This window comes from Thalia democratica, chromosome 8 (genome assembly GCF_965202585.1).
Source record: "Thalia democratica chromosome 8, ktThaDemo2.hap1.1, whole genome shotgun sequence".
In the NCBI taxonomy this organism is placed as follows: Eukaryota; Metazoa; Chordata; class Thaliacea; order Salpida; family Salpidae; genus Thalia; species Thalia democratica.
The window spans coordinates 8,247,916-8,320,004 of record NC_139172.1 but is presented as its reverse complement, the minus strand read 5'-3'; the positions used below and the strand labels follow the sequence as shown (position 1 = coordinate 8,320,004).

Sequence of the window (72,089 nt, the reverse complement as noted above, 5' to 3'; positions counted from 1 at the left end):
GGCTGAGTGAGGCGCGGGTGCAGGTAAAATTTACAAACTAAATCTGTTTTAAAAAGTTAAAATGTTTGTTTTTTTGTACTTGCTGCTTTGTTTATAAAATTAAACGCTTGTATTTTTAAGACACATCGTTAATTATCCTAAAAAAACTTTTTTGGTAAGTTTTTTATAGTACTGCGAGTAAATACGAATGTTACTAACAATGAATGAAACATCGTTAATATGAGTTTATTTAATATTTGAATGTTTTTAACTAAAACTGCTAGAAAATTTGTTTTATCCATCAAATTTAAATATTTAAAAAATAATTAGAAAAACTATCTGTACTACCTTTTTGAAATTTTAATTGAACATTATTTATGTTTAAAAAATGAAGTTTGAGTATTAATTTTTTTAACTATAAGAATGTTAGAATTTAAAAGAATCAAACTAATATATTAGCATAAAGTTAATAAAATTTATATCATTATTTATAGTGTGTTTTCTATATGCAAAAGTTATTCTTTTTTAACCTGAGAAAACAGATTAAATTTAAAACTTCTTGAAGTATGTTAATTTGTTTTTTAATAAAATTTCAGTTTTCTATAAAAATTAAGAAAGTAATAAATAAAAAATTAATTTGAATACTGAAATTTTACATACTTCTTGTGAAATATACATAAAATCTATTTTGGCGTTTAGTTTCATTTATTTGTTCATAAATAAACTGGTTAAAAAGACAAAACTATAAAAACATTTAATAAAACATACGATATAAATTCCAACTAGTTTCAAAATTTTAAATACTTTTTATTTAACGAAATAAAAAAGCGCTCAAATTTTTTGTCGAAAGACTTGGTTCACGAAAAAACCTTTCGATATCGAGTCGTATACAACGGATACCTTTTAATGTCTTGTCCAAGACAAATACCCTTTTATCTTAAATATTTGTAGCTTATGGTTAATTTCAAAACTTAGCAAACAAAGAAAAACATTTATAATTAAAACATAAAGATATCATAACTCATATTTCATATCACATATAATGTGAGCAATAAACTCATTACTTAATCAAAGATAAACATTTAATACTTTTCAACTTAGAAGTAAAATAGTTATCAATTAGAAAAGGGAAAGTTACTTTATATATTAGGTTATAAGTTAAGATAAAAAACATATTTTTTAAATATTAATATCCTATTTCTAAGTAAGGAATATTTTTTGTTTTACTTAATACTAAAAAATCTAAATAATTTAGTATTTGCACTTACTTCTAAAGTGTGCAAAAGCATTAAAATACATTGTTACTTTGAGACTTAAAATTTAATATTGATAGTTATGAAAAAAATAACTTATAAAACAAAACTTTAGACTCGTAAAAACAATTTTATTTCAATAATTAATAATGCATTAGAGTTCAACTTGGTACAAAATCAGGTTTGGTTTCAAAACCGACGAGCAAAATACCGAAAGACCCAAAAAGCCCAAGAACAGCAGCAACAGCAACAACTTCAGCCTGTTGCCAGGCAACCAAGGTCACCGCAGCTGTCTTCCCCTTCGCCCAACAACTTTTCTCCACCTCATCAGTCTTTGCTGAAAAACGAATCCCCCAGTCCGAACAGTCTGGACAGCAATATAGACCGAAATGGTAAAGTTTCTTGCTATGCTAAACTTTTTGCTTTAAACTATAGTAGATGACCGCTAATACTTAATTTAACTACAAAAGTGTTCCCTCAAAAAGTTTATTTAATCCACAAAGTTTGTAACAGTAGAGAATTAAGTTTTTAACACAGAATTTTATCTTTGTTTGTACAAACAAAAGTTAATACTAATATATGATACACAAGTATACTAAATGAAAAGTTTTTGAAATATTGAGTTTTATAATTGACAACACAATGTAAAATAAGTGGTGAAAGCAAGTAACATATGTTATTAATTAAATATTTAAAACCATTTATGAAAAGGATGAAAACAAAAGTTGTGTAAACAGCTTTAATTTATAAAATTTCAAAAAACAGTTACCTTTACTTGAGTTAAAAGTGAATGATTTTTATTTATACTTTAAGGAAATCTAAGTGTAATTGAAATTTTGTTGTATAAATCATAACTTAAAGATTATTTTTAAATAAAAACTAGGAAATAAAATACAAACAAAAAAAGGCATTTATTCACATTTTTATCATAGAAAGTATTTATAATTATGGAAACAACAGGCTTTTAGATTATACTTTGATTTAAAAACAATATTGTTTAACTTACCAAGGTATAAAGACCACCTAGGTAAAATATATTCACATTTTAACAAAATGAACTGTTGAACACTTGAACAAACTGAAAAATTTTAAATAAGTTGTAAATATGTTTTAATCATGTTTGACAGTTAAATAATTTGTAGAAAATATAAAAAGTTAAATAAGTAAGTAAATTTGAAAACTAAAAATAAAATTACTAAAGTGTACAAATAACAAATTTAATAAAAAACCAAAACAAGTATTGATTTAAGTTAATAGCATAAGAACTGATTTCATAGTACTATATCTAGTCTTAAAGATTCGGATGAATCTAAACTTTAGACTTACTAAAGATAACAAACAGTTGAAAGAAATAGATTGTTGTAGTAACTGAAGAGTATACAATTTTGAAACTGCTTTATATAAATTACGTAAATTACACATCTTGGACTTCATTATAGCCAAATTCATTAAGATCACAAGACTCTAAATTTACACAAAAGTTTATTGTTACAAAATTGTTTTGCTTATTTTGCAAAAAAATAGATAAAAAATATATTACAACAATGTAACTTTAGTTAGCCTTTTAATAAGTGGATAGCTTTCTTCAATTTAAACAATCTTATACAGTTTCTGTATATGTTTCTAAAATAGTATAGTAAAAAACAAGCAAGAAAAATCATGCTTTTAAAGAGAAAATTAAAAACAAAAATTAAAAACTGATAAAAAAACTAATTAATTTTTTATGAAGTAGTAAAATAATATAATTAAAAAAATTTAAGTTTAATAAATAGTACAAATTATCAACAACGTTTCTTTTCATTTACAAACAACAATCATGTTTTGAAAATAAACTCGTTTTCTCAAGTATAAGTTTTAATCTAAAGCAATACACAATTTGTTTGCTGCCGTGCAAAAATAAGCAGGAAAATATCAAATCGATAAAAACAATAAAATTGCGCTTAAGCTTTCAAATAAGAAGTTTCTTCTATGACAACTGTGCATTGAGCCTCGCGTATACACAAATAAAATAAGTTAGTGTAGTGGACAGTTTTTATAAACAGTTTAATATGGGTGACTTTAATAAAAACACCTCTGCGCGTCCTTGGACTGTGGATGATAGACGTGTGCTTGTCGAAACTTCGTTTGTTTCTAGTATGAACTTATTTATTCGGTCAAGTCAATCATTCAGAGTGACTTGTGAACAAAATCTACAAAGTTTGAAATATGAAAGAAAAAACGAAAAATAAAGCGTTGAAATTTGCTAAATAAGAATATAACATCAATTATAAAATAAATTTAAATATATACATACAACCTAGTAATTTATAATTTGTTTAAAAAAAAAAAACTATCTTAACTTTCTGTACTTTGAATATAATATATTTTTAGCCCAGAGAAGGTTATCAGTTTTTGAAAAAGTTTATGTTATACGTAGTAATTGAGTTTCGATGGACCTTTTAATGATCTTACAACATTTTTTAAGGGTTAAATAACTACTTTACTACAAAAGGTTTCGAAATGATGCTTTTTAATCAAAAACACTGTAATAATTTTGTTGTTATAATCTAATTAAAATTCATAATTTTACAGATTTATTGTTGAGTTTGTTATAAAAGGCTATAACAATTTAACGGATATAACTTTTTAAATGTTTTAAATAGTATTAATAATAACTTTAATCGAATTAATATAACTTTTTATACACTTTTTAATTCATGTCATTTGTAAAAAATCTTAATTTTTCTATTTTTGAACAAAAATACTGTAGTTCTGATAACTTAACATCTTTATCAACACTACTGATCTAAACTGTATAAAACGTGTATGAGATTTATTGTTATGTAAATTATTTCTTCAGTTTTTGTATGTTAGAAGAAACCATTTAACATTTTATAAATTTTTAATTTTAGTTAAAAACTGTACTTTATTGCTTTAAACTTTAAAAATATTTTTTTTTAGAAACTAGGTCGCTAGTGCAAAATGAAGATGGAAATGCTGATAATGAGTCTTCACCTTGTCAAACAGAAACTTCCAGTAATAATGAAATTAACCTTAAATCTAATGGAATTGATACAATGTACAACAATGTCCTAACTGCAAGTAAATACTGTTGAAAACTTAATAAACAGCTATTTTGTGCTAAATTTTTCGTAATCTATACTTTTTTAGATTAGTGTGATTGTTATTTAGAATTTTTAAAACTGTTATACAACTGATAAAGTTGATGAAACCTAAACTGGCTATTTAATTCAAAATGTATATTAAAAATAATTAAAAATAGTTTTTGAGCAAGGAAAAAAAAGCATACCTTTTTTGAAATGAGTTGTTTAAACAGTTTGAGTTGAGTGAAAAAATTAATCAATATTTAATTAACAGCTTTAGTTTTAATATTCAGCTTAAATTTTCTTCTTACAGATAAGCCATGCAATGACACAAGATCAGAATTTGATATTGAAAGGGCCATTCTTTTAAATTATCAATCTTCTCCCTCTGTTGCAGCTTCGGTAAAACCCCCATTTCAACAACAAGCAGATGACTTAACTTCGTCGTTTTACAAGAAGCATTTTATACCCATGATGATGAAATCAGCACCTCAGTATCAAAACACAGCAGCACACAACTTATTTGGTACATACTTGTATTGTTTGAAAGTTTTATTCACTACAAAAAAAAATTAAATAGAATTGTCATTATGAAGTTTATTTTTGAATATCAATAGTATAAGCTTGTTTTCATTTTTATTTTTATAAAGTCGTAGTACGTTATTTCGTTAAGCTCGGAAAATAAATTTTTAATATCAAAAAAATATTTTCGACTGTATAAATTAGCTTCTTGATTTAGTTTAGCTGTAAAGTATTTTGTTTTAGTAAAATTTGTAGTTTAAGTTGTCCAGTTTTTCAAAGTGGTGTTTTTTCTTAATAAATAGTTTAGCATTTTGAGGCTACACATTTTATGTGTAACAAACTAAATTGTAAACAAACAAGTTTAAGATGAATATTTGGAACTAATTGAAAACAAACTACAGGCACAACAACCTTTAACTTTTCTGCAGGCCAGGATACTCCATGGATGCTACCGTCTAACGGCACCCGGAACCTTGTTTCTAGCTCTTTAGGATCCAATTCTCTTGCATCAGTATCTCTAGGAACCAATAACTTTTGCTCAAACTCGATTGGGTCAGGTAATGATAAATGTATTCTTAGCTTAATAATTATGTTATTCTATACACTTAAATAATTTTAAGGGAAAGTTTGAACACTACTATTAAAATTTTCACTGCTGTCATGTTTAGAAAACATTTCAAAAAAAAAGATGTATGCAAAAAAACTAAGTTTGACGTTCTAACTATGTCGTTTATTGAACGATTAAAAAAAGCTCTCATAAAGTTTGGTCTAAGAACCTGGTACGAAACTAAAGTCTGATTAAAGTTTATTATCTTGATTCTGAAAATTATTGTTTATTACCTTGATTCGTCGTATGCTCAATGATTGATTAGGACTTAAATAAAAGTTGAACTTTTGTTCTTCCTAACAAGATTAGAAGATTATAAAAAAATCCCTGATTGTTGCAGTTGTTGATAAACATGATCAAAAATATTAAAATAAGGTTAAACTCACTTGTATTTTATAAACCTTGAACAAAAAATTTTAGTTTTATATAAAACTCAGCTATCAAGCTGTTGAAGCTGAAAAACATTTTACATTGTTGACCAACTTTTAGTGCCGCAGCTCTCAGGAGCGGGTGGCTTGTCGCTGAAAGTGAAGGAGGCTCACGACGGCAGCAAGTTGTTCAGAGAGTCAACTTTGAAATATCCTCCGACTTCGCAACATTCTCCAAAGTACTCATCTTGCAGTCCCGAACAAGCTTTTCAATCGTCAGGTTATTTGACAAACGTATAAGTTTACTCAAAACCATATCACAAAAACTTAAATACAAAAAGTGTTTGGTAGTTCTTAGAAGATAATCCTTGTTTTAAATTAAAAGATTACCTGAAATGTAATCATATGCTTAGTTTTTAAGTTTTTTATAACACGATCCATGTTTTTTAAAAGTAAAATTTTTTACTGATGCAAAATTATTAGTTTTACAACAAAAAGAATTACTTACTTTTCTGTAACAATGTTATCTAAAGCAACTATCGATTTTTTATTATTTTTTTAGCAATAAAAATTTCTCATTCAATTCGCTAATGCAAATTAATTTAAAAGCATATGATTGCAACCGAGAAGGACTAACGAATTTTTGTTTATTTATTAAAATGAAAAACTGAGCGTACAATAATGATTGAGTAGAGAGTAGACTCTCGACTTGCGTAGTTTTTAAACTCGATGTTTTTGTTAATAAAATATATGGGAAATCTATTTTCTAATAATTGTTACTGACAAAAGACGCATTTTTATTTCCTTCAAAAATTAAGACGTTTTTAAAATCTTAAACCATACAATATGACAACATTAAAAGTTACTTTTAAAAAATGCTTAATTTGATAAAGTAAACAAACTTATTTTTTAAATATTATAAGTTAAACATTTTTATTTAATTTTTTTTAACTTTTTTTTATAAAACAAAGTTTAAATTATGCTTTTTTATTCTGATCTTTTGTACAGACATAAATACTATCAAGAACTTAGAAAAATAATTTTTATGTTTTTAAAATTCTTCTTCAACACTCAATACACTTTTGTTAACTAGTTAAATATAATAAAAATATAATTAATTTTATATTATATTTATTAATTTTTATTATTCGGTGTCATGTTACAATAAAAAGTATTAACATAATAATCGGTGTTATATAAACTTTGAAGCAGGGTTTCTTTACCTAAGTTAGACATTTTAAAATAAGTGAATAAAGCAGATCAATAATAAACTTCAACAACAAAAAACTCTGTTGGGTTAATACAAGTTAAACAAGCATTTTAAATAACTTAAATTAATTGAAATAAAATCTAACTGAGAATAAAAAATCATAAATTTGTTAAAAACTTATACTTTTATGGTAGTATGCTTATCAAAGTTTTCAGTATGTAAATTAATCTTTTCAAAAAAATTCGCTATTCATCTTCTCCTCGATTGGAACTACAAAAAATAAATTGCAAAAAGATTATAATCCTAAAGATCGAAACTAGCAGAGCAAAATAAAAAACTACTACTAAGCAAACATTTATTAATTGACGACGTTTTGCTGCTCATAAAATATGAACAGCTCTACATAGTCAAGTATGCTCTGTATAGTAAAAATAAAGGTAAATATAAGTAAAACAAATAAATATTTAAATTTATCTACAGAGCAAACTTTAGAACCTTACCTATTCAGAGCTATTCTTGCTTTATATAAGTTATAAAAAAGTTTTTTTTCTTAATGCGTTCTGATTAATTAATATAAAATTTATTGCTTTATAATGTTTGACTTTTAAACTCTTATTTAAAATAATTGTCATGGTACCGGGATAGCAAATGCATTATATGTGTTTTTATTTGAATAAAACTAATTTTTAACTTTTAGTTTTTTGTTTTATAAGTAAAATTTACTCATTAACTTCATACAATAACAACTTAGTTTTTTTTTGTAATATCAAATTTTTGGTATAATTTTCAGGAAGTGTGAGCTCACACAGTTCCAGCCCCAGCACCGCTTGGCAACAGCCGCTCATCATGACGTCATCCAGCAGCGTCAATGACGTCAGCAACGCGCACGACATCACGTCATCGTCGAACACGTACTCGTCGCCCGGCCGTAGCGACGTCATGGTTGAACAAAGTGACGACAAAATGGACGTGGGACAGTTCCAAGCGGCGTTCCTGCCCATCCTCGCTCGCCCGAAACCGTTCGAGCGCGACGAAGCGTGCTGATTGGATAATAAAAAAACTTTGACTGTTTTGTAGGCTGCTACCTGAATAGAATATAGTCTTGCGAGGTTTAACTCTTTGAAAAGTTGAAAACTAATGAAAAACTTGTGAACTTTTTTTGTCTAAATGATTTACTTTTTATGTTTAAACAAAATAAAATTACGATTTTAGTTTAATTTGATATTTTTTACTAAGTCAAAAAAGTTTTGTTCCAAGTTTGTGTGTCATTTACTAAGCTAATGTTTTTCAATTTCAGAGAAAGTCAAAGTTTAATACAAAAGTAGAAAGGTACATGCAAAGTTTGTATTAAGTTTTTGTTTCAATATTTATTTGGTAAAAATAAACCCTTTTAATTGTTATAAAACTTAAAAAATAATTAAATTTTACTACGTAAGACTTCAAACTCTATTTGACTATAATTACGTCTAATTAAATGCTGTTTCACAAAACTGCATTTAAAAATTTTTGTTAAACTAAAAATACTCGTTATTTAACTAATAAAGTAATTTTTCAAATGTTAACTAAGAAACAGTTTACGCATGTGTTTTAGTACTGAATAATATTAAAAACACTTTTTTTATGTGACAAGATGAATTTTGAAGAACTTTTTTCAGCATTTACAGTGTGTTCAAAACTAAGAAATCTTTTTTTAAATAAGTAGTTTAAACATACCATTTAACTTTTATAAATGAGCTAAAGTTGGTTTAGCTATAAAAAATCTATGAAAAATTAAAATAAATACATTCTGTAAAAGCTAAAATACAAATACCGAAACTTCATTAAAATTTTTGCATATAATTGCTACACTTATTTCAGCTGTCTTTGATTAATGCATGCAAACTTCCGAGGAAAGATCACTTTTAAACTTAATAATAAGTAATATTAAACAACCATATAAATTACTTTCAAAACGAAATTCTATGTGTAAAAAATAAAAACAAAAAATCTAATTAGACATTTTCGAAAGAACAAAAGAGAGTAAATTTAAATAGCGAAAAACTTATGACCTGAATTTAAACTATAATTTGCTAAAACTGTTTATGATATTATAAAACAAATGTTTTAATTTAACAACTCATTTTGATCTACCAAAGACCTTTAAAATTTAGTTAAAGTATAAAATAATTTAAAAAAATGATTTTAAAATTTGCAAAATTAAATAAAAGGGTTACAGGGTATTAGTTAAGGCAAGCACTCTCAATAACAAAAAGTAGCCGTAATGGTTTCAACAAAAATTGTAAATCATTATAAAATCCAAAAAGTAGAACTACTTTAAAAAAAATAAGTTTAGTTTGATATTATTTATATTATTTTCATTACAAAATAAACGTCGTGATAAAAGTATTTCTATAGTTTTGATAGTTTTCTTCAAGCTACCTCATACCAAAAGCGAATCTAGGTACTTTTAGGTGGGGGTAGAAAAAAACTTTTTAACTCGAAAACAGTATTTAGTAAATAAAAAAAGTCTTTTTGAAGTATAGTAAGTTTTTACTGTTTCATTAAAGCATGTTTTGGTGTTTTAATAAAATTAATATTAAGTTGTTAAACATGGTTGTTTTAATTACAAATTTCAGTAAGAGAAAAATAAAACTTTTAAAACGTACTAAGGAAAATTTCGGAACTAGTCTTTTTTAAGGTATAGAGCTATCTTACTTAATACTTTTAAATCTAGTTATATTAATTTACCTATAAACAATTTATGGACATACTGTAATTTTAATTTGGAATTTTCAAACTTTATTTTTAATTCGGAATTTTTTGCTTTTTTTACATTTAGATGTCTTAAATGGATGCAATTACTTTAGCACCAAACTTTAGTCTCAACTTAGTTTTAATAAAAATTTAAATTTTGTTCAGTTTAATAAAGTTTATGATTTGAGACATGTAGTTTTAAAAATAGCTTTGAGGAAATACCACATTATTAATGTTATTTTTTTTTTCTAAAGTTAGAGCCAATTTTAAAGAAAACGTTAGAATGTCAGTATAGCTTAGTTAAAAACCTTAAACTACGTGGTATTTTTATAGTGATTTATAAGTTTTAAGTATCAGAACTAATAATTATGCTAAAAGGCGTGCGAAAATCTTCGTTAATATGTTTAAAGTTTAATTTCTATCTTTTTAAAACAAAATAAAACAAATTCAAATAAGTTCACTTTCTACAATTGTGTGTATTTTAAAATTAATTACACAGAGTTAAACAATCCTAAACTAATATTTCAGTTTTTAGTTAAAGTATAGTACATCATCTTCATTACTTGTTTCTAATAAGATTTTTGAATCGAAAGCCTTATGTAAGTTAATGCAGGAATTTTTTTCTTTCAGATTAAGTTCATTAATTTTTTAATTGTTATGACATCAGAATTAGTTTAAAATTTTAAACTAGTTATAGGTGCAATATGTTTTGGTTTGTTAAAAACAGGAGGAGAATTATTATAATTTTATTTTAATCCTTTTTGTCTATAAATTAACAAGCAGAAACTTCACTGAAATTTAAATTTTACCATACATTTACCCTTAAGATAACTATTTGCTTTCTAAGTAAATATTTGTTTTTGTTTATTTTTTTTAGTTTTGTTTGAATACTATTTCGTATGATTGTTAAAAATATCAATCCATATTTCAATGTGATAAGTACTGACGAGATCTTTGTCTGAAACTTAATTTACTGATAAAAATTTTGAAATAATAAGTTATATTAATTGTAGGTATTTGTTATTTTCATTCTAGAAATAAACTAGGGGTCGGCAGGCATTTAGTGATCATAAAGTTTTGAAAATATAAATATTCACTGGTCGAGGTCGTAGTTTCAAATTTTACGCTTCATGGCAGACCTAAAGTATATAATGTGAGTTTTGAATTTACCATAAGTAGTTAAAAGATATTTTTTTTCTTCTTCACTTCAAACCTTAGAATATCTTGTGTAAAAATTTTCCTTAGCGGAACGCAGGTTAGTTATTTCTTTCATGGTCCTTCTTTGAGTTTTCCGACCTCTGTTGTAAACTAAACGTTTAATATTTTTAAAGTTACTAAAAAGAAAAAGAAATGTATGAACATAGAAATAATTCAAATCTAAAACTTTTTCAGTATGTTGTCTTAACTTCCTTATTTTCAATAGTAGCACAGACTGCATAAAACAATTCTAGAGTTGCCCATGCCTTAGAGCAGTTAAGATTCTATTAACAGAACTTTTTTAGTCCTGTTTTATTGCAGTATTTATAAACTGTTTAAAATTATCGTAAGAATATAACTCAAGCACATATAAACTTTATTAAGTTTGTAACGTTTAAAATTTTGAAATGTAATACTTATATAAAGTATAAGTGGGTCAACTTTTACAGGTCATGCAGATCTCTTCCTTTTTTCGCCCATTTAGCTTTTTTAACTTCCTTTATATTAAAATTTGAGACAACAATTCATTTTGCAATTTATTTTATTTTTTGTGAACTTAAAATTTTTCAATATACCCCTTTTAAAAGTTATTGTAGATAAGTAAATAGATTTTTGTAAAATATTAAAGTTAATAAAATTGTAAGATTATGCGTCATGACAGGTAAATAAAATTTTATGTACTATGCGATGCTATTATAAAGTTGTTTAACAACATTTAAAGTTTAAAGCTTAAGTACTAGAAACTGAAAGCATTAATAGCAATTTTAATAAGAGGAAACAGACTTATTTAAACTTTCTTAAAAATAAAATTAAACAACAAAAACAAAACTTAGTAGCGAATTTACAATAATTTAAACAAATTAGAGATATAAACAAATGTTTGTTTGCGTAAACTTGGCTTATTAGTTTTTATAAATATAGATTCTAAAACACTTAAATGATACATGTTACGTCCTTTACAAACAATTGAAAACATATTATCGTTATAGTTTCTGCGTATTCTAAGTTACTTAAAAAATGTTCACCTATTGCCGTTTGACTTTTTATTGGCTTATGTGTCCCATGGATCATCCAGTTTCTTAAGGCATTGGTCACGTGTTGGTCCTTTCTTATGTGTAATCGTTGCGAATTTTTCCCAATATACTCACTATCACAGTGGCATTTGTACTTATAGATTATGTTGCATTTTTCTGGATCAGGAGTGAGATCTAAAACAACCCCATTAAGGGGTTTTCTGGTGGAATGAGTAATTCTTAAATTTACTGCCCAAAAGTGTTATCTACGGTTTCTTAATTTTGGTTTTCAAAAAGCAAAGCTTCCTTTCCTAAATATGGAAGTCTTAAATATACTGCACATTTATTTGGGCCGTGTTTTGTAGTGCTGACAAGCTTCGCTGTAGTCCTATTAATTGTTTTTTCAATAACTTCTAAAGGGTAACCTAAGGAGCCAAAAACACTTTTAATGTTATTGATTTCCTTATTTAGTTTCACCTTAGAACATATTTCATGTGTTCAAAAAACTAAACACGATATTAAGTTGGTTTTTTGTGAGGTGGGACAAAAGGACTGCCAAGGAATATATTGGCCTACGAAAGTTGGTTTTCTATAAATGGATGTGTTTAAAGAGGTTGGTGTTCGTTGAACTAAGACATCAAGGAAAGGTAAAGAGCAATCAGCTTCATGCTCAAGAGTGAACTTAAGTGAAGGATGTAAGTTGGAGATTTGGTCAAACAAATCATCCACATTGTAGTCTGTCTTGTAAAAAATAAAAATATCGTAAACATATCTAAAGTAGTTAAGAGGTTTTTCTATATTCGTAAATAAAATGGACTCAAAATAGCCAACAAATATATTTGCTAACACAGGACCAAAGGGAATGCCCATCGCGACACAGTCAACTTGTCTATAGATGTAATTATTGAACCTAAATTCTACGTTCTTAGCTGCCATATATAGCAAACTCTGGCATATCTCTTTTGGAAACATTGTTGGATTTAGATTTGAATTATAAAGGTCGTTTACACATATGTTTATGGTTTTATCTAAAGGTAAATTTGTAAAAAGACTTTTTATATCGAAAGAACACATTTAGTCGGATAAACAGTGGTAATTACGTAGATTGTCAACAAAGTTAAAGGAATCTTTTACGCAAAATTTAAAATAGTTGTTAGAAATTTGACTTAAGATTGGAATTAAAAATTTTTCTATTTTATATTGGGAAGAATTTATCATATCTAAGATGGGTCTGCATGGAAGACCTTTTTTATGCGTCTTCGGAAGCCCATAAGGTTTAGGGCATTGGGATCCAGTTGGTCTAATAGACTCATAAACATCTTGGGAAATATAACCTTTAACATACCAGCTTCTGAGTTTCTTTTGAAAAGCTTTCTGTATTTTAACAGTTGAGTCAGCTTTTTAAACCGGGCCTAGCTTAATAAACATAGATTTGCCATCTAAAATAGCATTCATTTTGTTTATATAATCCTCCTTATTTAAAATAACAAAAGAAGTACCTTTATCTGCTCTAGGAGATTATATAAACAAAATGAATGCTATTTTAGATGTCAAATTTTTTCATATGTAATTAACTTGAAACTATTAGTATAAAAATTAATGCAAAAAAAAAAAAAAACACACCTAAAAAATTATGTATTATCTTTAAAATGTAAACTACATACCAATGTGGTAATTGTAAGTTTATTTATAAAATTATATTAGTACCCTAAGTCATATCTTAAAAATATAAATGTTTTAAATAAGATAAAAATTATACATTATGATAAAACCTCCGATGTATAGCTGAATAGACTAAAATCTACTAATATATAAATTTAACTTCAAATAACTTTTAATGAAATGTAAAGAATAAAATATTTTTTGTTTAAACTTTTTTTTTTTTTTTGGTATTATCAATTAGGTAACTATCATGTGTAAACAATTTAAACTATTTATATTCAAATGCTATTAGATTGTGAATCTTAATCTAAGTTTTGCATAGGTAGTACCTTTGAATGAGTATCATTTACCAGAAAATGTTTAGTTTCGACAATCTACTTATTTGTTTTAATAACAAAGAAACAAACTTTATTTCTTAGCTAAATAATCATGTAAACAAAAGTGTATTTTGTATCTTAAAAATAACTTGATCTCAGTTCAGTAGAAAAATTAATCATTCCAAACGTATAGAATACAATTTGTAGTAAGTACTTTTAATGTTAAAAAATACTTGAACTTAACAGAAGCTCAAACTTTGTAACAAGCTAAACGAGTGAGTTTTTTTTAAGTTTAAAAATGTTTTTGATAGCTTACATCTTATGAGTTCTTTAAAAATGTTAAGTGTTTAAAAATAAACTTTCACTACTTACTCTTTATCTTACAATTCCCAGAAAAAACGTTTGGAGGTTTTCAAACTTTCGTGTCTTACCACTATTATTTTACATTCTGTTGCTTAGCTAAGACTCTTTTATAAATAGTATTTAGTAAGTAGTTTCTAATAATTTTTACAAGTTTGTGCTGGATTTTTGCTTATATCAAGATGTTGCATGTAAGTTTTTATTCAAAGTATTTATATTTAGTTATATAACAGCACTTTTTTTTAGCTTCTGTGGAGGAAAGGTTCACTAAAGTTCAATTTAATAAGTTAAAACAGAAAAATATTTCAAATAACAAAATAATCTTTTTTTTTTCCAAAATTTTAAGTTAGTTAGATTTATACTTTTTGTTTTAATTTTAAACTACATACATATGTAAAACATCGCTAAACAGGAGAAATTTTGCACGAATGGTCACTTTTGCACGAGTTAAAATGTATTTACTTATTTTTAATTTATTTTATCTTATCACTTTGACCCCTAACCCTTATCCTTGGTCGATAATTTTTCTATTATTTCAATTTTTTTTCCCTCATTCAAAAATGACCCTTCGTGCAAAATGTCCTCTGTTTAACGATGATGCACATATGTAGTTTACCTTAATTTTTAGGATTTAAATATTTTGTAGTTTTTAAACTAGGGGTACAAAATTTTATGAGCAGTTGGTGAGGTTTACAAGACCTCGGTCGGAATTATTGAAAATCTAAAAAAAGCTCTTTAAAAGAAAAGTTGTAATTAAGTGATAATTTGTGAAGTACTGTTTACTTCAAATAAATCGATAGCAAATAGCTTATAAAAAACATAATTTTGCTTGTTTTTAAGCATAAAATAAGTCGCAAGCAAGAAATTTCTGTATAGTTAACCGAATCTGTCTTTTGCACAACCCTTCTTTAAAAGACTAACTTTTGACTTAGCTAAAATTAACATACAAGTAAATTTTTAGAACATAATTTATTTTCAATTGTAACACCGAATATTTTGTTTGTGGTATTTCAATTACCTGTAAACTATAAAATTTCAGAGTTAAGTTTCGAACAAAACTGAAGGTTATATATCCAAACCTACTAAAGTATCTAAAAAAGTTCTAAATTTATAGTTCACAGTAAACTTGTTTTAGTTTTTTAGTTTTTGCTTTGAGAGTTTTAACAAAAATTTAAGGTATACAAAAAAAATATGTTTATATTGCAGAACTATAGCTTTTTACCAGTCGAAATTAATATATATACTATTCACTTACTAGAGGTCCAGTCTTGTGCCATTTATTAAATGAAAATAGTTTATAGAATATTTTGTATTTTCAAAAAATATCGCACATATTTTTTATTTAGCATATCATAACTTAGAAGTTACAAATAAAAAAGCTTAGTGATATATGCTATAATAAGCTCTGTAAAAATTAATTTGTTTATTTCAAAAAAGTAGTTTTATTAAAAATGTATTATTATAACAATTTTTTTTAGAAGAAGTTAAATAAGTTACTTCTAACATAGCTAGTCAAAATTAAATCCGCTAAAATAGTTACAAATCAAATATTTTTCAGAAAAATAAAACTAATCATATGAAATCAAAATATCAAAAATAGTTTTTGATTATACCAACTCGATCATCAGACCACAAGCCTTCGGTAAACTGAAACCGGTTTAATTTATAACAAGAAAGAAACCGGTCTTAGTTTACCGAAGGCTTGTGGTCTGATGATCAAATTGGTAAGCTCTAATCTTATGTTAACTTGAGCTTGTCTCTCGGCATACGAAAGTCCAGGCTTAGGCTCTGTAGTCTTTCGCCGATGTTTTTGTTGAAAAATGTTAAACAGCATATATTTAACTACACAATATACAAAACCAAAACTTTATTTTGTGTAACTGTTTGAATAAAAGGTATGTAAACATAAGTAACTTTAATAAACATAATAAACAAATAGAAGCTTAAATATTAGAAATTAGGCAAAGAATTTAGTGTACAAAATGTTTAAAGTTTAAACTTATTTATCAACTTGATGCTATAATTACTAACATTTCATGCTATATTTTTCTTCGGTATATTTTTTTTCGAAAACATATAAACTTTACCATATCTAAAAACACAAAAGGAAATAAAAGTTTGTTCTAAAAACAAGAAGTAAAACAAAACAATAAAACAATTAAGAGAAAGTATAAACATACAACAACACAAAAACTACATTTAGAAGAATGTAATTTTACGCAATAACTAGTTAAGAGAACAAGATAGTCGAACAGCTTTTATTTACATAACTGTTTTATTTGTAAAAAATACAAACTTTTCAAACTTAATCAAAACAGGTATATTACTACAATCTTTGATTGTTTTAAACATTTCTAAATTATAAATTTTTGCAAGTTTAAGATTTTAGGTTAAATGTTGTGTTTTAGACGAGTCTTTTGTAATACTTTTACTAAATAGAAAAATTTGAATGACTTTTTTTATTAAGTAAAACTTAGTATTGTAAATACTTTCGTAAAAATTTTCAAGATGTTTTTTTTAGTTTTCTTAGAACTAATACGATAAACCTATACTATGAGCGTATATAACCATACTTTTGTTAAACTTTGGTCTTAGGTGTTTTTAGTTTCATAGTTCTTGTACATAAAAAAAGTGATCTTTAGTCTTTATAAGTGCACAGTTAACTAAAAATAAAATATCTGCATACCAAACCAATATTCTTCACGGTGCGCACTTATGCTCACTAGTGTGCATGTAAACAGTTCACTGTTTACAGCTAATTTTGTAAGTGACTTTTATTCTGTTTTTTACTACAAAATATTAGTTGAAGCAAAAAAAAAAATATTAATGATTTATTATACAAGGATAGTTATAACAAGAATTAATACAGTAGACTACCGCTTAAGTACGCACTTTTTTTGGTACGCACCTCACCTTAAGTACGCACTTTTGCCAAAATTTTCAATCATCAAGTTTTTCCAGATTATTTTATGTTTCGAGGTAGAATGGCCAACCTGCTGAGTTAGCCTGAAACTTTCACAACTTTTAAATTAGGGTGAGTAATCCTGAGTAGTCTAAAAGGCCTGAGACTGTGACAGTCCTGTTATTAAATGTTAATAAACTAAATACTTATGTAGTGGTTGCAGAAAAGTGAAAAGAATAATGATGTTTGAGCTGTAATGCTATAAAATAAATAAATCTAGATGACAAAATTAAAAAAAAACCTACAAATACAACATAGTTAAATTATAATTTAAATGTACGCACATTGGTGTTCTTAAAATGTTTGGTAAACACAATGTAGTTTGGTACTTTCACTCTAACAAAACAAAATATGGCTTAATATTATTTTTTATATCATTGGCTGACATTGACTTTCTATTTAAATGTATGTAATTATGTAGAAACTTTTTATAGAAAAATTAATTATTTTAAAATCTATTAAATAATTTTGTAGATTAGAATTATGTATTAAATGTTATTTAAAATAAAAAAAATTGTTTATTTTGCTTAATTATTTGGTTGCTAGTTGTAAGAAAGAAAACAAACAACTGAATTTCATATTATACTATGTCGTAAAAAAGTACGCATAACCCGTGCTAAGTACGCACTTTTTGTTCGGGTTCAATTTGCGTACTTAAGCGGTAGTCTACTGTACTTCTAAGTACGTTATTTTTATACTAAGACACTCAAAACAAAAATCGTAGTGTTTTATAACATTTTATATTTTGCAAAGTCTTGTGCAGGGGTCGGCAAACTGCGGCCCGCGGGCCAATTGCGGCCCTCGAAGGATAAATCTGCGGCCCGCGAGCACGTTATTTTTTGAATGGAATGCGGCCCGCAAAAGAAAATTTTGTGGCCCGCGAGCATGTAAATGTGGCCCGCCGAGCAAAAAAATATTTCAAGTTAAATTTTTTCGGTAATTCGATTTAATTTGATTATAGTTAGGTTTTAAGTCTCTGTATAATATTTAAAAATAATTAGAAGAAATTACTGCTTTAGTTTAAAAATGTGAAAAAGACATTTTAGCATTCTAACAGGATATTTTTCTCAGTTTCATAATAACTTCTTATTTACAACAGCAAGTAATTATCTGAAGAAAGAGTGTAAAGAGTGCCTGGATTTAATAATTAAATGTATAATACCTATTTATAAAACAAACTAAATGCAAGTGTTTTCCATTTTGTACAAAAGTAATGCACATTAAATAACTAAAGTGTCATTTCTTTATAGCTTAGATATTCTTTTTCAATATTTTTTATACCTAAGTTTCCTTTATAGATTTTTTATTTGTAAGTGTTTTATTTTAGTGTAAAAACATTTAACATAACATAGTAAAATAAGAAATAAGACTAGATTTTAATTTTGACTCATTTTAATTATTTAAAAGTTTTCTTTGACTTTAAATTAATTTCTATGCACACCACTTTTTATTTGATATTTTAGTTATTTAAAGTTTAGTTTATGCGTAATTTTCTAACATTGTTGTTTCTACATGTAATATCTAAATTGTACACACACACTTAAAACAATATATATGAAATAAATTAACATAGTTTTTGTTAGGTATACATTTTCATTTTTCAAACATTTTTTTTTGTCAAACTTAGTTAATTTTTATGCCTTGCATATCAATACACACAATTGCTGTTTTTTGGAGCTACCTGTTTAATATAAACTAGATTTAGGGATGGTAAGTTTATTGAGTTTGTACATTGTTAATCAAAATAGTTCAAATTCAAGCAAATAAACAACTAAACATTGCCACACACTCAGACTATCACTATTTAAAGACTTTAAATCTCAGGCCAACTAAGTCAATTTTAAAGTTTTTGGCTAGAATTGCTTTTTGTATACAAAAATATCAGGAATGTTTTTGTTGACTCAGGCTGGCTTTTTTTTGCTTGAAAGAGTGGCAAATTAAACTTATGATGTATGTTTTGCTCAATCAACAGTGTTAGTTTGAGCTATAATATATGTTTAACTTTAAGTCTTGCAGCTAATATAACTCAAAATGTTATTTAAATTATTGTTTATATTTAATTGTGAACAATCAGTGTTGCCAAAAAACTTTAATCCAGGAAAAGCTATGAACTTGAAAATTTATGCTTAAAAATTTTGGAAAAAAACTTGAATTAGAGAATTTTTGAAAAAACCTAGAATTTCAAACAATTTTTTCATGTAAAGTAATAAAATTTCGATTTGACACAAAAAACTTACCAAATAAATATTTTTCTATTAGAAAATAAATTAAAGTAGCTTAACAGTATTTTTTAACATTGATACACTTGTTAAGACATTTTTTAAAACTTTATTTAAACTTTATACTAAAAATAAAAGAAGGAATTGTACTTAAATTTTGTTTTGGTTCATTGCACCTTTACTTGTAAAATTTCACCGATTGTTGTGCTTCGCTTTGAAACTAAACCAAGAAATTCTACTAAAATGTCAATGTTAGTAAAAACATCTCCAATAAAAATTCTCAGATGAGCAATAGTTTTTTTATCAGTGCTCTTATGTTAACAGATTTATTAAAGTCCTAATTTGATTTATGCGACCTTAATGCATTTCCTTAACACGACTTCTAGTTGTCATTGAAGAAATAAACAAAAGCTTTTCATTACCGCCAACATAAATTCTTTAGAAAAGTTTTCAATTGTAAACAGTATCTTATTTTAAGTAATAAATTTTGCTACTTTATAACTTGTCTTAACATTTTTTTCTGATCGTTCTGTAGTTACTAAAGATAATCATGTGCTTTGTTGGAGAACTGACCTTGGTGATTTGTTTTTTTATCGTTTCTCGCAATAACTCCTAACTAACGTTTTTTTATTCTTGTAGCTCGTCTTATATTTTACAAATACTGTTTCTAAATGCAAATTTTTTTCCAGAAAAAGAATTGCTAAAAAGTTTTTCTACTTCGCTAATGACTCAATAGAATTTTATACTTTTGTTAAATTTATTTAAAAATCTTAAATTGTCCATTCCAGCTGACTTATATTTTTTTGGCATGTAATTTATTTACTGTTAATAACCTTCGTTAATTCTTTATGTTGTGAACTTTATTTTAACTGGGTGGCTACATAAACAGGCTACTTTAAAGCTTGAAAACTCAGGTGTGTATAAAACTTTTACTTCAAGCACTTTAAAGAAATCTTTCAATTCTCAGAATAGTTTTTATGACTGTAATGTAGTTTACTAATTGTAACTTTTTCTTGTTATCTTACATTTTGTGTACCTTTTGATAATGATGATATTTTAACTAGGTATTTCAGCTTTATTAACAACTATTTTTTGTTATACAACTGGCTGGTTTGATACAACTTGACGTTTTTGCTTTTTAAGTGGCAACCATGTAAAATATTAATTACTAATAAGATATTTTATTAAAATTTTCAAGAATAAATTATGTTAAAGAATTTGTTTCAGCTTTCTGGACTACAAACAGGTATTGATAAATGATATGTTTAACTTATATGTTTAAGTAAACTAGTAAGAGTAATAAGTTAACTAATTAATAAATTTTCTAATGAGTGTAAATTATCTAACACGCAAAAACTTTTTTTTGAAGTAAATATTCTTAGAAATATGAAAAAGTGTTGATGATATAACAAATGTCTAGAAGTAACCCATGAATTTGTCTTTCAAGTTAGGCTTTTATAGATAGTTAGGTTGTAAGTAAATTTAAAAAAGTATTAAGTTTAACTTATTAAGTGCTTATGAAAGTATATAGTTTATTAACACTTAAGTATATTAGTCAATGTAAGTTCTATTCTAATAAATATTAATTTAAATAGGCATTCTATGTATAGCTAAAAGTTATTTAAAATAATAAGGTGAGTAAAAGTAAAGCTTTTTTTAGTGTGACTAAAACCAAAACCAAAATAATATTCAAATGTCACTAAAACTAAAACTGCGGCCCGCGAAGACTTTGGAAATTTGGCCCGCGACCACCAACTGCCTGCCGACCCCTGGTCTTGTGGCACAAAAATGTTATTTTTGTTTAGTTTAGTCATAACTTTTATAAAAGTTGAAGGCCACTAATGTAAACTATTGAATAAATCTGTTTGTTTTTGTTTTGAGTATCTTAGATTATACTTTCTTTAACCGTATCAAAACGAGCTAACCAGCTGACTTGTTAATTAAAGGGTGGGCAACAGTTTTAAATCGGCGGGTTAGATCCGGAAAATTTTAGTTTTTGGCAAGCCGGAGCATTTCGAGTTAAAGATTTCCCGGATCTGATATCCGAATAAAACCAGATAATGCCTTTTCAGATCCGGATCCGGCTGGATCCTAATTTGAAAAACTATACGGATCAGACTGGATAATAAGTTTAAGTCGAGATCCGGATCTGTTTGGATTCTACTCTAAATAAAAGTCTTGGATCCGGTTGAAATCTAATTTTATGGGTACAGTTGATCACTTTTCTGAATTCTTCTAACTCACAAAAATTTCTCAAGTGTGACAACTTAAGATGTAGATTGAGACATGTCAGATGTTTATTTAATGTCTATAAATAGAATTCAAATTGACAAAGGTAGGTATGTTAAATATCAAATTCGAATAAACACTTTGCTTAGGGTAATTTGACAAAAGGATATTCCTACTAAGTTAGAACAAAACAAAATATTAGGATAAAATGGTGTTTTTATCGTTAGACATTAAATTAAAAAGCCATTTTCAAACATACTTTTAAATTAAAAGTCTTACAGTTTTGTTTTGTAAAAATATGATTAAAAATTTAGTTATATTGACCTTGGCGGGCCTATTACTCCCTCGCGGGCCTTTCATTTTTATCTGCTGGCCGTTTTCTATGGAAATTTATAAAACGATCGGAGGCCGGTTCCGGCCCGCGGACCGTACATTGCCCTCCCCTATGTTAATTCTATAATGTACTAAATGATGCACGGTAATTAGATAAGGCTGATGTCATGGATTATACCAGCAAACAGTTGCTTCGTGGTAGAACATCATAAAACGTTTGTAGATTGCTGACTGCTTTTTCGGTTACGGCTGTCTAATAAGTTTTCAATAAAAATGTAACCCACGTCTAAGTTTACCACAAGCTTGTAGTCTGATGATCAAAGTGGTATGATCAAACTTTTATCTTAACTTGAGTTTCTTATTATATAAACTACATACTAATGCTTGTTATTCTATGTTATAACAAGCTCTAAAGTAGAAACAGATAAAACAAACGTAATTATAAAAAAATTATTACTTTCCATATTTTCTGTGCACACTACTGCAATTTTATCATATATTAATTAGAAATTAAATAAAAGAATTGCCTCAATTTAATATTTCTTCAAAAAGTAGTTTTAACGTTGTATTTTTTATATGAATAATTTTATTGCAACATCAGCTTTTTTTGACCTTCTTAGAATATTTCATATATGAGGCCTTTTATTTCTAACAAAGTGTTTAAGGAAAGTAGAAAAACACGCAAATTAAAATTTAATGATGGCAAGATTTTATTTTTGTTTGCTTTTGTCAATAACCATGATATATCAAGTTATGCAAAAATATCTACAATTGGTAATTTGAATTTTACCAAAAATATTAGAAAACTTTTATTCCTATTTTATTTTCATTTATTGTAATTTTTACAAAAGCTAGACTAGCAGTATAAGTTTAATTTTGTTTATTTAAGTGTATAAAAAACAGCATAATTTCAATTAATAAAAAGTTTTATAAGAATACTGTTTCACTATAAGCTAAACATTTTTAAAGTACAAGTTACATAGTTAAAGAAAGTTTAGTGAATTTTGTTACAAATTTTTTTTGATAATAAGATAAGACGTTGCTATACTACTACATATAAATAAACGTTTTACTATTTTTATTGAAATATTATCTTTTCGGGCATCAGCACTTAAAACTATTTTAAAATTAAATAATATAGATTTAAAATGTAAATTACAGGTATTTTTTTATAAAATTTATTGGTTTAAAGAAAACCTAAACTTGTTTTAATCAAAATCGCTTACAAAACTGTTCTGATTTTAAAATAACTTAGATCCTTAAATTTTTAGTAGGTACATTAAAAGATTATTGTTTATAGTAATAAATAGTTTACTATGAAATAATTATTTATCGATAAAATTTGATATTTATCAAGTATTTAAAATGTATAAAGATATTAATTACCTTTTGAATACTGTTACATATACTGTGTAAATTTTAAAAACTTTTATAATAATTAGAAGATGGAAAGAGTTATCAGGATACTACAAGTTTCTGTTTTCTTTACTATTTAACAACTTGGTAAAATTTTCAAAGCAAAACATAGCATTCTTAAAATAGTTTATTTTTGTTTATGAGATACTTGTTTTAATATTCATTTCACTATATGATATCTAATATTCATTAAAAACAAAAAATTAAGCATTCAATGAAACTATTAAGTTAGAAAAACATAATTAACTTTCATAAGATTTGAAAAATACAAGAAGTTTTTGTTGTTGTTGTAACCTGAAGTAAAAGTTTTTATTTGTTGTGGAAATGTTAGTTGATGTTTTCATGTTTTTATTTCATATTTGTTTTTTAATCATATGACTTTAAGTTATTAAAGACTATGTATGCAAACTTTTATACTTGTACCTCTTTTTGACCTCTTTCAATTATTTTATGATTTGTTAACTGTTTATTTAACAATAGACTAGAAAGTAAAAGTGATTAAAGTTTTTACATATATTCAACAAAAAATTTAGAAATAGATACTCTTTGAAAACTAAAAAAAAAGTATATTTTTTTTAAGAACTTCAGCTAGATATTTGATATATTTTTTATACTTAAAAAAATGTTTACTTATTTTAGATAAAACTTTGTGTTCTTCAAACTTTATGATTTAAAAGTAAAAAGTATGTTAATTCATAATTACTATTAAATATCATAGATAAAATGGTTTATTTTTGACGTTGATTAAAAACTTATATATTAGTTTATTCTTATTTTTAATCGTTTTCTAAAATTCATGAACTTAAAGCTAGAAAAAATACAAGCAGAAAAAAAAACGAAAAAAGAAGAGAATTTTTTCTTAAAATTTTTTAGATATAAATTTAATTTCGTTTAGCACCTTTTTAAAGTTATTACTTTACTTATGCTTACCACGTTTGAATAAAAACTTCTTTTTACTAGTCAGTTTTTATTTTAGTTTTTGATTAGAAGTTTTATTTTTGTTTTTAAAAACGACCAAAATATCGAACATGTCAAAATGTTACCGAAATTTATTTATTTTCTTTAAATTATATGAGACGTTAACTTTTCGTGAGTTAGAATTACCATATAAACTTTAAACATTTAATTAAAATGGAATGTTGAGTGAACTAAATTGATTTTATGGATAAATAACTAATTTTATTTAAGCATTTTAAATTAAAACTAAAAGAAAAAAGAACTTTGCACTGAAAATTAATGAAAAGTAGTAAGTTTAAGTTAATTTAAAGAAATATTAAAATTTATATATGAGTTATAGTTTTAAACTGCTTAGGATCAAACTTTGTATCTTGAAAATTTACCTTCAAAAATAACTCATATAAGTCAAACCTGTTACTTGAGCACTTTCTTAGTTGCTATAAACTTTTTTATAAGTTAAAATATTTAAACTAGATAAAATGTATATTATTCAATAAGTTCTAAAATTTCGACAGAGTAGTGTTTCCTCATATATAAATGATAATTTAAAAATATCTTTATATGCTAACACATTTGAGAAAGTATAGCATTGTTCTTAAAACGGAACTAAGATTTTTACTAAAAAGTTATTTATAAATAAAATCAAGTTGATAACTAAAGCAAAAAAATTAAAGTATATAAATATTCTTTTTAGAAATAGTTATCAAAGTTTTACAGTCATTATCTATTTATAGCATATGTCTTTTAAAACAAACTTTTAAGTAAACCAATTAAACACATTTATTTTAGGTTTTTTTATACATTTTTATCAAGTTTATGACTGTTTTTATATTAGAACTATTTAACTACACATAAAAACTTTGTTGAATAATAAATGATATTTTATGTAAATATTTAAAAAATTGTACCGAACCTTTTTGAAAGAACCACAACTTAAGTTTAAATCAAATAAAAACTTTAAAACAAATTAGCATTTTTATAAAGTTAGATTTAAAAAGTTTACAACATTTTAGTAAGAACATTGTTTTAATTATATACTAGAAATTAGTTATTAAGACTACAATATACTTATATATAAACTTATTAATGTTTTTATATTTTTTATTTCAACTAAATTCTAAGACAACGATCTAGTTTAAAGTATTTATTTTTTAAAGATATTAATATGACTTTTTTAGTTTTAATAATTATTAGAACACTTATTAGGTCAACTAAGTTTAAGCTCAAAAAAAGTTCTCTGCTAGTGTGTTCCAAAAATAAAAAGTGTTTAAGAATTGATATTAATTTGTATTTTTATACGTGAAAGAACTATAAGAATATGGTTTAATAGAACTTGTATAAGAAATAACTAAAGTGTATTTCCTTGAATTAATTATTTTAATAAAGCAAAACTATGACCAATTATTTGCTTAATTATTAAATATATGCATTAAATTAGTATAATGATGGTCTAATTATATTTGTTTTGTCTGCGGATGTCTAACTTTGTGCAAAATTAAACTTAATAACTTTATTTTTATGTACCATAAAATTTATTATGTTTAAAAATGAGACTAGTAATAGAATGGCTGAAAATTTAAAAGATTTATGATTGGCATAAAATTTTAGTTTGAATATAAAAAATTTGTGCATATTTTTGTCATACTTCACCCATAGATTATGATTAACTTGAATCGAGTTTTTTAATCAAATTTTTGTTTTCACATTCTCATGGAATTATGAAGGAGTTAAATTAAACAACGCAGTCAACACATGATTTTTTATCTAGCAGCTATTTTCAATTATCTCAAAACGGTTGATTAATTTTTTTAAGTTTAATTATGTAAAGAGAATCAGCAAATAAAAAAAAGTTTAAGAAAAATGTTTAGCTAAGAGTTAGTTTTATAATTACGCACACTGTCAGCTTCAAAACTTTAAACTGAGTAGATTAAAATAAAAATTCAGTTTGTTTTTGTTTTAATTTTTATTTGTTTTTTGCTACACTATGTAAGTTATTTGCTTTTTTTTTTTGTTTTATAAGCAAAAAACAGTTTAAAATTTATTATTTATGTTTTTAAAAGATTTAAAAAAAAATCTAAGTTTGTTGTATGTATTTAAACCGAAAATTTTATTATTAAGTTGTTCAAATGCTAAATCGAACAGCTTGGTTCGTTCGAAACTTCCAACACACGAACACTTTAACGATCTTACAAAATAGTTCAACGATTACTTACTTACTTTACTTAACTATAACGTGTGACTATATTATCGAAATTTAATCACAACTTTTATTGTTAAGATTTACAAAATAAAACTGAATGTTAACTAATTTGATTTTTTTTGTTACTTATTGTGTAAAGTACTATGAGGTTGCTAGTTACTCTCTCTTAAAATAAAACATATTAACTCATTTTATACTAAAGTAAAAAACAAAATATCCGGAAAAGTTAGCTTATTAAACTTATGTTTGCTTATAAATACCACATTTTAATAAAACCATTTCATTCAATTTCGATAACTTTTTATCGACTAAGAACATACAAAATGTAAACCAAAAACAAACTAAATGTTAATTAATTTGTCAAGCATTCGTGAATTTTTGACTTACTAATAACATTGCCATTGCTCTAGGCTAGTAAACATCTTAAAAATTTTTAAAAATGTAGTTTATACTAACAGGGTGATTTATAAACAATTTGTTTAATAGTTATGGTTTGTCAAAGATAATTACTGAAATTTTATATTTTATAGTATTTACTGCACAACTTTTAATAGTTATATTTAAGTTAGAAAAACTTGCACAAAAAAAAAAGAATTTTGAAGACAGCTTTATTTTATTTAAAAATACTAAGGTGTGAAAACTAAAACTAAGGTTTTACATAACCAAAAATTACAGACTTAAGAACTTTAGCGATTAAATTTTTTTGTTTTTTAAAGATTTGTCATTTAAAAAGAATAAATTGTATAAAACTGGCGACATTACATAAGTAAAAAAATTAAATAACAAGAACTATTACATAATTTTCTCAACTATAATCTTTTATATGTCTTGTTAAGAGAACAATTTGAAGAAGTCATATGACCGAAATAACATTCTTAAAATAAACAACAAAACAGTTTAAAGGAGAATTATATAAACCTTTGTTCAGGTTGCTTTGATCGTAAATAGTTTTAAAGTAATTGGTAATAAAAGAATATTTTCTTTAAAGATACATAAACTACTCTGATATTTGCACTTTATTTTTGATAGTTTCTGACAAGCCTTGTTTAAGTTTAAGCAGTTTTTTAGATCTTTTACGTATCAAACTTTAAACTTTTTTATTTCACCTAATACAACGCACTTAGTTTATCTTAAGCCGTTAAACTCTAGTTTAAAATTATCTGCCTTTTATCTCATAAGAACTTGTAAAAATTAAATGTACTACTGTTTTTAATCTCATAAGAAAAATTATGTTTTAATCATAGAGGTTCTATGTTTAATTGTTGCATTGTGTAATAATTCAAATTTACTAAAAGTCAGATAATCTAAATAATGATGTTTTGTTTTATAATAGTACAGCTTGTAGTAATGTTTAAACAAAGAATTAAACGATTTGTGCAAAATGAATAACAAAGAGATTAAACATAATTACAAATTCGTGTATATATATAAGCTTATTTTTGTTTAAGATCATTAACATTTTGATTGTAAATTAACTGTATAAAAAGTTGTAGTTTAGTTGTCAAGACTTTTAAACCATATGCAGCTATAATGTCATGGTTCCTGTCTATAATGTTTACTTTTATTTAAAACCGTGGAACTATTCTTAATTCTTTTTTATAAAAAAGTACTTTTGAAAAAGTTTTTTGTAAGTGTAGATTTTATTTTTACAATAAATAAGGAGCTAAAAAATGGATGTTGAAAAACAAAATCAAGCAGAATGCGAACCTCTTGAGGAAAGTTTAGATAGCGATAGTCAAGCTACTACAAACACTACTGAAAATCGGTTGGTTAAAAAGTTTAAAGCTGTGTAAAACTTAAAAAAAATTGTTTTAAAATTTTCATAGTTATTCTTATATAAAAAGTTCTTAAACCATTGTTTTCTACCAAAAACTCAAAATTAATATCTAAATTTCCTAAATCTAAAAAAATATTAGCTTGTAGATAAAAGTACTAAAACTGTCTACTAAATTATTTACCTATCAAAGTAGATTTTCATTTATTTTATAAATATATTTTTTTGTTTGCCTAAAAGAGTGTCAGTTTACATATTCAATGTAAAATATAAAATTAAGCTGTTTCAGGAGAATATTTACATTTGTTAACTAAATTAAACTCACTTAAATTTTATCATTTGGTAAACAAATATAACTAAACGAATATTTTGACTAACTTTACACTTCAATAGAATCACAGTTCTGTTAAAATAACTCAAGAATTTTTTACATGCAGTTTTTTGTTAGTCAAGTCCAGCTTTAATAGAATTGTACAATAAATTTTATTACCTGGTGAATTCATTATCTTTGTTAATTTATAATAAAATACAGAGAAGAATGGAGCAACAAATGGGAGACTTTTTTATCAGCACTGGGGGCCGTGATCGGACTTGGAAACATTTGGAGATTTCCTTACATCACCTATAAGTACGGGGGAGGTAAATTCAATTTCTATTTATAAAAATAAGATTAAGATAGACTAAAAAAATACATATACTCTATTTTAAGAAAAACATAATGAGTTTTAAGTTTGTTGTAGTAAATCTTCAAATAAGTAATTACTTTAATCTAGTAAAACCATGTAAAAAATAATAAAAATTAATAGTCTCATACACTTGTTATTTTTTAAACAAAACCCATATATTTACCTTTGACTTGTAAAATTTATTAGTATTGAATTTTAAATTGTTGCAGCAAACTTTACATAATTTTTAATTGTAAGTATGAGTAATTTACGTTTTTTGTCCAATTGATGAGTATAATGTTAATACAAAACAAACTTAACAGGGGCGTTTCTAATACCTTATTTGATGTTTGTCCTAATTGTTGGATTTCCAATGTTTTTTCTGGAATCCTCTTTGGGGCAGTTCACTAGAAAAGGAGCTATGGATGCTTGGGTTATTGCACCAATAATGAAAGTTTGTTGGTTTTAAAGTACATACAAAGTTTTTTTCGCTTCCAAAAGTTTGTATTTTTAAACCACTTATTCACTATGTCAATTTATAAGTATAGTTATACACGATTGCTTTTTTAATTCTTTGATCTAAATATGAATTAATTTCAATTTTCAACTTTTTATCTTAGTACCCTCTCGTTTATTTATACTGAAGCGGAACTTACTTTTAAACTAGGATAGCTAATCTTTTTAAAGACACTCTTTCTTAAAAAGTAGCTCTTTTAGATTATTATACGACAAAATAGAAGTTTAAGCTTAAAAGTTCATTTATGTTCAGAATACTTGCGAGTTGTAATGTAAACATAAAATAAAAAAATTAAAATGTTCTTATTTTGATAAATAACCCAACCATAGTGATTTTTTTAGTTTGAAAATTTAAAGTTTAGAGTTTAAAGTAAAAAAAGTTTAAAGTAATGATTTTTCACTCTTACGTTGCAACTGACGGTGTTTCACAACTTTTATTTTTCTAACAAACAAGTAAAGCGTAGTTTCTATTTGCTCAAAGCAGTAGAGTAGCAATAAATCGCACACGAAACTTTACCATTAAACACTATGACAGGGTGTTGGACTCGGGTCGGGAGTAATTGCAACTTACTGCAGTCTTTATTACATCATAGTTATGGCTTGGGCTTTCAACTATTTCTTCAACTGTATATTTAATTACGAGCTTCCTTGGATGAAATGCAGTGAGTTATTGAATTAAAATGTGTTTTGTTTTTTTCGTTTAATTTACTTTGAAACGAAGCTCAGACTCTGGGGTTTTAAATTAAAGATTGTTGTTTACTTGTAGCAGAATTCAAAATCCCAAGTAGCAATTTATTTAGAACAAACATATTTAAACATCTCTAATCAGGGAGTTCTTCAATTTCTTTCAGTCATTCTTAAACACAGAATTTTTCTTTTATTAAAAATTGCAAAACTGAGGAAAATATTAATTTGTAGTTGATAATACTTCAAAGCTGGTTTTAAATGATTACATATAACAGATTTTAGCTGCCTAACTTTATCTAGAAAAATTTTTCTATGAAATAAATAATTTTCTTTAATTTTAACTTCAGAGTTTGAACTATAAATCCGCTTATATTAATTTTTTTAGCTCTGAGTTTTGCAAAATTTACATCAGAAACTTCGAAAGCACACTTGTGTTTGTTAGATCATTAATTACTATTAAGTTAAAAATAAATAATAAAAGTTTACTGTTTTTACAACTTTATGAACAAAACAATTTTGATTCGAAAAATGTGCAAAAACCATAGCTATTAAATTTATAGGTTTTTTTTTTAATTATAAGTAAGTTAGTTAAATAATCTTATAAGTAACTAGTTTATGCTTGTGAATCCAGCTAACTTTTTCTCAATGTATTTAATATGATTATTAAAAAACATTGATAATACTTTTATTTTTAATCAAACCTAACTTAAGTGATTTTTTTTATTAAAATGCCTGCTGCGTTCACAAGCTAGAATATAATGTAAACATTTGACAAACAACAATTTACGTTTCTTTCTTCTTCTTTTTCTGAGCATGTAGAGATCGAGGCCTGTTTCGCAAACGTGCAAAATAGCCCTTCACCAGTTACGAGCAGGGTCGCATGATTGCCGATCCGGGAGCCGTCATGATGGTTTTTCTTTATGTAATAAAAGTAGAACGTTGTTTCATTATGTAATACTATATTCTACAATTTGTTAAATACTAAGTATATAGATATTTTTTAAGTTTGTATAAACTAACTAAATGACTTAGCTCTAGTCTAACAGCTTTTAAATGTAACATATGCATATGTAGTGATAAAAGTATTTATTTTATAGATTAGTTAATTCACTTGGTTAGTTAACTAATCTAAGAAATAAATATTTTTATCATTACACATACATATGTTACAATTAAAAGCTCTTAGACTATAGCTAAATAATTGTAAATACCTATATTGACTTGAATAGTATATATATTATTTTTTCTACTAAAAATGCAGTTTTAGTACGTTTTGAAGTAAGTATATAACCATGTTTTTCATAATAGATATTAAATATATTCTTAGTTTTATCATACAAAACAAAGTAGATAATTAAAGTTTTCAAAATGATTAGTGAATTGAAAAAAAAAACATTATAATGATATTTTACAAAGATATAAACAACCACTTCCTTAAGTAGAATACTGCATTATTAGAGTTTAGATCTATACAAAAGTCTTAAACGATATTAGTTATAACTACAAAGTGTCCTAACTTTAACAACAACCTTTAAAACCTAGTTACTGACAAAACTTTTGTGTATTAACTTTTTGAATACAAAAAGAAGAAAAGATTACATTCGATTATATGATATGTAATGACAATTCAAAGGGTGTGTATTCGGTTTTAGGACACTTTGATTATTAAAAGTAGTAAATTCGTTTTTAATATATTTTTGACAAGTTTATTTATACTTATAAGAGAATTTTTTAGACTAATGATATTAGAAGAAGTTAGTAAACAGGAATAAAAAAGACATTGAGCTTGTATTTTTTTATCTGGTAATACTAAAATTGACTTAAGTTATACTAAAACAGACAACTGGTATAACAACAACGTCACTTGCGCAACATACGATGATTTTAATAACAACATTACGACGAACGGAAGCGAGCTGCCGATCTTACAGTTTTGGAGGTCAGTTTTAAACAGATACATTTCAATTTGAAAAGTAATTTTAAGGTAGTAAAAAAGTTCCACTGTGCATCGACTGAATAAGAATAATAAAGATTTTTTTTAAGTTTAAAAAACGAAGAATGTGACATGCTGAGTTAGTTTTACTCTTGCTTAACTACAGTACATAAATTTAGTATCGATTGCGTTTTGAACTGATAGGACATATTAATTTTTTAGAGATTACATTCTTCGTAAGAGCGACGGTATTGATAATATGGGTACGTTGGAAAACTGGCCTATGGTTGGATGCATGGTACTGAGCTGGATCGTTATATACTTGGCTATTTTTAAAGGGACCAAGTCAACTGGAAAAGTTTTTTTTTGAGACCTTTTTTTGTTTTAGACTTAATATAAAACTTTATAAAATAATTTATATTAGTTTATATTTTTTGAATAAGTTAGTTTGATATTTTTAAAAATAAAAAGCTAAAACATATTTGTTCTTAGGTTGTTTACTTCACCGCTATCTGTCCATACATTATTCTACTTATACTAATTGTTAGAGGTTGCACATTGCCCGGTGCTGCCAATGGAGTTATCTTCTACCTGAAACCTAATCTAACTAAACTCTTAGAAACTGAGGTAAGTGTTTAGTTCTATTTTAGTGGCATAGTAATAACAAGCTCTAACAAATTTATTTAGTTTTAGTATTTAATTTTGATATAGTTTTATGTAAATAAAGATTTATGTTGTACAAAGTAATTTTGACTCATTTTATTTTTATAATACAATGCTATAATATATATATCTTTTTTTTTGCATAGGGGTTAAAGCAGTTGGTAATTTTTAAAATTTATAAGTTAAATTGCTTACTATTGATACTGTTTTAGGTACTGACTTTAACAACTATTTTATATGTTTCAAGCATGACTCATATTTAATTGTCTTTAAAATATTTTAATGCAAGAAAGTATGAATAAGCTACTTAAACTTATAGTTTTAAACATTTTTTCTATAATTTTTAAAAAATAAAGTGTTTCTAGCTACAAAATTAAATATTTTAAATATTTTTCTATTTTTTTTTATTAGAAAATAGTATTTAAAGGATACTCTAATAAATATACTACATTTAGAACAAATAAATTAAAATTTTAAGTGTTTCAATGTAACGTTAAACTCTTGACCCGATTACTATAAATCTTGTAACAAACTGCAATATACTAAAATAAAAAGTTTGATAAAAAAGTACAAAATAATTGTTATTAAGAACGTAAAAAAATATTTTTTCTGTGAAAACATTATGTCATAATTATGTCATTCAGTAAGCTGTTGTGTAAAGTTAATATTTAAAATATTCAGTCATTAATTCAAAAATTTCGTTCGTTTTATTTTGTTATCAAATTTAAAACAAATGTATTTAAAATACTAAATGATTGTATGAATTTATTTATGTTTAGAAATAAAGCACTTTGCAAGTAAAAATAATATAGATATTTTAAATAGCTAAAGTATGATAACTTATTAAGCTGGTTTTACCTTCAAAAATTAAGTTAAAATAAAAAAATCTAGTTAAAACTTGGTTAAAATTTAGATGATAATAATTTAATTTATACCAAAAGAAAAATAGATGTTGTCTGAGTTATCAATACTTATACAGTAAGTTATGAAGATCTATTTAAGTTTGTTACATTTTATTCACGCTAAAACTTTTCATTGAATAAACAGTTCCTTAAACAATAACAAAGCTTCAAGTTTTTTGTTAAACTTCTTAAAGCTTCATTTCTCGTTTAAGGAACTGTTTTTGCTCTTAAACGTGAATAAAGTTCATAATATTTTAACAAAAGTTGTTTACTAACCATATTAAACTAAGTTTTTCTAAATCTTAATTTTTTCTAAAGTAAAAGTTGTAAAAATTGCTTCAAATTAAAAAAAATTCTGAGTTAGCAAAAAAGAATAAGTTGTGTAAACTTGTTTAAAAAGATTTGCTTTAACAAAAATGTGTTAAGTAATTAAAAACTGTTTTTCTTTGTAAAGCTATTTTTTCTACCAATGCAAAAATTTTATTTTGATAAATACGTAATTTACAAAAACCAAATACTTATTTTCAAGTATAAGTAAGTTACGTAGTTTGCACTTTTGTCGTTGCCGCAAGCTCAGGTAACAAAAGACCGCTTGTATTTATCATTTAAAGTAGAAAAAACACTTATTTTTTAGGGCTACTACTTTTAAATAGCTTTTGTAATTTTTTACAAGTGCAGTATGTCAGTATATTTTTACTTGAAGTATATTTTAACTTGAAGTATATTTTTACTTGAAGTATATTTTTACTTGAAGTATATCATTACTTGAAGTATATTTTTACTTAAAGTATATTTCTTAGCTATCACAATATTAATCACAATTGAATACAAACAGGTATGGATTGCGGCCGGTGGGCAGGTTTGCTACTCTTTTGCAATTTGCTTCGCTGTTTTAATCGCCTATGGAAGCTTTAGCTCCTACAACAGTGACGTTTACAAGTATGTAATTTGATACCATTTGAAGAAAATACAAAAATAAAATTAGTTTTAAGTTGACTAAAAATTCGACTAAACAAAATCACAAATTTTACTATTAAAATGATTAGATATTTTAGTACTCTAGTTTTATGTAAAGTTTTGTGTACTAACATTCTGTTGGTATAACACTTGTTGCAACTTATAAGATATAACTTAAGTTGTCTTTTTACCATCTAGTATAAAAATCTGTAAAAACTAAAATAATCATACATTTTTACAAAATTTATTTTTTCCGAAAAACCCTTAAAAAATAATCATAGGAGGACGATGAGCCTTTCAGTTGCTTGTGCGGCGACTTCTTTCCTGGGAGGGTTTGCCATTTTCTCCATTCTCGGTAACATGGCCCATGTCATGGACAAAACCGTAGATGAAGTTGTCGAGTCAGGTAACTTGTTTTAAAATCACACACTTACGAAGTTTTTCATTTTGAGTTTTGTTTGCTTATGCTTATTTGTACGTTATAGGTCCCGGGCTGGCTTTTAAAACCTACCCGGTAGCCCTTTCAATGATGCCTTGGCCCAACATGTTCAACGCGCTGTTTTTCTTCATGCTTGTTTTGCTTGCAGTTGACAGCCAGGTAAAAATTAAAAATCGTTTGCTTAAACTTTTTTTCTTTTAAAACTTTAAAGTTTTGCACTAACTAGCTTTGTAAGCTGAGTGTAAGGTTATATTAGTTCTTGTTCAAAATAATCACTATGGTAAGCAAAAAAATCTATAAAAACAAAGCACTAAGCAAGTATGAGCATACAGTTATTTTGTAAATTTTTATATATTTAACTGCAAAAAACTATTAAATAAAACTCTGAAAATAAACTTTACTCGTTTTTTATGAAAAGTACGACAAGTTTCATTTAATTTTTTTTTAAACTTTAACTTTTAACTCGAGAAAAACTTTATTTCGTTTCTACAAATTGCTTTACAAACTTTTAGAAATTTGATAAAATGTCTTAGTAGGTACTTAATTTTCCGGACAAGTATTAGTCGTAAATTTAGATCAAAGTATAAAATTGATTAGTACGCTTTTTGTAAATAATAAATGTAAAGAAAACCACTATGTTGATTTGTTAATTATAAACTTGTCAAAACTAATTTCCATTAACAAGTTTAACAAGTAAAGTTAACCATATTTCAAAACAAACTTACCTAAAAGTTTTGCTGCGTGGAGGGTGGCCTCTGTTTGGTTTACGACAGGTTTCCTTGGACTGTAAAAAACAAAAAAGTTTTTGTTGGAATCGTGTGTGCAGCCATGTTGCTTATAGGACTGTTTCTGTTCATCAGACCTGTTAGTTTTATACTTTAAGGAGTATAGTTTGTATTATTTTAAAGCTTAAAATGTTTTGTAAATTTGAAATCATATCTTGAATTATGTGTAGCTTAGAACTTTTCTTTGTATTATCAACATTTCAAGGGTGGCATCTTCTGGTTCGAAATTTTCAACAATTATGCGGTCGGAGGAATATCACTGTTGTGGCTTGTCATGTGGCAAAGCATTGGTGTCGGGTGGACTTACGGTGCGGACAGGTACATGAAAAACGTCAAGGACATGATTGGGTACAGACCTTCTAAGTTTGTTGACTTCTGCTTCAAGTTCGGCTGTCCCGCGCTCACTTGCGTCAGTTTTAGTTTTAACATTTCTACTTATTTTAACAAAAACAGAAAAAAATAACGTTCATACTAATCGTTCTTACAACAACGTAAACATGAAACCACAATCAAAAAAAAAATTATTTTCCCAACAGATGATAATGGTTGCGTACATGATTACGTACCAGCCATTGACGTACGGCAATTACGTATTTCCGTACTGGGCCAACTGCGTGGGTTGGCTCATGCTATTTTCCTCATTCCTCTGCGTTCCTGGGTACGCCTGCTACGAAATTTTCAAAGGATGGTTCAAAACCAGAGGAACTTTTACACAGGTATACATTGGCACTTGTTTTTTGTCGTTAATTCGCTAAAGTTTGTACTTTTTCAGCGTATAAGAGCCGCGTGCATGTATGCGAAAACGTCAAGGTTTACGGAAAATGCACACGATAAGAAAATGCTACCTCAGGAAGATTTTGAAGACTCTGTAGATCTTCCGCCCCAATATAACTCTGAAATGACACTAGAAAATGAATAGTTCTCATTAAACTCTAGTTCTTTATTTATATTTGCCGAATTTTTCTAAATTAAAACCGCTGAATGATACTTTGTTATTTTTATATCAAGCACAAAATTAACAATTTTTTATAAATCTGATACATTTTGCAATCATAGGAAACTGTAAAAAGCATACAGACTTAAAACCATGTACTATTTTAGAAGATATTTTTTCAATCTGATTTACTTGTTCAAGTTTAGCTGAAAACTTAGGATGTAAGCAGTTGATATAAATACATTATGAGTTATAGTTTTTTTTTTCTATTTTCAAAGGTATGCATGTTGAAAAATATCTTGATTTAGGAATCATTTAAAACTGAAAACATTTGATTATTAGACAGCATAAAAAACAAATAATAAAAAAATTTAAAACTATCTTTAGTGTTTGTTATCTTTTTTGACTAATTACTTTTTTATTTAAAATGCTGCGAAATTTATTGATACCTAATTTTTTGAAGCACTTCAAACTAAAAAACTACAGTTTTAAAAAAGCCTGGTATCATTTTTTTTTTTAGATTTTATTACAACGACAAAGTAATTGGTCGTAGGACATGGTACTCTAAGAACCTTTCGGTTAACGAGTCGCACATTCTGGATACCTTTTAACGTCTTGTCTAGGACTAACACACTTTTTGTTAAACAAAATTTGTAATTGAGATTCCTAATATACTTTATGGTTAACCATTGCTTGGAATGTTTCACAAATTTAAATAATACCTTAAAAAAAAGAACAAAATAAAATATATTGCTATATATTAACAATACAATGTTAAGTTTGTTAAACATATTTAGTTCTCTGTCAAACAACAAAGTAAAAACTTTTTAAAGTTAGTGTTTCTTAGTATATTTAATCACTTTTTAGTCCTGAGCGGGTCAGGACTAGTTGAATTTAATTAAATTTTTTACAACTACTTAATTATCAAATCACTTTGACAAAACACTAGTTTTACGTAAACTTTTTTTTACAATAAAATCTCATAAGGGTATTCATGGCACAAATTTTATTTTAGTGTTAAAAAAAATAATAAAAGTGTATTAAAATTTATTCTGCTGTAATTTTGAATGCTTCATTAACAGCTATCAAGGGAAATACAACTAATTCTGAAACAAAACTTTTTAAAATTTAAACGTTCTATCTACAAACTTGAATTTTCGTTTTAGTATTATACTACTTATACTTAGCTATCGGTGCTTAAACGAAAGGTTTTATAAATCCTCACAACTTATATTCAAATAATAGTTATTTACTTTACTACTTTAGGTTTGTATTGAAAGACAACTAAGAAAGAGACGAAAAAAAATAATACAAATGTTCATATTGTACCAAATCAGAAAAATTACTTAATTTAAAGTTTACAGATTAACTTAGAAAATATAAATTTCAATACAAAAAACTTAAACTAATTAATTTATTTACGGTTTACTGTAGAATGTTTTCGACACATTTCGCCAACCTTTTCTTTTCACCTCTTAATACGCAACTTCATCTTCAACATTATTCATTGACCTGTGAGTCCTAACACCAGCAAACACAGTTGCACCATCTTCCATTTAATCATCAACTTCCAGCTTCTCATCAACAAAAACTTTATCTGCTTCATTCAGCAAAACATACTGAGACGCTCAAGTCATTTCAGTGAGATTGATGCGATAATATGCGTCATAGTCTGCATCACTTATACATCTAAGTATTAGTTCGTAAATACAAGTTTCTACCTAGTTAATAAGTATAAGGTTCTGAGTCACATTTATTCGAATCATATGGAATACATTAAAATCCCAAAACTCAAACCAGCAATAAAGATTCAAGAATATTTTAATAAAGATATTTACGTATTAAATGAAATGTTGATAAAATAACGTTTTTAAAACGGTATGTTAAAAATTTAAAACTTTTCCGTTTATTACTTTTTCAAATTTTGATGAAAAACTTTTATTGTAAATTTTTTGGTGATTATTAATTAAAGCTAAACCAAGTGGGCGATAGTGAAAATAAGTTTGGGTGACACTTATCTATGTAAATCACTGCATGCAATATTTCAAATTATTATTAAACACATAAGCTAATGATCTACCATATCTGGCCAGATAGTAATTTAAAAATAATACCCGGACCCTAACGTTTTGGATCCGATCACTGAATTTGCTTTACCTTCTTCAGCTCTTTCCAGTTACCACTACACTAATTAGAAAGTTCTAGAGAAGTAGCGTTTACAGGGTGCGTGAAATAAAAATCTTAGCTGTATTAACGGGTATTTTTGAAACTAACACTAGATATTGCGAGAAAAATTTTGAAAATTACATAGGATCCGGCCGAACTCTAATTTTTTGAAAGTATAAACCCGAATAAATCTATCATAAATTTCCTTAAATTTTCATATGTCTTTATTTTATCTTCATTTATTAGGTTTTTAATTTATTGTTTTTGTTTTTCAAATTTGTACTTACTTCTGAAAGCAACAGCAATGTACAAATTAATTTTAATTTTTTTCAAAGTATACATTTTTTTAATAATGAAAGATCAAAATATATAGATAATTGTAATAAGATTGTAGATAAAAGAACTAAAAGTACAAAACAACTTTCAGTCGATAAATAAATAAAAAAGTAGCGGCTTTGAATAAACACGAAAACGACCATTTAGAGTTATTTAATGTTTTGTATTAGAAAGTTTATATACAAACTACTCATTTTAAAACTTTGGAAAGTTTATTTATTATTTTCGTTTATATCTCCACAGAAAAACATTGCTAAAAACTGACAATAGTACATTTTAGTTAAGTGGAAAGATTTATGAATATTTAACTAAAAATAGTTATGTCATGAAGAGTCAAATGTAAATAGTTAGTGTAAAGATATAAACTTGGATTGGTCTGTGTAAAGGTTGTTAAAAATCAGAACCATAACTAAACTTTTTAAAAGTTTTAAATCAAATAAATAACCCAGTAAATGCATCCTATATTAAAAATTAAGTACCCAAATGATGTAAATAGCAAATATTAAAATCACATAATGATTGCAGTAAAAAAGCACTTTAGAATACCTCAATTGAAAAATAAGGTAACATTAAAAGAAATATTTATCAAAAATAAATTCGTGTTTTAATTATTAATCTATCGGATCCACTATCCGGTTACGAAAGGATCGTAGTTTTGAGTATCCTGTAGATCTCTTTTTTTGGCATCTGTTATTCGAAAATTGACCGGGAGTTAATTACTGTGGTCTTTCTTTGACAAAAAAGGTTCTTTAAAAAGGTTCTGAAGCATGACTCGATAAATGAAAGGTTTTTTCGTGCACCAGGTCCTTGGACCAAACTTTTTGAGTGTTTTTTGTTGTTCAATAAACAATATATATATATATATATAAAACACACTAAATTTTTATCGAAACGTAACCTTAAAATACACAAATTCACATTATTATTATTTCTCAAAATTGTAATTGATATATAAATTGTAAGTTTACAAAGGTTTGTTTGTGTTTTCTCGTTGCTATCAAATAAAATTGTTTGTAGAAAAAAACAAAGGTAAATTTATGATATCTCTTTATTAGCATACCAAACTATATTACCATTAGCAATAAAAGCATATTGAATGATTAGTTTATAATAGTTTTTCTTCTTTCTGTATATGACAAGCTAATACTTTTTTACATGAAATGTTATCAATTTTAAACATATTAATTTTAATTTAAATCAGATTCAGTACACTTTTGCAAGTTTTATAGTCGGTTGACACGGTATGACAGCGTTTTGTACAGGCGAGATATATTCGAAAAAAGACTTTTGAGTGACAATGTACTAATGAGTAATTTATATTCAGAGAAAGCTATTAACTAATGGGATTCAAAAAATAACGATGTTTAGTTTTACAATTGGAGTTTATTAGAAACACACGCTGTTTTTAACATTGGGCTATTAAAAAAAGCCTGTACAAAATACAGTAGGAAAAACTATTTAAACTATGACATGTTTAATTTTAAAAATTATTAACTATGATTACTTATTTATTTGTAACTTATTTTTTAAAGTGAGATCCTGATTTCAAAAACGATTCTGAATCTGAAGGCCGGATTATTATTTTGTGGATGTTTTAAATCACTAATTTCATTATTTTTCTATGTAAAAAGTTATTGATGCAGATTTTTTAAAGCTTACTTGGATTTATAAGAAAATCTCTGCATAGTAATGTCTTGAACAGAAAAATATATCCTAAACTAGTTTTAGAATAGTTTTGTTTAATACGAATACAGTAATATATGCCTTATTATTACAAAGGAAAAAAAAAACTGTTTTTATTTTCATTAAGTTCACTTTGTAATCGAAGAACTTAACAATTTAATAAATGAATATCATTTAAGTTAAATTTAAAAATAAGTTTCAAAATTTTAACTCTTTTAATTGAAAAAAAATTGTACAGGAGATCGTTTTTATACTAAAAGCTGTAATAATATAAAGTTTATTTTAGAATGTACCTACATCTAAATATACTAGTGATCTTGTACTTGAACTAACATTACAAAAATGACAACTTCACACTTATGTGCAATTAATTATTTTACAACTCATTTGTTTTCATTTGGTATAACTCTTCTGCAACACAATTGATATTTAACCTGCCAAATACAGGGTTGTCAAATTTTTTAAGTAAATTTTCTCTAGGTTTTAAAAAGTACACAATTTTGGGTCTTTTTTAGTTTTAAGTTAAGTTTAAGGTAAAAAACTGTGTTAAATAGTATAAAAACGTTGAAAAGATACAGTAAAGCTACTTTAAATGTGTTTTTTAATAAATTTTTTTTTGATGATGACAAGAAATTGTTATCTATATGATAGATTTTTTGTATCAAATCGAAAGTTTACTACTGAACATGTTAAAAATTTTAGGTTTTTACAGGTTTTCTTAGTGATTTTTGTTCAAAATTCCAGTTTTTTTCAGGTTTTTTAGCCGAAATTGATAAATTCAAGGTTTTTCCAGTTCTTTTGCCAACTCTGTAAATAGTATACTGATATTGATAGTCGTTAACTAAACAATTCTACAGTGTTTCGTTATTAACTTTGAACAGGAGTTAAGTAAACAGTTAACAGGAACAGACTATCATCATAACAGTGTTCGAATGAAAAACTCAGTTTTAGAATTTCCAATAGGTTTAATTACAAAATATGAAAATCATCCAAAAAGAAACATATTGTTCCAAAAATAAATATCATCATTAAAGTATAGTTTAAGAATACCCTTCTATTTAATCTGACTAGAGTATTGTGTGCGCTTGAAAATATAACAAAACAAGTATAGATCGCTTTTACGAGCGGCTACAACACATTTGCTGCGATTTCATTCCAATTTTTTTTTCATTTACTTATTTAATTTTAATGGCAGAAACACATCAATCTTTCCTCTAAAACCTTCTTTTACAAGTATAATTAAACTAACCAAAAAAAAAGCTATCATATTTGATAATTTTTGTTAAGTTTACCTTAAATTTGAAACCAATGACAGCTAGATGGCATAAAGGAACCAAAATAGTAATTAGACAAAAATAGCAGGTTTAAGACTTCCAACTGATACAAAAAGAAGTATTCTCAAAAGGGAACTAGGTCACGAAAATTCTCAAAATATCAAGCTTTAAAAGTAGGTTACAAATTCGAACATCAGAGGAATACTTAGCACAAATAAAACAAAACTTCTAGAAAAAAATTGAAGGGGGGTTTAAAACAGGGTTTCTCAAACTGGGCCAAGTAGCCCCCTTGTGGCCATTACAGAAATTTAGGAGGCCATGAGCAACACAGGGGGGCATGAGGTCAACTGGCCTTAATTTACGCTAGATATTCTAGAGTTGATGTTGAAGAGCAAAAATAAAAAAAGGGCTAAGGCAGTTTTAATGGAAGTTTTTTGAGAAATCTTTTCGGAGGGGGGATAGCTCTTTTAATTTTTTTAAAAGGGGCCTTTTGAAAAAAGTTTGGGAAACCCTGGTTTAAATGATGCTGGCTTAACAAGAAAAAAGAATCATAAAAACATTTTTGATCGTATTTTTTGATACCAGGAATTTAATTACGTAAAACACGAGGTAAAATGGTAGTTGGACAGGAAATATTAATGCAATTATATCAAATTATTTTCTCACTGTAAGCAACATTTTCCAATAAATCATTTACAACATTTTGTCTGCTCCAATAAAAAAAACTGTAAGGATATCTTATGCTTTAGTGAAACCATTTTAAAAAATTATTAGCATACACTTATCTACTGAGAAAAAACGATTGCTACAAAGTTCTAAAAAAATATGTATGAAGCTAAGAAAACAGCATACCGAACATCGCTTAGAATTAAAAGTGCTTATTTATATGTGACCATAGGAAGTAAAGGAACTTTTTGTACATGTTGATCTCATTTAAAAGATCTTTAACTTAGCAAGTAGTTATAAGAAGGACCTAAATCATAAGACAAAAAAATACTTTTTTATTAGAAATCTATCTCCCTTTATAGTTTATAAGCAAATGTTTTACAACTTTCTTAGCTTTGGCTTAACTCGACTATAAACATTTCTATTGTAGGATTTTTCTTTGTATTAATGCAAAAAAAATCTGAAAATTTTAAGTTCATTTTTATATTAAAGGGAAGATATATTTTTTGTGATATTTAAAATTCAGATAAAGTTGGTAACGTAAATTTCTCCACTATACGTTTGTAGCAGCAAAATAATACACAAACCAATATATCTCAAAAGTTAATTATGTTTTTTAAATTGTTAATTTATATAATATATTATACTGTATATTCTTGTAGTATATAACTTTAGCCTTTGTTTAAAGGCCAATTATTTTTTTGGAATTAAACGTTGAACCCCCTATGGCCTTGAAAAGTAGAGATAAAATAAACTGAAAACGATTTAAAATAAACTTAGTTTGAAACTAAAAAAAAAGTTTTATAGAACTATTATTATATATATACTATAAAAAGTATATATATCAAAATTACTTTGTATAAAAAAGCTAAAACAAGCAGGTTATAACTATTATTTGAGTTTCAAAAACAAAACTTAAAACAAGTAAATTTACAATACAAATAAACAAATATGTCAATTTCATTATTATATTTATTAATTGGCAAGGTACCATATAGAAGTGTAAGAAAATATGAATGATTAAGAAAGAAGATTTTTGAAGTGTACCTTTTTATAGTTCAATAAAAATTAAAAAGTCAAAAGTTGCTAAAATCAAAATAAAAGTTTATAAGTTCTATTATAAAAACGTTAAAATTAGTAAATGTGCTATTTAAAAAAATGTATATATAAACATAACAACATTTGTTTTTACAAAAAAAAATAATTAAACTTGTTATAAATAGTTTTTTAGCACATTTTCTGTTAAATTCTAGGACAAAAAGTTCAGAGAAATATAGTACATGATTGCAAAACAATTTAGTTCAGTATTAGGGTAGCATATTTAAAAAAATGAAACTTAATAAAAATATTCATATTAGAGTGTTGTTAGACCTAAAAAACCAAAAAAAAATTTTTTTAAATATAAATTTTATCTAAATTTAAGACATATTTTGTCGATTAATAGTAGAATATTTCTATGAAAGCTATTAAATTAAGCCGAATGAACGTATTTTACAGAGAGTTAACTAAAAGCAGTTTTAATTTTACCTTTAATGTTATAAAAAGTCCTACCAATTTCATTTAAAAAAAACAAGTGTTTAAATTAAGAGTAAAGTAATTCTGTCAAAAAAAATAAATTTGAAAACAAGCAAAACTATAACTTTTTTCTAAAACTACAGCAAATTCAAAAACAATATCTGCCTATTTCAAAAAAAATCATCTACAGTTTAGAATTGTATGCTCATATGAATTTTACTCACATAAATAAAAACTTACAAAACAACCTCAACATAAAACAATTTCAAAGTACTCAGGTATTTTGCAACTCATAAAAATTTAAACAAGTACTAATACAATCTGGAAGAACAATATATGCTGAATATACAAAAGTAGTCAAACTGAAGTTTCCGGCCCGACGGCCTCCATGATGACTTTTATGTCTTCCACATCGACCAGCTTGGCCTCGTTCTCTATTTTGAGCTGGTCTCGCAAGATCAGCATCTCCACCAGTTTGTTGCTCAGCGCTGCGTAACTTTTCGTTAAATGACGTCACAATACTTTTTGGGGTAAAATTTAAATAAAAAATGTCGACAAATACATTGCAACTAAAAGAAACATTTTCATAACACACTTACCAACTACTGTTGTGTTTCACTAAGCTATAAAATATATTATAAAAATTTATCAACCGTCATATTTTACTTATGCACGTACAAGCAGTGAAAACTGCGTGATTTTCACTTATAAGTGTTTTTCCATGTTTCGGAATCTAGAATTGTTAGAATGGGGCAACAAACTTTAAAAATTTTGTTTACTCGGTTGATAAAGAAACATAAAAAAACGATAAAGTACATGTTTTAAGTTGAATAACGATGTTATGACTTTTTTAAACACTAACATAGATTGTAGCTCAACAAACTTGAACTTATTAATGCAATAAAAACTGTAGGTTGTTTATATGTTTACAACATTTACTACTTTATAATACAAAGACTAATTAAAATAACTGTATTTTTAAAACTATAAATAAAAACTTCTAAACAACTTACAAATTTTAAAAACCCTTAAAAATTTGCTGTTTATATTTTTTAATTGAAACAAAAACTTTATAGTGACAAAATATTAGTTAATGTTTAACAAATATAGTTTTAGACTACAACAACTTGATTAAATTGATAAATGACTCTTATCATTTATCTATAGAATAAGTTTTAATCTTATCTACATGTTATAACTTTGAGTGATAAAAATAGTAACAAGCTATATACTAATCAATAAATTTTATATAAAGTTTTATTAAGCAAATATTTAGTTTTAAAAATTGTACAAATCATATACATACAGGGTTCCAAATAGATTAGATATACTACATTATTTATAAGAAAACTTTTATAATAGGGTAAACAGACCACTAATAATTTAAAGAAATGCATTGTTAGTTTAAAAGTCATATATTTTTTATAATTTTTATTCACTAGAAATCGCTGCTAATTGTTGTATAATTGACTTAATTGGATATTTAAGTTGTCAGTATGTCCTGTCGTTTTTTAAGTATTTCTCATAGTTTGCAAGTATTTTTTAATGATTAATGAAAGTACTATTTTAATTTTTTATATCTCTATTTATTTTTAAAAGATTTTTGGTAAATATTAACACTTTATTTTACTTAGTTAGGTTAAATTTACAAATAAGTCAAAAAAAACAGTAAACTTTGTAAAAAGTTAAAGTATCTATTATAATCTAAAGACTTTTGTTTTAAGTACCATACAACAAAAAAAGGTGCTCGTGTAACTTTTACAAACAAATAAGGAAAATGTTGGTTAAGAAAGATTATCTAAACAAAACCACCTTGTTTTCTGCTCATCATATCGTTGAGGACAAGCTGCAGCTGACCCAACCTCATCTCGTTCAAATCTTCCTCGTTCAGCTTCAAATCCACCAGTTTCCTGTTCATTTCATCGGGAAGACTGACTTTCAGCTGATACAAACATGTTATTACAATATTTTCATAAATGTATAGTACTTAGGTAAACACTAACAAACTACAACAGTCAAAGCCGAAATGTACAGTAAAGTTATTAATATTTCTAGTTACAGTCAATTATAAGTGTTAAACTGAAATTTTTTACATCAACTTTTCTAGAAAATTATCTTTTGCGTGAAACGTTATTTTTAAACTCACAATTTTATAGGCGATGGTTTGAGGAATACTTGTGTTTTCTTCTTCTGCTTTTAATTTAGCAGAAATTCTGGCTTCAGCTAGCTGCAATCTTGCCTCCATTTCGACATTGTTGATATCACCTGGTGAGTTTTGGGTTACTATTAAATTTTAAAAATTTATTAAATAAAAATTCAGTTTAAAAAAATACTTAGCATCGTTTATAAACATTAATATAAAATATTTTAAACTTGTCTTAACTTAATAACTTAATTATAGTAGCTTCTGTTTTAAATAATCAGTATCAAGAACTATTGTGTTCTTAATTTTTCGGACATTATACACTTTTTGTTTAGAACTTACTGCTCGCTTACTTATTTTGATAAAATATAAACTGCAACAAACTCGAATCGTTGTTCTCTTCGTCTGACGACGATGTGTTGTTCACGTAACAAATCTTCAAACTCTGATTGCTCGATGAATTCTTTCGTTCCGACCAACTATCAAAAAAATTAATTTAATAAATTTAACAAACATCCATTTGAAATATGCTTTTAAACAATAATTAAAAAAATAGATACTTAAACGCGATCACCATCATCACCTATGCTAATAAAAACATCTAAATGGAACGATTTCGTTTGATTATAATAACACAACTTTACTAACACTCAAATTATTTAAAATTAACAACGTTTCTATAACTAGCACAGATCTGCTGAATTTCTATAAATTCTTGAAATAATTTACAAAAAGTTTGTAGAGCTGTGCAATTTATAGCAGTTGAAACGTCGTTAACTTTTATTAACAGAATACATTTCAAACTAATTCTGTAAAAAACTATATAAATTTACAAAAAATATGTAAACCTAATCATCAGTAAAGATTAATATAAGAGTTTCTATCAACAAAATATTAATTCACAAAATAACTACGTAAAACGTGTAGTATTTAAAAGAAAAAATGTATAAAAAAATAAAATTGCTTTATATGATACAAATAAAAACAGACAAGTCTTTTTTTGATAATACAAAGGCGTACTTATTTTGTTTTTAGTTTTTTACGCAGTATTATAAGAGAATACAGAGAAAGTTGAGGTTTTCACAAGTTTTTGTAAGCTATAATCACAAAGGTAAGTTAATTGAAATTTTAAGAGCTATTTTCTAGCAATTACAAACGAAAGGAGAACTTGACTTTTCTTGAAAACAAAAAGACAAAAAAGTTAGAGCTTGATTAAACTTACATAAAAATTTGATTTTATCTTTAAATTTTGAAAACGTTAAGTTATTAAAAACTTGATTATGTTTATGGTAAAAGCTATTTAAAGTAAGTAATTTAAGTTTTATGACTAATATATAAAATAAAAACTTAAATTAAGAAATAAAGCTAAAACATAAAAAGTTAGTTAATAAAATAGAAGAAAAAGATGAATGTGAATTGGAAGTATATTAAACATTTTTGTTTAGTTACAATAATAAAACTATTTAATACATAAGCAGTTTCCTTGTATAAAACATAATTTGTAAACAATTAACAATAAAGCTTTAATAACTTCATACAGTATTAAGGCAAATTATAAAATTGACTAACAACATTTAAGTTTTATATAAAATTATAATGTTTTAATTTTTTTTTATATTTATATTGATCAAAAATAGTGGTATAAAGGACAAAGTTTTTCTTAAAAAATATAAAGTTTAAGCTTGTTGTTCCAACATCTTCAAAGTCATAAATAAATTTTGAACTAATATTACTGCAAATGATAACTTTGTCTTACCTTTTCATTGGTTTATATGGCTTCAAATTGTCTAATTCTGATTTCAAGTCATAGTTTCTTCTCTAGAAAAGTTGTTTAATTATATTAAGTAAAACAGTAAGTTTAAAAAAAATCCAATAAAAACAAATTTAAAATCAGTTTAAACATAATAATTTAACATAACCAATAACATGATACATCTAAACCATAGAATTTGTCAGTTTTCATTAATCTTACTCAATTTATAGAGAGTTAGAATCGTATTTTTATTCATTCAAATTATACTTTCTTTATTTCAAAACTTAAAAAAACTTCAAAATTTGTAGTATTTTTAATATGTTTTTTTATGGTATCAGCTTTTTTGTTCAAAGAAAAAAAAACTTTCTTTGTCAATTACTCAAACTTAAAATCTAATGATATAATCTATAAAATATACAATACAACCTTTTAAAACTAGTCATATATAGTGATATTGTGTGTGTAAATACTGATTTATTTGAATTTATCTTAACAGAAAAACCAAACTATAATTAAAAAATTAATGTTTTACATCAATTTAGCATTATATTTTCAATAGTTTTCAAAAAAAAAATTAAACAATTATAACTAGTTTTCTTTTTGTGACTTAATGATATATATAAGTTTCTACTCTTTTTTTAAACTAAAGTTGTAATTTTTACTAATACTTATAAAACAAATTTTCGAACTGTAAAACTATACTTGTATTTTTCTGTGATAACAAAGTTATAATTAATTATTTTTTTTTTTACCTGTGAGCTTCTTCTTTTCTTTCTTTTGTTATAAGAGGAGGGCATAGTTGAAGTGGACTGCTTGTAATTGTCAAGACTGCTGGCTTTTGAAGAGACCAGGCTGGCCTTTTCGATGTGCTCGTCGAAGGAAGACCACGTGGTGAGAGACTTGACGCGCCCCACCCCTCCTACTTCTCCCTGCCCCTTGATGTGGGTTTCCGATGTGGATTTCAGCAGCGTGTGCTGCCCTTCCGCAGGCAGTGAAGTTGAAGCGTGCAGGAAGGCCATCTGCTCCGAAACAAACTCTTCTTCAACTTGTTTGTCTTCTTCTTTTTCGATTTTCTTCTTCAAGTCGTCTTCTATTTCATCGAGAACTCTCCTGGTTGAAATAAAATTTCAGTAAAAAGCTTTGAAAAAATCTAAACTAAAATAATATAGTAAGTATCTAAAGGTCAATATAAGTACTTTTTATCTATATGGTTATTAATAAATAAAGATTTGTAAGAAATTTATATTCTTCTCACTATTTACTTTACTTTATTTTTTCAACTTTTAATTTTTATGAAAACTTTTATCTAATAAATAAGTTTAATAAAGTATTTAAACTCATAAACTAATACTGAAATGTAATAAAACAATGTCATTTTTATTGCTAAGTCTAAAATTACTGTTGATATTTTACTAGTAGAAAAACGCTACAATAGTAGAAAAGACTTACTGTCTGTACTCTAAATAAGCATCATCTTGAAATTCAGCTATATTTTTTTCATAGCTTGTTTCTTTATAAACATCCATCATACACTAAATTACTTTTGTTTAAGCTCGTTATTTATGTAGATATTTTTCATTCATAAATTAATAAAAACTACAAAATTAATCAAACAAAAATTAATATATGTGATGTTGTTTAATTTAATAATAAAACATTTTCATGTTATTTAATACTATATCAGTTTTATTTGAAACTACAACTTTCTCAAAGCATTTGTATAAAAATATATTTTTTAACTAACAATTATTTCTTTATCACAATTTATACAGCTTAAGGCTCACTCAAATTAATTCACAGATAATAAGGTAGTTGAACATTGTGTATACCTCTGGTTTATTTTAGGTTTAATTGTTAAATCTCTTAATTTAAATTTGTGGAGAAAAATACAAGATCATTACTAGTAATGTTTAAAAACAGTTTGATAATTTAACTTATTACTTTTTCTTAAGAAAAATGAAAATTTATTCATTAGCTAAAAGAATGTATGTTAGTGCTAATTAACAAGCGTTTCTTAATTAGCTTTTAGTATAATTATTTGATTATTTTATAGTTAAGTTTTAATCAACTTTAAACGTTTATCATTTCAAACAGTGTTAGAACATTTAATAAAATATATCAAAAAAAAACTTTTTTAAATCTTTAAATTTTATCAAAATAATTATTTTACAAACTAAATTAAATTTATAAAACTAAGCATTTTAATTAATTAAAAACAAAGAAATTTCTTACATAGATTTATCAAAAACAGCTTCAAGCTTTATAATAATCTTTTTTAGTTTTAAAACTACATCTTCTAAATGTAAATTAAGTGTTAATGTCTTCATATAATATATGTTTGCTTTAATTTTGTAAAACAAAACTAAATTAAAGAACAAAACTTTTTTTTATAAAAGAATTTTTTGAAATATTAAATTAAAGAATGACATTTTTCATTAAGTAAAATAAGTATGTTGTATTTAATAGTCATACAAAATCCATACAAAATCCTATGTTTAAATATTTTAGAGTTTTTAATATAAAAAAAAATAAGCTTATTGAAATAATAATCTGAGCTGAGTTTTTAAGCTGTTTCGAAAAATCTGAACTAATCTGAGTATCAAGTAGGTGGCAAACTTGGAATATATCTTAATATTAATTAAGTCAGAAGGAAATAATAAACCATGAATGCAATGAAGAAATTAATGCTCAAAAGTTCTGGTTAAAAGACCTAGTGTATAGAAAGACTTTTTGGTTTTTGAGTTATAGGCCAAACAGAAAAGCTCTTTATATCAATATAAAAACTGTACAAGTTCATAAAAGATTTAATTATGCCATGGGTATCAGAATTTCTCATTTTCTATAAGTAATCAAATTCTATAACTAATTTAAAAGTGTAAAGTGCAAAAAAACAGTACAAATGTAATGATTTCTTGTATTTTATACTTAGAAAAAAAATATTTCAAAGTGCTTTCAAATGGGCTCAAAGAAAATTGAGATATTAAGTTTATTATTTATTAAATATAATTCTAAAACTTATACGTTATTTTTGTATAAGTTTAATATAAAAACTTAAAATTTGCCTTGGACAGCTGTTTCAGCACTCTTAATGCTTCTTTCAACAAGGTATTCTATTAATTAAAAAGCAGTCTTATAAGTAGAATAACATAACTATAGAAATTTAAAAATTTACCAACATAAACTATAAAAAATTTTGAAATAGTACATTTTAAACAACACTATCAAGAATGTTTTTATATAAATAGTTAACAAAGATGCAAACAGCCACTTTTTAATTGTCATACCATTTATTTGAAAACTTAAATTTATTATTGTTTACAACTTATATTTTTTCTGTGTTACATAATTTACACCCATTTTACAAACTGTAATTATTATTGATCTTGCTAGTATTTCCCGATAAACTTTATAACTAGTTTGATTATTCTTATGCTTCAATATGTAAAACAAAGTTGCAGCATTGACATTTTTTTCATGTTAAAACTGTACTTGTGATTTGTGTAGTGACCTTTGAATGATAATCCTGTAGAGCCAACAAAAAATTTGGTAAAATTTTCAGATTTTGCAGTTGCTCTATAAATTAAACTTTCTATTAGACATTTCCCATTGACCAGACACTCTTGTTTTTTGCAGTCACACATTTGCTTCTTTTGTATGTCTTATAGTTTACAATTGTTAATCATTATTAGTTGTTGCATGTTCTGCATACAGGAATAGGACACTTTTAGTGTCTCTTTTACCATCAACAGACTTCACAATAAAAAATCACAAAATATATATATGTGGCAAATACTCTAAATTTTTGTTAAAATTTATTTATAATTTAAAAACAAATTAACTAAACTATTATAAAATAAATAACAAAAAGCTGTTTATTCTAAGTACATGAAAAACCCAAAAAATAAACCTCATATTATATTTTTATTCATTAAAATAAAACATAATTAATTTAAATACTTGAAATATTTGTTAATACTCACAATTCAAAGTTGCCACAAGCAAACTTTTTATTCCAATTTAAAACAATCAAATATCAAAAACGTATTTTTAAATTTAAAACAAGCTACTCAGTAGAATTTATATCTTAATAAAATTATATTTGAACATTTTAAATAGGTTAATAAACATCAATCCTACTGTCTCTTAAAATTATAAATGCTTTCCAGTCAAAACGTTAGATGTTAAATAACTCTAAGTTTAAAAGTTTTAATGACATATTATTTGGCAAAAACTTATAAGTTCAAAATTTCTTCATTTAAAACCACTAAGCATGAGAAAATTTTGAAGGTTAAAACCCTGAGAAATGTTTACTTATAATAAATAACAAACTTTACCACACAACCATCAATAACAGCATCCAGTCATAAATTGTCTTGAGTGCTCTTATTGATGGCCATGTGGTAAAGTTTATTATTTATTGTCATATTGGCATAAAACATCTCAACTTTGATGATGATGGCCAACATAAATACTGGTTAAAATAAATGTTTACTTGTAATGCAACTTAAAAACTCACTAAAATCCTAATAAGCTAAAAAAGCTTAAAAAAGGAATGCTCATCTGTTGAAGAAAATCTATTTTTATAAATGCAAGTCTCAAAGAAATTTGTTTACTGTGCTCTTAAATTGTAATGAATTAAGTACACAGCCCAAAAAAATACATATTTTTCTTTTTTTTTACTGACACAGTACTAAAATCACTTAGAGATTTCCTAGACTTATAATTTATATCTCAATAGAAAACCTTACCTTTAAAATTTAGCCAATATTTTTTTTTGACCATCATCAACAAAATTGAGATGTTTGCGGTATCAACAATGGTAGTTGTCTCAGATGCTGTTGCTTGTGCAGTGAAGTTATTTAAAATATAAGTGATGTACTATGTATATTAGCGGAATGTTTGATGTGATAATTCATTTTGCTTTAAATTCTTGAGTCTCCCTGAGATTTTATAGAATTTCAAAATATTCTGACTACCCTGAAACTATATCAACTTAATTCTAAAAATTGTTCTTATTTTTACTTTAATGGAAATGATAGTCAGTAGACCTAGTGTGAAGAAAGAAGTTAAGTTAGAAAACAATTAAGTAAAACAATCTAAAAATAAGTGAGCAATGAATAATTTTTTGAATATTTTAACTAATAAATATAATTGATTTAAAGTATCTGAAAGAATATTAAGAATTTTCTTTAAATGTGTTGGTCACTGGGTTTTAAACTTTTAATTTTCAAAGTAAAAAGCTTTCAATGTCATTAATGGGTTTTAGACCCCTACACTATCAGATCACTTTTTTTTATAAAATAAAATAAAAATTTAAAACAATTAATTTCAAACTACATTTTTATCAACTTTGAAACTTATTTAAGGGTTATTAAATCTACTTTAGATTTTTAAATTTGGTTCTTTCAAACAATATGATACTTAATTAAATTTAAAAATTGTTATAAGAACGCAAGTTCAGGTGATATGGGACAACAATTTCAGAACATGTTTTTGCAAACTGAAATATACAAGCTTTTTTAAAGATGGTTTTGGATAATAGTATGGTGCTGAAATAACTGAAATATAACTAGCTTTACTAAACCTGCCAACTAGGTACACACTTTGAACACAGCTCGAAATTGAGTACCCAACTGTGTGTACCTAAAAAATTTTGACTTAAATTAACTATATTAATTATAAAACAAACATGTAAAAAACCACTAAAGTTTACAAATGACTATAAAAGAAAATCCCCCAAAACAAAAGTTTTTCAACATAAACAAAACACATTTGTTGAAAACATAACAAAAGTCATGAGTTTTTGTTTAAAATGTATATATATATGTATATATATATATGTAAGTATTTATGTATATATGTTTATATCTGCATTCAACCCACAAAGTTTTTAAATCTATCTTGTATATCGTTGTACCTTTAACACTTGCACAATACATAAATTTACTTTGTGATTTTAAATAAATGAAGATATATGAAACGTTGACTGTGCTTTTATTTAAAAGTGTTTGTACAAAAAACTAGTTTACTTTAAGATTTTTTCATTTACATTTCAATTACTTGGTATGTAAATATCAATTGCGATGTTGTTGTTTTACTAAGTAAATAAAATATTTGTCTTAAATACTAGATTTGGTAGACAACTTGTAAACTAATAATTTACTTTCTTATTCCTTTAGTTTTAGTTTACTTAAGTCTAATACAGTATTAAATGTTATAAAATATAATACTCATGTATCACTACATTCAGGTTTTTTTTCTAAAATATAATAAAATGTAATAAAGTTGCAACTTGAACACAGCGCTTTTCGGCTAGAATGTGCGTACTATACCGGCACTTAATACCTATGAAGTGATTAACTAGTTCGCAGATTACTGTAGTAAGCCACAATAAAGAAATTATAAACCATATAAGGTAGCATTTATATATATTTTTTTTTCTCTTTCAAACTTAAACTAAATTTTTAAAGCTATTTATTTTAAAAAACCTTAAATCTAAACTAAATATTAGTTAAGCTTTAAATATTATATGATTAATAAACTGAAAGTTTGCATAGAACTTAAACAGCGAGGACACTTTAACTTATTTTGATTTTTCTCTTTAAAAAAAAATTATTTAAGGTTATGTGTTTAGATATAATGAAAACTAACCGTTTAAATTTATTTTATTTATTTTGGTAAAAATGTTAGTTTATTTTATAATAATTAATTGGTAAAACTTTAGCAACAAAAAAACAAACTACAGAATATTAAAAAAACAAATTTTGATTTAAAATTCGTTAACTTTTCATTTTGTTCTTTTTAAAACTTGATATTGTTAAATAGTTATACTTATTAGTATATACAACGACCACCTAAAGTTTAGGTCCTAAACTATTTGTTGCTAAAGTTCTTTTTTTTAACTTTTACTACTAAAACAAATAATTCATTTCATAGACTACCGCTAACGACAGATCATGCAGTGATTTGTATATCAAGTTTTTTTTTACTCAATGATTAAAAACTGAACTTTTTTTTTCATTTACTTCATTTTTAGTCTATCTCTAGCATAAACATATTCATAGACACTGAAGGATGAACGTTGCAGCATTTAGTGTATTTCGCTAAGTATTTGATGTAATCTTGTATCGGTAAAATTTCCTATAATGAATCAAAATTGGTCTTTAAAATTTGTATAGGCGTTTTCCTCATAGTCTGTAGTTTTGCAAATTAGTTTTTATTTTTGACGTAGTTTGTTACAAAAAAAAATCATTTTTTGCCTTAAAACTTTGTATCGGCTAATTCTTCTAAAAAGAGTCAAAAGTGGTAATTTAAATGATATTGCGTCTTCTAAGAGGTTGTAGTTTTGCAGTTCAGTCTTTGTTTCTAAAATTATTCTGATTATATTCATATTTGACGTCGCAAAATAAAATCCTATAGTTTTAACTACACACCTAGTGCTAACACACCTCGTATTTAAATGTTTAACTGTAGGAATACAACTTTGAAATTTCAACCGTCGCTTATTTGGTAATTATTAAATTAATTTAGTTTATTTATAAAACATGAACAACGCTTCAAGTGTTTTATTAATTTTCAATGTTTAAATTAGCACGTTGTTTCAAAACTTAAAATGTTTGTTAGACAATCTATTAAAACTAAAACAGAAACGAAAGTTTCACAGTTAATACTATTTGAAAAAGAAGAAGTTACTCTGATTAAAATTTATGTCATACTAAAGTCAAGTGTTTATATTAGAAAAAATGTTGTTTGAAAATTAAAAGTTTTTGAATCAAAGAAAAAAAATCAAAGAAAAGATAGAAAAAAAAACCTTTCACAATTAATAACAACTATAAAATAAAAGATGTGGCTTTTTTTTGATAAATTAATGTTTTACATATGTCAAGTACTTATTTTAATAAAAATATATTTTTAATAACCATGTTACATAATTGAAATCATAAAAGAAAAAAAAGTCATGACTAAAACTAATTAAAATAACATAAACTACAAAATCAAAAAGTTAATGGTTAACATGACTACAACAGAGAACAGCAATATTGCCTCTATATGATACGGTCCCAGACAAGTAAAATGATAGTTCCTTTCACAATAGCTGCAACTGATCTGTTAGAACATTGTAATGTTTAAAACTCTACATACATTCAAAACTAACTAATGAAGAATACAATTATTTTTTTAAGCAGATAGTTTTCATTGTAAAGAACCTTCTAAGCTTTGTATAGTAAGTGTATACTATTAAACTAACCCAAAGCACTTTTTAAATACTATTTCTGGCTAGAGCAGTATGGTTGCATTCATAGCAAATTGTTTCGTCAAACACTATAAAATTTTTGATTTTAGTTTTATGATGTAGTATATTTAATAGGTTCATAAAGTAAATTTATTAAAGAAGTTTGTTAAATAATACGTAATGAAAATGGTAATAATTAACCATCTCGCAGTAAATTTGTAGCTATGTCGAACCTATCTTGTTTAAGTTCTATTTTATCTGTTTTCAACTTTATTTCTTCAATAAAAAAATCGCTTTTTTGATTTGTGATGCCGCCTGTTGTTTCCATAAAAATACTTTAGTTTTCAAATGTTAATTTAGCTAAACTCTTTAAATACTAACATGCAATGAAACTAATCGGCTATCTTAAGAAATTCTCAATTTTGTCACTTTAATCTATTACATAAACACCCCAATTTATCGGACATTTTTGAAAATTGTGGTCTGTGTTTATAACTTTCTACTTTAAAACATGTGAATATAATTTTTTTACTAGCTATATAAAAATTAAAAAAAAAAATTAAGAAAAAAATGAATAAAGAACAAACTAACTATAAAAAACTAATATACTTTTCTCCTTGTTTTGCTTCCATAGCTTTTTTCGTAAAATTAGTGAAACATATATACGAAAGTGTTTATTATGAACTGGTACAAAATACTTTACTTTAAAAATAAGTTTAAGTAATAAAACTTATACAAAAAAGCTAAATTAAGTCACTGTAACGAACTACTTGCCTTAAACAAAACATTAATGATAAATTTTGTATATCTAAATAATAAAATTACAACTCACAATTCCTCTCGAGTGATATATGTCCTATATTATAAAAGCTGAAAACACCTTTCGATTTAATAATCTAAAACAAATTCATATTGAGTTTAATTTTATTATTTGAAGATATATAGAACCTGTTAGAAGGAAATTTATATATGCCATTTTTTCATTCATCAATTTATTCATTTGCCAATGAGATGCAAAAATAAAAAATAAAAAGAAGATTTTTTTTTGATTTATCATCGACTATGTGATAATCTTAAAATAAATAAGCTTATTAGGTTGGAATGTCTCACAAAATTATCTAAATTTTTTTCTTATTCAAAACAATGTAAGCTTACAGATTGGTTCTCTTTTGTTTTTTGGCATCAAAGAGTTGACGTCTAGTGTGTTGAAAGCATCTTAAGTTATTTTAATTTAATCACTATATAAACATTCTTTGTCTTTAAATTTCACCTGTTATACACACTGTTTTAATCACCTGTTTTTAAATTGTAAAATGTCTTTATATACCTTTGTTTTATAAAGGTGGTACAAAAGAACTAATTATACACACTTAAAAATAAAAAGATACTGTAATATAAATCCATAAAACTAAATTGAAAATAAAAAACCTTTAAAAACACGTCCAAACCATTTTTAAAGACCATTTTTGATTTTTTGTAAAAGAATTTGCTAATAAAAGGTTTATAAGTTGAATTTATTTTTGTGATGTCATTTTTGAACAAAATTAATGAAAAAAAAAATAAAGACTTACTATTAAAACTACAAACCTTGGGGAAGACGCCCATACCATTTTTGAAAACCCTTTTTGACTTTTTATAGAATAGTTAGCCGATAAAATGTTCTAAAGGCGAATAATGACCTTTTTTAAGACGTCATTTTTTTACAAAATACGTCAAAAAATAAAAATCAAACACTGAATTGCAAAACTATATACCTTGTGAAAAACGCTAATTCCATTTTTTAAAACCACTTTTGACTCTTTATAAGAGAATTAGCCGATACAAGTGTTTTCAAAATCCTTTTTTAGAAAAAAAATGACTATTTTTTTGTGACGTAATTTAAGGTAAGTTAAAAATTATAAACTAAAAAACAAACTGTTTTGTGAAACTTCAGACCTTCTAGAAGAAGCAGGTACAACTTTTTATGTATACACTTAACTTTATAAGACATATTATCTATTGAAAAAAAACCTTCGAATACTTGGTAATACTACACTAAATTCTGGAACGTGAAGTATGAGAATTGCTTCATTTTAATGTTGCTTAAATTAAACTCCAAATAGGTACTTTTTACAGCGTGTTATTATAGTATTACAGTAATTTATTAGAATTAAATAGGAACAGAGCACTAAAAATTATTTAAGAGTTCTTTTTAAAAACGCTTTCTTAAACAAAAAAATATTATATCTAACACTCTAGTCTAGACTAATTACTTTTCGTTATGTGTTACGTAAAAAATATTTTTAATTAGATAAGTTTCTGCTGTTAAAAACAACCGTTTATTTGTTGTATATTTATAAGATCTTCCTAAGATCATCTTTCCTCATTATAATCAATACCAGTTATTTAGTTAAAATCATAATTAACACTTTTAAGAACTGTTTGAGTACTACAGTTTCTTTTGTAAAAGTTATCTTGTTTTATAAGTATTCAGTCGTCTAGTTAAAAGCAGATTTCTAAACCTCGACGATTAAAAACTACTTGAATTTTAAGAATTTACTGTAAAAGTTGTTTTTTTTATAAAGTTTAACCACTTAGGTTTTTATTCTTCTTATTATAACTTTGCTTTTTTTTCGAGTTTAAACACCTATAATTACATAATCATTATGTATCTTATAGCTTAGAACCATTATCGATTGTTCACTAAGATTAAATAAATGCAAACATCAACAAATAAATCTTTTATCACTTACTTTGGTTTATTGGTTTGATATACTGTAAAATCATTAAAAAAATGTTCAATGTACTAAATAATATTTTTAATTTTTGGAACAAAATTACCTTTAGTATATACACTTATTTTACAAAAAACTGGTATCATTTTGAGTAAACTTAATATTAATTTGTTTAAGTAAAAAGTATCATTTTTTTTATTTAATACATGTTACAGATAAAAACGTTTTTAAAAACCGTAAAAAAATCCTTTTTTTTACAGTTTTATAGAGATTTTTTTTTAGATTTTGGTGTCGACTCTGGTATGATGAATTGAATTTCTACAGTTATTGTTGATAGCTATAAAAAATTATTGTTACCAGTAGTGGTGAAGAAAGAACCTATAACCTACAAAAAAATTTAAAACAAATTTAAAATGTTTGAAAAATATATTATTGACGTAGCTTACAAGATTAATTCATTGTTAAAATAGAATTCTAAGTTTTCATATGATTATTTGTTTGAAAACTATTTAAAGTTCGTTGATGACTTAATTTTGAGAAATTTAAAAGGACAAGAAGTAAGCAAAAGAATCAAACTAAAAATTGCAGAACTTTTAACAAACTTTTGTTAAAACAATGCAGACCAGAAGTAGTTGAACAAGCATTCAAAAATTTGAAATATTTTTAATGTACAAACAGTTTTAATTTTAAAATGATATTTAAATAACAAATATTTGGACATTTTGTATTGTGGTAAATAATTTTTTTATTAATTATTTAGTAATTAACAGCTGTTATTTATAAACTTTGCTTAACTTGAAAATTCGTTGTTAAAGTATGTATAGCTTCTTAATCTTCAATCTATTTGTTTAAACTGTAAAAAGTTAAACTTATTTTAACTTTAAGAATTTTAGTACTTTTCTTAAATTAGCTGTTTTGTTAAAATCTAATTAGAATTGAATTTAAAGATAACGGTTTTGAAAAAAAAAACATTTGTTTGTTTAAAAAGTTCGTAATTAAAAACAAAATTATAGATCCTTACATCTGACTATTGGCAAATCAACATAAAAATAAATGAAGTTTTTTTTTTAAGCTTAAAAAGTCAGAAAATTAAAATCTAACATGCCATATTAAATAACATTTTTGGTTTTTTTTTACTAAAACAATAGAATGGCAACATTTAAGTCTTTTAAATTGTTCTTTGTGATTTTTTGTTACTATAATTAATTAAACATACAAAGATAATAGCAATTAAAAACTTACTTAACTAAATTTAACTATTTTATTAAGTTAAATTATTTCCTAGACAAGACTTTAAAAGGTATCCGTGGTGTGCGACTCGATAACCGAAAGATTTTTTCGTGCTCTAGGTCTTAGGACCAAATATTATGAGTGCTTTTTTTTTGTCGTTAAATAAACTATATATAAACTACTTTACTGGCTTTCTGAAGAAGTTTTTGAAGGTACTTTTAGCAATAATAACTAATTTAGAATAAAATATTTGTTAGTTTTTTATAGTATAATTATATATTTTTTGTTAGAAGAATTTTACTAACTTAAAACAATTTTAATGCGATAGAAATAAAAATGATTTTAAGCAAAATAATGGCTTATATAAGTTAATAAAATTAAATCATACCAATTTGATAATCATATGGCATATGAAATTCCAGGCTTCTGCTCTGCAGACTTTCCCCGATGTTTTAGTTGATTATATTAGTTAACAAAGTTTACTTAAGTTTTAATACAAAGACGCTGGCTTTATTAATAAACAAAAAATAAAGTTTTTCATAAAACGAGTAAACTAACTCAACTTAACAAACTTAATTCAGAGTTAGACTGAGGTCTGTTAGCTGGTATTATATACTCTAGTTTGAAATTGACCACAAAAAAAAATTGCATTTACTCAAACGTAATAACTTTGATCTTTTAGTTTTCAAAAGTTAGCAATAAATTTCTTCTAAAGTTGTTTAGTTTCTATAAATGATAAAAGTATGAAGATCCATTCACAATTTTATATTTAAAATTCTAACAAAAAACTTACACTTGTAAAACTTAAAAACTAAAGAATGTGGTTTATTATTACAGTTTTTATTTTTAATCGAACTTATCCGTTTATTTTTTCCATTAAAAACATTTAATCTTGAATAACTATTTTAAGAATTAAATATTTAAAGTTATTAAGTATAGGTTGTAATGCAAATTTTTTATTTCATGTTTTTAAAACAAAGTTTTTTTTAACTTTTATCGCTCAATTTTTAATTTATTTACCAGGACTTAGTTTAACTTGTTCAAACTTAATAGGCTCAACATGGTTATTAATAACAAGTTTTAATAAGCTCTTTACTATATTTCGCAAACTCATTTTTAGAATCGCCCTATTGAAAGAAATTTAAAAATGAATGCCTTTTTAAGAGATCTAATTAACTATTATTTTTTTTAACCCTTACTAATTTTTCCACCTGATAGCCAAACTAGCCTCATGGCTAGTATTACCTACTCACAGTAACCTTGCTTTTCAGTAAAAGAAAAAATAATAACATTCCAACTTTAAATTAAAATATGTATGTTAAATTTAGTTTCTGTGAATTACTATGCAAAATTTTTGAAGGTACTTACTGCTGCTGTTATAAAATATACATATGTACTGTACAATGTACATTGTACATACAAAAATGTTAATTAATTAAATCTAGGCAGAAAAATAATAAGCTATTATCAAAATATTTTCTTAATAGTTTTAAAGTAAAATAGCTTTATCAGTTATAGCGATTTCTGGCGAATTATTCAACGAAAATAAAACACACAATGTCATATAAAAACTTTAATGTTATTTTGAAATTAAGTATAATAAATCAACTAAATATAAATAATTGTCTCACCAATTTTTGAAAAATATTACACCATACACAATGCATCCAAAAAATATAAAATAATCAAATAAACATAAAAAATTCAGCACTAAAGATCGCGACATGCTCGAAAACTAACTCTATTTTAGTATAAGATTAGTAATCATCTATTATTACTTTTAATATTTCTTCTTTTGATTCTCTAAGAAGTATTTTAGTTTTTTAGATAACAAATATTAATATATATGACATTCATAATATTATTATAAATAAAGACAAAATGGTTTTCAGTTTAAGCAGTTTTATCTTAAGAAAAAAACGGTTGTGTTTTAATTTAATCAATTTATTAATGAATATAAAAAAGAATGTTTTTACTCCGTATGTTTTTAAACATACTATAGTCTTTACAATCGCAATAGTTTTATTAAAAAAATGGAGCTTTCAAAATATGGTTAAAGTAGTTTATTTTTTTAGTTCTTTACGCTTGTAGCCTTCATTATAGATGTAATACGATACAGACATAAACTACAACTTTTTTAAACTTTAGATTATTTTTTCTTATAAAATTTCCAATCTTTATAAATATAAAACCAGTATTGTCTTGGACAATGAAGTTAAACTGTATCCAAGCTGTGTAAGACTCGATAACCGAAAGGCTTTTTTCGTACAACAAGTCTTAGAACAAAAAATTTTGAGCGTCTTTTTTTTTTGTCCTTCAATTAACAATATTGGTTTTGCCTTAATATCTTTTATTTTAAATATTTACACGCAATAACTATTTTAACTAGACCTGTTTGTTTAGCAATTTCAAAAAAAAAAACCGTTCTTTAATAGTTTATTGAAAAAACCCAAATATAATTATTAGTTTGTACAAATGTATTAGAGCAAAAAATTTTTAGAATTGTACTAACTTAATGTTTTTGTACCGTACCGTAGTATTTCATAAACTAAAAAGTTATTTAAAAATCGTGTTCTTTAAATAAAATAATATTTATGGTTAACTGTTTTTATTTAATAGTGAGAATACTTTCGTGTTAAAAAATTAATAAATCTCATTTGATTGTAACGGGTAACATTTAATGATGTAACCGTTTAATTGACTGTTACAAGACTTAATACATTAAACAACAGTTGTTGTTATGAGTAAATTGCATAACTTTATTACAAAAGTATTAAACAATTTAAAAAATAGCTATTATGTTTAAATAAATAGGAGACAGTGTTTAAGGTCTTGTTTGCTTTATTTTAAAACAAATAAAAAAAACACAAAATTAATCTTCTTCTTTTTCGTCTCCCTTCTTGACTCCGTAGCGGGAGTAGTAGTTGATGATCTTGTTGCAGCTCCAGTAGCACCTCCTTCTGCACCAGTAGTACTTCCTCTTGTAGATGTGGATGCGCTTGTTGTAGTACTTCAGCTGGTGTCTGAACTTCCTGATGCGGGTCAGCAGCCAGTGGATGCGACGCCTGCAGTGAGCGCGGCGGACCTTGGTGGTGTGCCAGCACCTGTTCCTCAAATGGGTCAGGCGACGAATGATGACGCGAAGACGGCCGGCAGTGCAAACGTGGTAATCAGCGTTTAATACTGTGGTAAAAATTATTAAAGTATGAAAAGGTAAAATAAATCTTAAAATAAATTTTACAACGTTAAGAAGTTGCTTGTTCGATTAGATTAAAAAGTTTACTAATATGCACTTACAGTTTAAAGTAGCACTTGACTTCAATTTAATCTTTTGACAAATGTAAAACTTATTAAAAAGTTATAGTAGTAACTATTATCTTAGTTTATTAAAAGCAAAGTTTTAAAAATGTATTCTAAACAAACATAAAGTATTGCGAACTTATTCTTGGTATTCCATACTTTAAAATAAACCAATAAAAAGTAAATTTTAAACTACTTACCATCAGTATCGTCTGAAAGCTCTCTGTTGAAAATAGTAAGTTTAAACAAAAAAACTAATTTGTTTGCTTTTTTTTAATTACTTTATAGACATTCAAGAATCAAAAACTCACTTTGACTCTTCAGCCCAGACGAGACCAAGTAGAAGGACTGACAAAAATACAATAGTAAAACTTTTCATCATTAACCAACGTGTGGAAACAAATAATGATTTAGTTTAACTTTCCACTTTATACTGGTACTTAATTACTACCTACGTTTTGTTTATATTATGAAAAAAATAATTAAAACCCACTTGTTTTTCATTTCCTGTTTTGAAAATAGCCCACAAGATTTTTAAAGCCATTAAATAGCAAAATGTAATAAAATATTTTGTGTTTTTATTTGGTCTGTGTGCTAGAAACAAATAAAAAAATGAAAGTTTACTTATTGCTTGCTTTTGCTGCCATATTTTCCATTGGATTTGTCAAAGCTGAAGAAATTAATGACGAAATGTAAGTTTAAACATTTCTGTTGAATTTATCCAAACTTTGTTATACATAAGTTTTGTTTTTTTTGTGATGAAGAATGACTAAATCATTTGTCATCTTAAATTTCATCATTCAATCAAAACTAATTATAGTATTACAGTATTGGAATTCGTTAAATTTAAAAAATCCCGTTTAATATTAACAACATTTAACTTATGTAAAAAATTTGGACATTGTTTAATTTTTAAAGTTTTTTAGTTTGCTGTAATTTTACTTCAAAACTGATACTGTTAATTTAATTTTTTTAAGTAAAACTAATATTTTAGTCACTGTTTTTATTAGCTACCGTTTTGAACCTGTTAAGTTTTTTTATATTAAAGAACATTTGTAATTATAAATTAAATGAGTTAAATTTTTATACAAATAAATGTCTTGTACTTGATATAAATATATTGTAACTTTTTTAAGCTTATTAAGGTAGTTTAATTAAAACTAAACTCTGTTTTAATATATCGCATTAGTGCCGGTGTTTAAAGTTAAAAACTTTTAAAGTCTTTAAAATAAAAAATATTTTATATCTTTTTTGAACTTTCCATGACTCACAAGTTGGTTTTCTTGATAAAGTGCTCAATTCAGGATGATATTTTAAATGTAAAAAAGTTATTTTTTAAGCTTAATTTACAACAACTAATAGTGATAATTTCTAAGAAAATATTTTTTTTTATAAAATAAAACTATTGGTTTTAAAGTAATTTTATTTGATAAGTTTATCACAAAACTGTTAGTTTGTTTACTGCCTTATTTATTAAATATTTCATAAAAACTTGCTTTACTAAAAAGACAAGTCTGCTTAAATTTTGCTATTTTGTGCAAAAACTATATTTTTTAAATGTTTGCAAAATACTTTTTAATTTCAACAGCACTGACTTGGCTGAGGATGACTTCCGTCAGATCAAAGGCGGCCGCTGGGTGAACCCCCTCGTCCTTCACGCCATTCGCATCCGTCACCAGTACCGCGTCTGCAGGCACAGGCTGCCGCGCGTCATCAGAAAGTGCAACGGCAGGATCCGCCACCTCACCCGCATCTACAACCACTTGAGGGCGCGCGTGGCAAAGAGCAAGAGGGTGTATTACTACTGGCTGCGCAAGTACCGCCACTGCAACAGGTACTGCTGGTGGAGGCGAGGAGTGCAGCTGAGGAAGGGAGACGAAGAGGAAGAATAAACTTGTTTGAAATTAGTGATTTTCAGAGTTCACTGTAATAAATAATGCTGAGTACTAGTAAAAACCTTTTATGTAGTTTGTAGAAAATAAAAATGTTGTTTGAATTTACTTTAAAAACCGAAAGCTTACTTTAACTATCTAGACCAGGGGTCGGCAGCATTTTTGAATTTACGGGCCGCACTCTATAGAGAAAACTGTTTCGTAAGCCGCATATTTAAAAAAATAACTGTAGTAAACAAAACAAAAACACTTTAAGTCTTTAATAACTGTAAGTCAATAAAAGGGCATTAGTGTTCAATAACCAATAAATCAGAAACCTAATTGTAAGTTTTTACTAGAAAAACTTTTTGTTCTTGTTTAAGTTAAAAAGGTATATTTTGAGCTCAAAAGTACCGGCCGCAAGTTTTAACTTCGAGTGCCGCCCTAGGGCCACGGGACGCAGTTCGCCGACCCCTAATCTAGGCTAAAAATATCTAAAGTGTTTTAAAGTTTTAAAGCTTCAGTTAGCAATAACTAGTAATTTGGCTAAAAGTCAACGTGTTACAATTGTATAACGTTTTAATTTTTCTTTTGTTTTATCAAATTCTCAACTTACTACTATAAGATATTTTATTGAGCTATAATATCTGAAATAGAAATACTAAATTTTGTTTTAAATTGAAACAAAATTCTAAAATTACAAAATTCAAGAAATAATTTAACCTTGTAAACATGTTAATTCTAAAGTTATTGCCATATGGTGTTCAATAATATAACAGGAGTAAATTGTTTAAAACAAGCATTAGTCTTTTTTTAAAAAGTGTTTTTTTATTTAAATGGCCTTCACTGTGTGCAGGAAACTAAATCCTAAACTTACATTAGACAAACAATGGTTTGTAAAAAAATAAAAGATCACAGGTATATATATAACAAGGGAAACTTACAATAAACTATGGTCTGAAAATATAGGCAATAAAAAGTGTTGAAAAAAATTCATCATAAACAAATCAAAATATAATTTCGAAGTCTATTAAAACTAATCGAAAATTTGAAAATTTTAAATTAACTAAATTAACTTTTAAGATTAATTTTTGAGGATAAGTTAGATAACTAGTTATAATAGTATAAAATTCCATTAAACAATTTAGTTGGTAAGCATAAAATTTCTTAATACATTTAACTTAATTGAAGTTTGATACAAATTGTAAAATTATTGAATCTAAGTAAATATAAATACCTACTTTGTATAATATTTAAGTTATTTATGCTCATCAACCAGTCTAATATCAAAATTAATTTACATAAACATATACTTTACTGAGCACACATTATAGTTGTTATAAATTAAAATTGAACGTTTTCTAAAAACTAATTGAAACTTATTTGAAATTTTTTCATGTTCTCCAGAAAAGACTCTTCAAGTGTAACCGATTCACATTAGTAGGCTTTAAATTAACTCTTTGATTATAAAATCGATCAACACTTGTAAATGAAATTTTATCACAGGTATATATATATATTATCGAGTGAATTTAAACTGTTACGTCGATATATTGAGTAATTTTTTTTCAATTATTTTATGATCTAAAACTCCTTTACTTATCACATTTAGTTTTATCGAATTTTGACATAAAACTAACTGCTTCTTATATTTTAGACATGTTATAGGTTACATCTTATTTGAAAAACTAAAACAGCTCCTTTATAATGAAGTTAGATATAACTTTTTTTTAGAAATTGACTAAAAGTTATTTTAAATAAAACATTTCACAAAATCATGAGTCTGTTTTATAAAATTTAGTCTAATATGTAAAACATGCAGAAACTAGCTTTACAATACTAAAAACACCCCAACAACATAAATAAAACTAACTTTTTTTGTTTTTCTTTATTTCAATGTTAAACTTAATCTTAATCGGCGATTTTATCTTTTTTTTTTTTTTTTTTTTTCTTCTTCTTATTCTTTTTAGAAGTTTCATAATCGTCAGCTTTCTTCGTATCAGTAAGTCATTATTCATCTGTCTCCACTTCTGGGTTTAGATCATTGCTGATGCTTCGAGCTATTTCAGAACCTTCGATTTTGATTTAGATTTTTTCTGATATTTTGAAATATATTAAACTTTTTTTATTACTTACTTTGTAATATTTATTTACAAAATAATAGTTAAATTATAAGATAATAATTATTCTTTATTTATTATTATAATTATTATAACTTTCCAACTCTTTCTTCTTTTTTTAAGAGATTATTAATCATCAGTCTTTTCTTCCAGTTTCGTTGCTTTCTTGTTGTTTTCTTCTTCTGTTACTTTTATTTTTTTTCCTCCGACTTTATGTACCTTACGTACGTGTTTATTCACAAAGTAATCGTCGACATCCCTGGATAGTCAAATAGTTTACTATCGTTTAATCAAAATTAAAATTGTTTTATTTTAAGTACTACTGACGTTATGATTATTTTTTTTGTAATTTTACATGAAACAGTTCTTACATTTATTGAATAATCTTGTAATAAAAATTATAAAACTCACACTTGTCTAATAACATTCAGATACTCTTGCAGCTTGATCATAAAGAATACTCATGACATGACGCTATTAAAAATATGCTTGAAATTGTTTCTTTTCCAAAAAACCGTCGCCCGAGCTATATTTGAAAAAATACATATAAGCATAAAAGTAGAAAAAAATACAATTGTAATTTAAACTTAAAGTACCAGACAACTGTGCCATTTTGTTGAAATCTGTAAACCGTTGCCCGAAAATTAAACGTCTGTATTGGTCTGTTCCGAACATTACAAGTCCATTCCGGCATATTTAAATATTTTGCGCCACCCATTTAGCAATAAATATAAAAAGTATGTTTTAGACTCAAGTTTTAGTTTTACTCTTAAAGACAAGTTCAGTTTAAGTTGTCAAAATCTATAAGTAGGTTCTTCTTAATAATCTTGGGCTTGTAGATATGTTTATTTAGTTCATGTTAAGATAAAAAATCACCTCGATTCGGAGTTGCAAGTCACCATTATTTTCAGTTATCAGTCCATTAACCTATCGATTTGTTCTTCTTTCGATCGTATATATTTTTTCAAAGTACGTGTTTGGTTTTTCATTTTAGCAATAATTTCATCATTAATAACACTTTTAACTGATTTTTTAATTACAAAAAAAGTCCCTGCACAGTTAAATTTTTTTTATTCAAGTATTATAGTTATAATTATGTAAAGACAGATATTTAGTTTTATTGATTTGATTTTTTCGTCAGTAATTAACTTTTAAAGTAAATGTATATTTTTACGCATAAAGCCAACACATAATGTAATGTGACAGTTTAATCTCGCTACAAAATTGAGATTTTTGCTTTATGAAATTTTTCAGAATATTGTTCTACAACTTAGTAAATTAATAATTTTGATTGTTAAAATTATAAAAGTCTACTGTAAAATATATTTATTAGCTTTTCTACGTAATTAAACAAAATTTTAAAATAGTTTAGTGCTTTTTTGTCTTTTTTGTTTAATTTATTGTAAAAAGTACCCTTGCAGCTGAAATTAAAATTAATTAAATTTAATTAACTTATTAAATCAAACACCCCAAAAAATGTTAGTTTTTAAAAACATAATTGTCGCTTAGAATAACAGCTTTAGTTTGTTTAAATATGATCACTTTTTTTTACTACATTTATGTAGTTTTGTTTAATAAAATTTTATTTTACATTATTAGTTTTTATCTTAGCTTTGAATACCCTATAAGCACTTGACTTTTTAATTAATTCGTAAAATGTGTTTAATTTTCATGACTCAAAGTATTATGTTTCAGCAGCTATTTACAAGAAACGGGCTTATATACTAAAGTAAAAGTTTTTGAGGGCTGTAAAACTTTTAAAGAATATTACATTTATACAAAAGATAGATAGATGCAAAAGGTCTAAATATATATATATATATGAGCATAACTTACTCACAAGCAAAAAAGTTTATACTTGTAAACTTTTATTTTAGAAAATCTTAAACTTTTTTTGTTGCCTTTTTGCTAAAAAACGACGCCACTATAAGGTTTTGACCGGAAGTTTGCTGACCTTTGTATTTGTACTTGGAAAATAAAAAACATTCTTTTAATTTAAACCAAAGTGATTAAAACTATTTTGTTAGTGCAAAATATTACAAAAACTAACAAAGATAAATTAATGATCTAAAATTCAATAAAAAACAACAACCCTCACTCAGATTCTTCAAGTGATTTTTAATATATAAAGTTTTTATTTTTTATAAGACCTTAATTAAGTCAAGCAAATACTAAAGTAACATAACTAGTTTAATATTGCTATTTCAATTAACAATCGTTTAGACTTTATAAAAAAAATTAATTGGTTCAAAAATAATTTCTTATGTTTAAGGTTGTCAGTTTTCTTATTTTGCAAGGTTGTTAATTTTGATTTCAAACCTTTTAATTGCAGTTTAAATATTATATAAATTAAATATTTTTTATAAAATTTTACCACTAAATAAAACCTTTTGAAACATTTTTAAATAGTTTAAATTCTAAATATATTTTAATTAAATTTTAGATTTTTGATAATAACAGCAAACAATATACTTTAATCTTCTATTTCTATTAGTTTTAGTTTTTACTAGTCGTTGAAACTAATGTAAACTAAATTTTTAATAAATAGGTAACTTTACGGGGACGGGTAAAGTATGCACAAAGGGTCATTTTTGCACGAAGACTATTTTGAACGAAGAGTTTATTTTGCACTATTGGTCACTTTTAAATTAAAATAAAGGTTAGGACTTAGGGGTAACAGTGATAATCAAAAAAAAGTTAAGAAAAAAAAATCGACCAAGGGAAGGGTTAGGAGGAGTATCAATTATAGTAAAAAAAAGGAAAAATTAAGAATTAAAAAAATTAAAAATATAAAGAAGAAAAAAAAAAACAGACTTAGAGTAAGGGCTAGGATTAGAAGGGGTAAAAGTTGTAGAAACATAAAATAAGTAAAATAATGATTTTTATTTTTCATCCGTGCAAAAGTATTTTCATGTAAAAGTGACCCCTCATGCAAAAATGACACCGTTCAAAAGTGTCCCTTCTCGCATATTTTACACCTACCCTTAACCCAGCTTCTACATTAAGTTAAGCAAATTTAGCTGAATATCAACTTACAACTGCAGAAAGTCTTTTCTAAAAATTATATTCTAGTTCAGTGCTTCTGAAATGGGGTTCCGCGGAACCCTAGGGTTCCGCGAAGCCTCTCAGGGGTTCCGCTAAGCCTTTCTAAATTTAAAAATTTATGTAAAAATTATTTACATTTTATGTAAAATTAAAATTAGGGGTTCCGCGGAAAAGTTGAACTTTGGAAAAGGGTTCCGCCACTAGAAAAAGGTTCAGAAGCACTGTTCTAGTTCACATGACAAAATATCTACTAAAAATGCTTTTGAGACCAAGAACTTAAAAACATAGGTGGTAGAATTTACATTTCTAAAACTTACAATATTATAATAAAAGTAACTCATTAAATCATGTCTTAAATTGGACTTTTTTTGAAACTTCTTGACATTAAATAAAAAAACTGTTAATAATACAATGTGAAAGTTGAAAAAATAAATAAATCTAGATATAAACAACATATATTAAAATAGTCTCTTTTTGCCCATTTAGTTTGCACTTCAACTTACAGATATTTTGGTTCCTAAAAAAGAAATAAAAAAATATGGCCTAGACTGAAAAGTTATAAAATCTGGAGGAAAATCAAAAAACAAGGAAGAAATTTAATTTGAAAAAAAAGTGGCCACTCTGTTCAAGTCAAAATTTCACGGTCAGTTAAACAATTCAGAAAACTTGGGCAGAGTTTGCAGAGTTTTTTTCAGAGTCAGTAGGTTTTAAATCAAAGTTTTGTTTGAATTATTTTGAGTTCTATTTGAATAAGGTGTATTTAATACAATTTAAAATGTCTAAACACAACACTAAAGAGCTTGGAAAATGAACAGAGAAAAAAAGTAGTTGAAGGCTGACCTTAGAAAAGGTCAGCAGGGTCTTTTTATGGAGATAAGGGAGCTGAAGGAAGAGCTCACAACTCAAAACAACAAAGTCGTTGTTTTAGAAGAGTCTGTTAGCTTTATTAGTGGTGGCTTTAAAAAAGTTAAGAATGGAAATTATAAATCAAATAGAATTGCTTAAAGCTGATAACATTAGACTATTGGAAACTGTTGCTAAAGTTGAGGAGGGTGGTGACCTGAATCACAAAGTTAACCAGATGGACAATTGTTTAAGAAGGTCAAATGTTGAAATACAAGGGGCTTAGTAAATACAGTTGAAATACAAGGTACTTGTAGCAGAC

General features: G+C 25.6%; 4 protein-coding genes across 6 annotated transcripts; 2 read left to right on the top strand and 2 right to left on the bottom strand.

The window, feature by feature from the left end:
• Positions 1-28,250: 28,250 nt before the first annotated feature.
• On the top strand, positions 28,251-36,944 carry LOC145842159 (sodium- and chloride-dependent GABA transporter 2-like). The gene is made up of 14 exons (XM_082949556.1): positions 28,251-28,385; positions 28,927-29,033; positions 29,383-29,513; positions 30,111-30,237; positions 32,102-32,201; positions 32,418-32,553; positions 32,688-32,822; positions 34,596-34,699; positions 34,999-35,123; positions 35,203-35,315; positions 35,889-36,020; positions 36,147-36,350; positions 36,478-36,657; positions 36,714-36,944. The coding sequence occupies exons 1-14, from the start codon at positions 28,291-28,293 to the stop codon at positions 36,858-36,860; spliced, it is 1,836 nt and encodes a 611-aa protein (XP_082805682.1). The 5' UTR covers positions 28,251-28,290; the 3' UTR covers positions 36,861-36,944.
• Positions 36,945-44,273: 7,329 nt separating this feature from the next.
• On the bottom strand, positions 44,274-49,986 carry LOC145842598 (uncharacterized). 2 transcript variants are annotated; one of them, XM_082950067.1, is made up of 7 exons: positions 49,861-49,986; positions 49,164-49,521; positions 48,415-48,476; positions 47,043-47,137; positions 46,662-46,780; positions 46,328-46,457; positions 44,274-45,003 (listed from the first exon to the last, which is right to left on the bottom strand). In XM_082950067.1, exons 1-7 carry the CDS (start codon positions 49,938-49,940, stop codon positions 44,873-44,875), a joined length of 975 nt encoding a protein of 324 aa, XP_082806193.1. In that variant the 5' UTR covers positions 49,941-49,986; the 3' UTR covers positions 44,274-44,872. The 2 variants fall into 2 exon arrangements, with proteins under 2 accessions (XP_082806193.1, XP_082806194.1); XM_082950068.1 differs by having other exon boundaries at positions 44,989-45,011.
• A 13,436-nt stretch (positions 49,987-63,422) lies between these two features.
• Positions 63,423-64,315, bottom strand: LOC145842745 (uncharacterized). 2 transcript variants are annotated; one of them, XM_082950225.1, is made up of 3 exons: positions 64,202-64,315; positions 64,089-64,116; positions 63,423-63,771 (listed from the first exon to the last, which is right to left on the bottom strand). In XM_082950225.1, the coding sequence occupies exons 1-3, from the start codon at positions 64,268-64,270 to the stop codon at positions 63,461-63,463; spliced, it is 408 nt and encodes a 135-aa protein (XP_082806351.1). In that variant the 5' UTR covers positions 64,271-64,315; the 3' UTR covers positions 63,423-63,460. The 2 variants fall into 2 exon arrangements, with proteins under 2 accessions (XP_082806351.1, XP_082806352.1); XM_082950226.1 differs by having other exon boundaries at positions 64,089-64,111; positions 64,200-64,293.
• Positions 64,316-64,474: 159 nt separating this feature from the next.
• On the top strand, positions 64,475-65,826 carry LOC145842782 (uncharacterized). Its single transcript, XM_082950264.1, has 2 exons — positions 64,475-64,580; positions 65,477-65,826. The coding sequence occupies exons 1-2, from the start codon at positions 64,501-64,503 to the stop codon at positions 65,778-65,780; spliced, it is 384 nt and encodes a 127-aa protein (XP_082806390.1). The 5' UTR covers positions 64,475-64,500; the 3' UTR covers positions 65,781-65,826.
• Positions 65,827-72,089: the final 6,263 nt, after the last annotated feature.

Excerpts from the sequence above, each read along its gene's own strand:
- LOC145842159 (XM_082949556.1), top strand. The coding sequence starts at position 28,291 with ATGGATGTTGAAAAACAAAATCAAGCAGAATGCGAACCTCTTGAGGAA. Across the intron at positions 32,202-32,417 it reads CCGATCTTACAGTTTTGGAG|AGATTACATTCTTCGTAAGA; the intron begins GTCAGTTTTAAA and ends TTAATTTTTTAG. Across the intron at positions 32,823-34,595 it reads CTAAACTCTTAGAAACTGAG|GTATGGATTGCGGCCGGTGG; the intron begins GTAAGTGTTTAG and ends GAATACAAACAG.
- LOC145842745 (XM_082950225.1), bottom strand. The coding sequence starts at position 64,270 with ATGATGAAAAGTTTTACTATTGTATTTTTGTCAGTCCTTCTACTTGGT. Across the intron at positions 64,117-64,201 it reads TCGTCTGGGCTGAAGAGTCA|AACAGAGAGCTTTCAGACGA; the intron begins AAGTGAGTTTTT and ends CTTACTATTTTC. Across the intron at positions 63,772-64,088 it reads GCTTTCAGACGATACTGATG|TATTAAACGCTGATTACCAC; the intron begins GTAAGTAGTTTA and ends TTTTTACCACAG.
- LOC145842782 (XM_082950264.1), top strand. The coding sequence starts at position 64,501 with ATGAAAGTTTACTTATTGCTTGCTTTTGCTGCCATATTTTCCATTGGA. Across the intron at positions 64,581-65,476 it reads GAAGAAATTAATGACGAAAT|CACTGACTTGGCTGAGGATG; the intron begins GTAAGTTTAAAC and ends TAATTTCAACAG.
- LOC145842598 (XM_082950067.1), bottom strand. The coding sequence starts at position 49,940 with ATGATGGATGTTTATAAAGAAACAAGCTATGAAAAAAATATAGCTGAA. Across the intron at positions 48,477-49,163 it reads AGAAAAGAAGAAGCTCACAG|AGAAGAAACTATGACTTGAA; the intron begins GTAAAAAAAAAA and ends CAACTTTTCTAG. Across the intron at positions 47,138-48,414 it reads CCATATAAACCAATGAAAAG|TTGGTCGGAACGAAAGAATT; the intron begins GTAAGACAAAGT and ends TTTTTTTGATAG.